General features: G+C 44.4%; 4 protein-coding genes across 8 annotated transcripts in view; all 4 read right to left on the bottom strand.

The window, feature by feature from the left end:
* Nucleotides 1-1,085, bottom strand: part of LOC138614392 (epidermal growth factor receptor substrate 15-like 1) — a 35,247-nt gene extending 34,162 nt beyond the window's left edge. For 2 of the 3 annotated variants that reach the window (XM_069687828.1, XM_069687830.1), the window contains exon 1: nt 749-1,084. In XM_069687828.1, coding sequence (XP_069543929.1) covers nt 749-775 — 27 coding nt within the window. In that variant the 5' untranslated portion in view covers nt 776-1,084. Of the gene's footprint in view, nt 1-748 lie in introns of all 3 variants that reach the window. The other variant, XM_069687832.1, reaches the window with a different exon arrangement.
* Nucleotides 1,086-4,232: 3,147 nt separating this feature from the next.
* Nucleotides 4,233-16,886, bottom strand: rad23ab (RAD23 homolog A, nucleotide excision repair protein b). 3 transcript variants are annotated; one of them, XM_069687823.1, is made up of 10 exons: nt 16,668-16,886; nt 15,419-15,500; nt 13,846-13,925; nt 10,140-10,759; nt 9,735-9,781; nt 8,768-8,895; nt 8,573-8,693; nt 7,257-7,441; nt 6,784-6,930; nt 4,233-6,227 (listed from the first exon to the last, which is right to left on the bottom strand). In XM_069687823.1, the coding sequence occupies exons 1-10, from the start codon at nt 16,734-16,736 to the stop codon at nt 6,114-6,116; spliced, it is 1,593 nt and encodes a 530-aa protein (XP_069543924.1). In that variant the 5' UTR covers nt 16,737-16,886; the 3' UTR covers nt 4,233-6,113. The 3 variants fall into 3 exon arrangements, with proteins under 3 accessions (XP_069543924.1, XP_069543925.1, XP_069543926.1); XM_069687824.1 differs by having other exon boundaries at nt 7,257-7,438; XM_069687825.1 differs by having other exon boundaries at nt 10,140-10,339.
* Nucleotides 16,887-18,438: 1,552 nt separating this feature from the next.
* Nucleotides 18,439-27,961, bottom strand: LOC138614390 (calreticulin-like). The gene is made up of 9 exons (XM_069687826.1): nt 27,759-27,961; nt 25,934-26,035; nt 24,676-24,879; nt 23,447-23,541; nt 23,155-23,364; nt 22,694-22,807; nt 20,528-20,671; nt 20,284-20,376; nt 18,439-19,542 (listed from the first exon to the last, which is right to left on the bottom strand). Exons 1-9 carry the CDS (start codon nt 27,850-27,852, stop codon nt 19,333-19,335), a joined length of 1,266 nt encoding a protein of 421 aa, XP_069543927.1. The 5' UTR covers nt 27,853-27,961; the 3' UTR covers nt 18,439-19,332.
* Nucleotides 27,962-47,007: 19,046 nt separating this feature from the next.
* LOC138614391 (desmoglein-2.1-like) lies at nt 47,008-61,684 on the bottom strand. The gene is made up of 14 exons (XM_069687827.1): nt 61,508-61,684; nt 59,907-60,032; nt 58,964-59,122; nt 58,728-58,869; nt 57,742-57,902; nt 56,053-56,187; nt 55,598-55,783; nt 51,866-52,344; nt 51,615-51,757; nt 51,133-51,354; nt 49,646-49,888; nt 49,418-49,548; nt 49,007-49,309; nt 47,008-48,696 (listed from the first exon to the last, which is right to left on the bottom strand). Exons 1-14 carry the CDS (start codon nt 61,550-61,552, stop codon nt 47,596-47,598), a joined length of 3,576 nt encoding a protein of 1,191 aa, XP_069543928.1. The 5' UTR covers nt 61,553-61,684; the 3' UTR covers nt 47,008-47,595.
* Between the last annotated feature and the right edge of the window lie 8,316 nt (nt 61,685-70,000).

Below are 70,000 nucleotides of genomic sequence, written 5' to 3'. Positions count from 1 at the left end.
GTCGTTGTCTCTTCTGATTGGTGACGTCATCGACAGACCATGTTAAACAAACCCTGCAGCAGCGCAGCACGCGGAGGAGCGTCAGGATCCCTGACATCACCTCCCGGTGAGCTGGATGAGTAAAGAGCCTCCGGTACAGCCACCGGTGCAGCCTCCGGTACAGCCACCGGTACAGCCTCCGGTGCAGCCTCCGGTACAGCCTCCGGTACAGCCACCGGTGCAGCCTCCGGTGCAGCCACCGGTGCAGCCACCGGTGCAGCCTCCGGTACAGCCACCGGTGCAGCCTCCGGTACAGCCACCGGTGCAGCCTCCGGTACAGCCTCCGGTACAGCCACCGGTGCAGCCTCCGGTGCAGCACCGGGCATCAAGGCTAGGCTAGCTGCGGTCGGCTAGCTTGATGACGGCGCGGTGTCACCGTTTCAGGTGCTCCGCCGCTCGTGCACCGCGCTGCTAGCGGCTGCGGACACCGCGGCCGTGCTGCTCATCATGTGCACGTGTGTGACTCGTCGGTTAAATGTGTGTTGTGTCGTAGATGAACGGCAGCGGGCTGATGCTAACGGAGCTGCAGGCCTGCACCGAGCCGCGTCCTCCTGCCGCGTCCTGCCGCGTCCTCCTGCCGCGTCCTGCCGCCTTTCAAAGAGAGCTCTGCTCGGTTCAACAAGATGTCAGCAACGACACCGCTGTGTCTCGGTAGGACGCATCAATGCTCTGAGCTGGACCGTTAGGTGGGAAACAGCTGCATCTTTACCTGGGTGAGAGATGTGAGGGCTGCCATCTTCCCTGTTGCTGCGGGAACGCACCCACCCTCCCTGTGCAGGGACACGCGCCCCCTGGCGGACACAGCTGATCCTCCACCACAGGTTTACTCCGTTTATTTTAGGAACTGCAAGAGTCCTTGCAAAATGATACGTCGCAGGAGTACACCTGAAACGGCTGCACCTTGCCTCGTGTTGTTAAGGCTCCTATAAACCCCGCTCATAGGTCTGGACTCTGAATCTACAGCAGGATCTGAGGTTACCATGGGAACTTTAATTTGAACTCTGGCTTTCCGGGACAAGGAAGATGGTTCAGCCCCAGTTCCGGCGCCATTGTAATGATGCTGCAGACCTAACCTGCTCTGGATAACTGATCATAACAAATAAAAGCTCCGCCTACTGACTCATCAGTTCTCTTGGATAATGACGTCACTGTCATTATGGTGGGCTGACAGTGAGAGGGTGTCTGTGGAGGGCGGAGGGTTCAGAGACCCACGAACCTCTGTGTTTCCCTGACCATTTCATAAGGAAGACATAGATTATATTTGAATTGTTGGTGCTTTTGTGAACTGATTTCCTCCTACAGCAGACACTGTCGAACTGAAGCCTTGCACTACTTACAAGATGTGACAGTAAACCTCCTTTGAATTCTGGTTTTATTTCTTATTTGTTCCCCAGTCTGTTTGATGCAGCTGAAAATCATATTCAAATCTGTAATATGATTTTATACATCTGTGAACAATTCATATGGTCTAAATATTATAGTTTGGTCTTGTTTGTAAAATATGCTACAAGTACACCTACCAGTGATTTCCATGTGATGGGTCAGATGCTGCAAACCCCGCCCCTTTTATGTAAACATATTTGTAGCTGGACCGGGGTACAGTTTATGATTGATTTTATTATTAAGTTAATAAGCAGCTTTGTGTGGTCCTGATTGTGACTGAAGGCAGATAATCACCAGTGACCTGAAAGTTCTTCTCAATCAGAAGAAAGCAGCCTTCAGGTCTGGGGACAGGGAGGAGCTCAGGAGAGTGCAGCGCCACCTGAAGGAGAAGATGAGGGAGTGCAAGGACTCCTACAGGAGGAAGCTGTATGAAGGAGATTACTGGGTTCAAGGGGAGAGAGAGACAACCAGGGGGAACCTGGAGAGGAACGACCAGGGGGAACCTGGAGAGGTCCAATTAGCTAAACTGTTTCTTTAACAGGTTTAGTTCACCACCCTCATCTGTCTCCTCCACACACCTCCGCTGCCTCCCCCTAAGCCCCCCTGCTGAGATGCATGGACACAGAGCCCTCAACATCAAAGGGCTCTTCCTCCACCACCCTCCCCTATCATTCCTGATACAGGAGATCGTTCTTGCTTTAGTTTAGTCTAATTTAATATTATTTGTATATAATGTTGAATTTAATTAGTTTTTTATATTTAATATTTGTTACTCTCTCTATTTTATTTTTGTCATTTTTATTGTTTTGTCCTGCATCTGCTGTAGCGTAAAAACGTCCCTTTTAGGGATTAATAAAGTATCTATCTATATCTCTATCTATCTCTCTGTTATCTATCCATCAGGCCATCTATATATCTATCTATCTATCTATCTACAGTGCATCTGGAAAGTATTCACAGCGCTTCACTTTTTCCACATTTTGTTATGTTACAGCTTTATTCCAAAATGGATTAAATTATTTTTTTTCCTCAAAATTCGACACGCAATATCCCATAATGACAAAGTGAAAAACGTTTGTTTAAAATTTGTGCAAATCTATAAAAAATAAAGAAGGAAAATATAACACGTCCATAAGTATTCACAGCCTTTGCTCAATACTTTGTTGAAGCACCTTTGGCAGAAATTACAGCTTCAAGTCTTTTTGAGTATGATGCTACAAGCTTGGCTCCTATTCTTGGGCAGTTTCTCCCGTTCTTCTTTGCAGGACCTCTCAAGCTCCATCAGGTTGGATGGGGAGCGTCGGTGCACAGACATCTTCAGATCTCTCCAGAGATGTTCAATCGGGTTCAAGTCTGGGCTCTGGGTGGGCCACTGAAAGACATTCACAGAGTTGTCCCGAAGACATTCCTTTGTTATCTTGGCTGTGTGCTTCGGGTCGTTGTCCTGTTGGAAGATGAACCTTCGCCCCAGTCTGAGGTCCAGAGCGCTCTGGAGAAGGTTTTCATCAAGGATGTCTCTGTACATTGCTGCATTCATCTTTCCCTCCATCCTGACTAGTCTCCCAGTTCCTGCTGCTGAAAAACATCCCCACAGCATGATGCTGCCGCCACCATGCTTCACTGTAGGGATGGTATTGGCCAGGTGATGAGCGGTGCCTGGTTTCCTCCAGACATGACACTTGGCATTCAGGCCAAAGAGTTCAATCTTTGTTTCATCAGACCAGATAATTTAGTTTCTCCTGGTCTGACAGTCCTTCAGGTTCCTTTTGGTAAACTCCAGGTGGGCTGTCATGAGCCTTTTACTGAGGAGTGGCTTCCGTCTGGCCACTCTACCATACAGGCCTGCTGGGTGGAGTGCTGCAGAGATGGTTGTCCTTCTGGAAGGTTCTCCTCTCTTCACAGAGCAACGCTGGAGCTCTGTCAGAGTGACCGTCGGGTTCTTGGTCACCTCCCTGACTAAGGCCCTTCTCCCCCGGTCGCTCAGTTTGGCCGGGCGGCCGACTCTAGGAAGAGTCCTGGTGGTTCAAACTTCTTCCATTTACGGATGATGGAGGCCGCTGTGCTCATTGGGACCTTCAATGCTGCAGAAATGTTTCTGTACCCTTCCCCAGATCTGAGCCTCCATACAATCCTGTCTCGGAGGTCTACAGATGATTCTTTGGACTTCATGTCTTGGTTTGTGCTCTGACATGTCAACTGTGGGACCTTATATAGACGGTGTGTGTCTTTCCAAATCACGTCCAATCAACTGAATTTACCAGGTGGACTCCAATCAAGTTGTAGAAACGTCTCAAGGATGATCAGTGGAAACAGGATGCACCTGAGCTTAATGTTGAGTGTAATGGCAAAGGCTGTGAATAATTATGTACAAGTGATTTTTGAGTTTTTTATTTTCAATAGATTTGCAAAATTTTTTTTTTTTTTTTTTTTTACAGTTTTCACATTGTAATTATGGGGTATTGTAAAAAATATTTTGTTTTGGAATAAGGCTGTAACATAAAATGTGGAAAAAGTGAAGTGCTGTGAACACTTCTGGATGTACTGCTTCTAACAGAAAGATATCGTGGTTGAGTTAAACCTGCTTCAGTCTTCAGGCCTCTCTGTGGTAACTGCACACTAAAGAGGTGTTATCAAAGGAAAACCTTCAGTTGGGGAATCAAGTCATAAACTGGTCTGTTGTTGACTTTGCATGACTGCTGCCTTGAGCTGGTAGGATGCCTCAAACGACTTTTTGAGATGCACCTTTTTCTCATCAGCAGTTCAGAGTGAAGCAGGAAGTGAGAACACAATAAGATCATTCAGGACAAAACCACTTTGTAAAAGCCTTTTATTTTACACAGTGCTTGAACAGAAAAATCCATGCATGGTGCATTTAAGGTTTCAGGTCATCTTCATAAACCCAAAGGAAACAAAGCGATGAGAGAACGGGTTCAACACAGGTCAGCTGACATCAGAACTTCCTGGTGGTTTCATCGTTCCTTCACCCACTGCCATGCTACACACATATACATATACACACACACACACACACACCAATGTCATGCAACCAACCGGCCTCACAGCTGAGGAGCAGCACTGTCACAGTAAACCACCTTTTCCCAAACGATGCTCAAGAAGAGATGCTCAGAGAGGAGCTGGAGGTGCAGCGCCGCCCTGCTGGAGGGTTCAGATGAGGGACTCCTCTACTGTCTCTGCAGTGGGCAGCCTTTCCCTCTTCCCTCTATTTTTTTTTTCCTCTTTTACCTCATTTACAACATTATAGCATTTTCATAACCATTTCCAGCTCAAACACAACAAAGAGAAGAAAAGAGAGAAGCAGCAGAGCAAATGCAAAACAACACGTCAATTTGTTTTGGATTTCAATTCCTTCAGTCCACGTTTCAAAGAAGTGATCAATCATTAATAATCAAAGAACCAATGATCAGCAGTCCCAGAATACTTCAGTGGGAAATGTGCACAACAGTGTAAATGACAACAGTATTAGTGAAATACACCACATTGGAGTCTCTAACCAGAAGGCAATGAAGAGCTCTACCTGTTCACTCTGGAGATGCAGACGAAGTCTGAAAGAAGGCTGTGGATATGTTTCACCAACGCCGCTAAGAAAATACGGAAAATAAAATAAAAGTCAAAGAGCTCGCAGATGATGCTGCATAGCAACAAAATAATCAACCTTCATTTGCTGTCATCTGCAAAGGAACAAAACAAAGAAAGGCCACACAGTAAAAGATGACAATTCAAATTCATGCTGCATGACTGTTAATCCGCCTCCCCAACTCAACACATCACGTTCAGGTATTAATCAATGAACCACTCGCCTACAGCAGACAGATCTGACTTCTGTTTCATCATCATTCCCAACAAAACCACAGCACAGCATAAATAAGAGTCACATGTCAGAACTCTGACATACTAAGAGAAAATGCTGAGACAGTACGACTTACAAAGTCAGAATCAGAACACAGTCACTTTCTCAACATTATGACTCACGTCGTTACAATTTGGAGTAAATTATCTTCATTTCATCTAATTTTTCAGGCAGGAATCGGTGGCAACATTTCAATGCAGTAAATTCAGTCCACATCTGTTTGACCAACGATACGTCGAACATCACCAGGAGAACTCCGTGGTGCTGCCTGGACGTTTGGTCAGACATATTCAGAACGAAGAAGCAGATGAAACGAAAAATCAAACCTGAACTTTAATATAAAGCAGCTCACAAACAGTACAGGCAACAGTTTGCATCACATTTCCAGGGAAGTCCAACATGGAGGGTTTGGCTCACACACGTTGAACTCCAGATCCACTCGGAGTCTGGTGTCGGTGTGCAGCGGCTGAGCTGCAGCGGCAGCCCTCCAATCAAAAGCCTGCTGGCCTGTGAAGTGATGCAGACTGTCTCAGTACAAGCAGCAGCAGCAATGATGTAGCAGCAGTGAGGCGGCGCTCAGTCAGCGCTCCAACGATGGTCATCACAGCTGAATGGAGAGAAGGCAGCACAGCGTGTCATCTTCATCACCTTCATCACCATCATCACCGTCATCACCTTCATCACCTTCATCACCTTCATCGGACCACAGTCACACGGCGTGAAAAGACAAGTCCCCTTCCTCTACGGTCCTCGTTCCTTCTGATGGCCCTGTGCAGTGCTGTCCTCCACTCTGTTGACCAGTGATGTGTCAGATGCTGATTGGCTACTCATCGTCCCATGCTTGCTGAAGCAGGAAGTTAGCGGCCAGATTCTCGTTCTTCTCACAGGCGAAGTACGCCTGGATGACCAAACCCTCGGGGAAGCCCAGCGCCTTCAGCTGAAACACAAGGGACATGTCACGTTACACACACACACACACACACACACACACACACACACACACACACACACACACACACACACACACACACACACACACACACACACACACACACATATATATACACACACACCTAAATACACACATATTAATACACACATAAATAGCTGACAGACTACCAGGTGCATTTTACCAGCAAACTGTTATTATATAATCCCTTTATGTTTCACATGTTGAAGTCGTATCCTATTTTTTCCTCTCAAAGTTGGAGGGGGCGGAGACCCAGCATCCCTTTAACAAACCGCCACTGTACAGACCGCTTCCAAACTATGTTGGTCTCCCAAAACCACTTTCTTTTTTCTGTTTGTCCTCATGACATAATTTCAATAACGCATAAAGAAGAAAACACTGACAGTCGTCTCAACTGTTTCCTGGTTCTGCACCAGACTGTGCTCAGAGCTTCGGGTGTGAACAGACAAGCGAGCGTCCTGGTGGAGTTTTGGCTACTTTAGCTTTGTACAGTGGCAGCTGAGTTGATGAGAAGCGAACTGACCCTCTCGATGGCCTCCTTCTCCTGTGGGGTGACCTGGATGTAGTTGGTTTGTGGTGACCCCTGGGCCTCGGCCCCCTCTCCCCCCGCGTCTCCACCTCGGGGCTCATTTAGCATCTGAACAAAACGGTCCTGGTGCTGCGTGATTTGCTGGAAGGAACAGACATGATCACGTTATAGATCCACCTTCCACACGGCTCGGAGGTATTTCTCCAAACCCTTTTAACACAAGTCTATGGTTTTAATAGATATCACATGGAGATCATGTTTACTCCCAGCTTCTACCGGAATGGAATTTCTGCCACTCTTCCAGTAAGGGATTGATTGAAATTTGAAGTATCAATTGAAACTCTTGACAAATCAGACACTACTGTAAAGAATATACAGCTCTCATCTGTAAGCCACAGCACACTGTAGGAAACACTTTTTTTGCTGGCTTGTATCATGCGTGTGGTAGACTGCCTCTTCAGCTCCACCTGCAGCAGCTGAGGGTTGTCTCTGCCCAGCTGTTGCAGCAGAGCTGGGAGAAGGGCCGGGTTCTGCTGGATGATCTGTCTCATCTGCTGGAACTGAGGCTGATTCCTCAGGAACTCCAGAGGGTTCCCCGAGGAGACGGAACCTCCTCCAACAGCGGGAGGCTGGCTGTCCGGCGCCGGCCCTGCTGGGGGGAGGACGGGAGAGTTACTGGTGTTCAGGGAGGGGGAACACTTTCACAGGAAGTCTGTAAGACCTTTAGTTTAGAACATTAAAAAATGGAAAGAACCTTTCCACAGTGAGAGAAGAAACATCAGTTTTGATGCTTTGTCCTCTACGTGTTGTGCTGCAGAGACAACTACTGAGGTTAGCAAGCTAAACAGCTCGACCCAGCCGGCTTGTCTGTGCACCACAGGATGGTACTGTGAGTCACTGCAGCGTGAAGTCTGCTCTCAGTCCAACATCAGAAGAAATAGTAGTGTACCGTTTTTCCCACTGGAGGTCAAATGTCAAACCCTGACTTTCAGACTAAAGAGCTGAAACTCCACAACCTGTAATAAACAGAGAAACATGCTGCTGTTGTGCTGAGCAACAACAAAAGGACACATTTCTGTTAAAAACAGGCTGACATGTTCATCTGTTTGATATTAAAATGAATTAAATCCATCTCTAAACCCTGGCTGCAGAGGAAAACAAGTTATCCAACAATAGCAGTAATTAGCTCACAGCCTTTATAAACTACATTTTTAATATCTGTCAGTGAGCACTAATGCTACCAAACACACACACTGACAATAACTAGATAACTAACGTTACAGCTACAGACATGGAAGATATTACATTTGATTACATGAAAACTCAAATTTTAGCGTGCAAACTAAATATCCTGATATTCCAGGACTGATCCCGCCCAAAAGAAGATCAAATTCCCTGTCTGGAAAAGAGTTATTCAATTTCCCTGATACTCCCTGACCTGTGGGAATCCACTTTGAACCAAATAGCATGAGAAGAACCCCACCTGTCACGTGACGCTACACCAAAAAACTAGCTGTAAAAAAAAAAAAAAAAAAAAAAAAAAAAAAAAAAAAAAAAAAAAAAAAAAAAAAAAAAAAAAAAAAAAAAAAAAAAAAAAAAAAAAAAAAAAATCTATTCGCTGATGAAGACTGTGACATGTGGTGGAAAGGTCTGGAGGAAGCTGGGAGAGGAGCCTGGGGGAGAAGCGTTGTCTGGCTCGAGGGTTAGAAGTGAAGCCTGTGGAGGAGACAAAGCCCTCTCGACCCACTAACTGCAAGTGGGAGGAATAAAAGCGCACTCTTACTGTTGGAGGTGGCGGGGGGCGGCTGCGGTTGTTGCTGTGGGGCGGGGGTGGAAGGGTTGGACGGAGCGCTGTGTCTAACTGGCTGTTGGGAGGACAGGTCGCTGGCCTCTGCAGGGATACCCTGAAGTAGACAAACATTTACTACACACTCTGCAGCACGGTGGCGGGGGGGGGGGGGGGGGGGTAAATCCTCACCATGAGCAGGTACTCCACCGCTCGGTCCGGGTTGTTGTAGCTGGCTCGGAGTGCAGCCACGACCGGCTCGCGCTCGTAACCCATCGACATGATCTCTGACACCAGGTTCTCGTAGGCCGGGCCCGTCACTGGGACAACACCGGGGAGGAGGAAGCCAGGCAGAGGGGGGGGTGAGTGGGAGGATTCATCACAAACTTATGACACATATTGATAGTTTGGGCTAATCAGAGCAGCCGTTTCTGGGTCTGGAAGTGGAACAGTACAGTAGATATGTGTATATGAACAGGTGCAGATATTTCAAACATCCCATGGAGATACAAAGTGTCACGGACTGCTTGGTTTCATTCATTTCCTTTTTGTGTTCAGCTACTCGTGAGCGTGTTTCACGTTTGTGACTCGACATTGACGTAAACTCTTTGCTACACTTCGTTTCAGCACGAAGCTCTTTACAGTTTGGTGAATTTGAAAGATCAAGTAGCATCAGTGGTGAGCAGTTCCTGTTCCTGCATCACATGCACACATCCAAATATGACTTAATGTGGTGAATGTTTACTGCTCTGGTCCAACGGAGTGTCCTCCTGTGACACTCTGCAAGGAAGGAAGGTCTGAATTTCACCTTTGGTATCCTCATTAGCATACAGCAGCCGGCCAATCACAACACAGTACAGGAACTAGTGTGTTAACACTGAAGGTGTTGTCCTCAAAGGAAATTTGACTGGAAAGAGTAATTGCAGCAGTGTGTGTGTGTGTGTGTGTGTGTGTGTGTGTGTGTGTGTGTGTGTGTGTGTGTGTGTGTGTGTGTGTGTGTGTGTGTGTGTGTGTGTGTGTGTGTGTGTGTGTGTGGTGTGTGTGTGTGAGATGTGTGAACATCATCAAAGTTCAAACCCAGTGGAAGGTGGATAGTCTGCAACATATCAACAGTACATCAGCATTTGTTCATTTATAATTATTACATTTGATGAATTACCCAGTATTGATGCCGCTTCCTCCAAAAGACCCAGTTCATCGACGAGGCTGCAGAGAAAAAAACGGTGATCATCAGAGTTCGACCGCCACAGTGCTGGGAGCTAAATGCTAATATCAGCTAGCGAAATGCAAAGAAGGAACAACGGCAATGGTAAAAATTCAACATGAAACATGTTAGTACGAACATACACGTTCATGATGGTATTTTGTCCTAATTACAAATCTTGTTACTCTCATCAAGGTTACGATTTTTTATGGTCAAACTACAGCAGAATAGTTTAATTGCTGAGCAACACGCTCCCCAAGCAAGTCCCGAAACGATCCCCAGGATCAAAACATGAGCTTTCCTTCCTAACCCTGACTCTATGATGAACTAAACTGGCAGTGAGTGGATATCAAGACCTACCTGGAAGCTGAGGAGTGGACTGGTGTGGTGGCAGACGCTTCGTTCTCCGGGTTTTCTTTTGGTTTGCCTTCTGGCTGGGCAGCAGGGGTGGGGAGGTCTGTTGGCACCGAGGCCGGGGCAGCAGCTGAGTCTGTGGCCGAGTGGGAGTCCAGTGCTGCTGCTTCACCGGAGGCCGGTACCGTGTTTTCTGAGGCAGGGGGCTGGGGTTCAGAGGGGGGCACTGACTGGGGGGCAGGTATGAGTGTGGATACTGTGTGTGTTGGTGTGGAGGGCACTTGTGTTGGGCCAGAGTTCAGTGCTGAATCTGCAGCTGATGGTGGTGCTGAAGATGATGGTGGAGCTGAAGATGATGGTGGAGCTGAAGATGATGGTGGAGCTGCAGCTGATGGTGGAGCTGACGATGATGGTGGAGCTGCAGCTGATGGTGGGGCTGCAGCTAATGGTGGTGCTGAAGATGATGGTGGAGCTGCAGCTAATGGTGGTGCTGCAGCTGATGGTGGTGCTGAAGATGATGGTGGTGCTGCAGCTGATGATGGTGCTGAAGATGATGGTGGTGATGTGGCTGCAGCTGGTTGGGCAGATGGCTGCGGGGTTGCTTTTGGAGATGGGGACGATTTAGGCTAAAAAACATTGACAGTTAATCATTAGTCGTGTGGTTATGAAGACAAACAGAAACACATTTTTCACTCAGTTAGCGTGCTCACTTCTAAAGGCTGGGTCAAAACACAGAAGTTCAGTACACACTCAAAACAAATATCAACGCAAAACGTAAGTTCTCGTTTCCATTTTTCAGGAGTTTTAGTAAAATATCTCAAAAGCTTTTTTCTTCCAAACTCTGTTCACAAAATTCAACCTTGTTTCCCAAAAAGTTGTGGAAAAAGTCAATAAACAAAATGCAATGATTTGCAAATCTAATAAACCCATATTTAATCAAAATAGACCGAACACAACGTATTAAATGTTGAAATTTGTATTGTTTTATTAAAGATATCTGCTCATTTTGAATTTGATGGCGGCAACACAAAAATTTTCAAAAAAGTTGGGACAGGGTCAACAAAAGACAAGTGTTGTAAAGATTAATAAAAACACCTGGTGGGACATCTCACATCTAATTAGTTGAATTTACAACAGATCAGTAACATGACTCGGTATATAAAGATGATTTCAGAGAGGCAGAGTCTCTCAGCAGTGAAGATGGGGAGAGGTTCACCACTCTGAAAGACTGTGTGGGAAAATAGTTCAACAATCTAAGAATAATGTTCCTCAACGTAAAACTACAAAGAATTAGTGGATTTCATCGTCTACGGTTCATAATATAATTAAAAGATTCAGAGAGTCTGGAGAAATCTCTGAACACAAGGGACAAGGCTGGAAACCAATATTGGATGGTGGTGATCTTCAGGCCCTCAGGCAGCACTGCATTAAAAACACACTATTCTGGAGTGGAAATCACTGCATGGGCTCAGGAACACTTGTGAAAACCATCGTCTGTGAACACAGTTCATCGCTGCGTCCACAAATGATGTTAAAACTCTCCAAAGAAGAAACCAGATAGAAACATGATCCAGAAACACCGCCGCCTTCTCTGGACCGAGATCATTGAAGATGGACTGAGGTGAAGTGGACAACTGTCCTGAGGTCTGATGGATCACGATCTGAGATTCTGTTTGGAAATCATGGACGCTGCATCCTCCAGGTTAAAGAGGAGAGGGACCATCCAGCTTGTTATCAGCACTCAGTTCTAAAGCCAGCATCTGTGATGGTACAGGGATGCATTAGTGCACATGGCATGGGTAGCTTGAACATCTGGAAGGAAGCATTAATGCTGAATGAGATATTCAGGTTTTGGAGCAACATATGCTGCCATCCAGACAACGTCTCTTTCAGGGAAGGTCTTGTTTATTTCAGCAGAACAACGTCCAACCAAATTCTGCACGTATTCCAACAGCATGGTTCTCTAGTAGAAGAGTCCACTGATAAACTGGCCTCCTGCAGTCCAGACCTGTCAATCATTGAAAACATCTGGAGCATCAGGACATTGAAAATATAACAAAGGAGACCCTGAACTGTTGAGCAGCTGAAATCCTCTATCAGGCAAGACTGGGACCACATTTCACTTTCAAAACTCCAGAAACTGGTCTCCTCAGTTCCTAAATGTTTACAGAGTGTTGTTAAAAGAAGAGATGATGCAGCTCAGTGGTAAACATGACTGTCCCAACTTTTTTGAGACATGTTGCTGCCATCAACTTCAAAATGAGCAGATATTTTGATTAACAATAAAATGTATCCGTTTCAATACTTGATATGTTGTCTTTGGTCTATTTGCAACTAAATATGGGTTTAAGAGATTTTCAAATCATTGCATTCTGTTTTAATTTATAGTTTACACAGCGTCCCAACTATTTTGGAAACAGGGTTGTAGTTAAACTCCATGGTAGCTAGCACTTCACCTTTGCCAAGATAATCCATCCACCTGACAGGTGTGGCACTGATTAAATAGAAGGATTATTGCTCAGGTGAGCCTCAAACTGGTCAAAATAAAAGGCCACTCTGAAATGTGTAGATTTACCAGTCAAACACAATGATGTCACAAATTTTGAGGGAGTGTGCAGTTGGCATGCTAACTGCAGGAACTGCAACGGAGCAGTTGCCAGTGAATTAAATGTTCATTTCACCATAAACCGTGTCCAACTTTGTTTGACAGAATTTTGCAGTACATCCAACCGGCCTTATGAAGGTCTGAGACCACCCACCCAGACAGCTGATGCAAAGGCTGGTTTGAGCAACCAAAAAATTTCAGCTCAAGCTTTCAGAAGCTGTCATTGGGAAGCTCTTCTTCATGCTCCTCGTCCTCACCGGGGTTGTTCTGACTGTAGCTCGTTGCTGGAACTCAAGTGGGCGAATGTTCACCTTCGATGGTGTCTGGATCTCTGGGGAAGAGTTCTGTCGTCATTTGTAAAAATGTGCCTGATACTGCAAAAACAAACTAAGATAAACCTGCATATTTGTGAGTGGCTTTTTATTCTGGTGGAGTGATTATCTTGGCAAAGGTGAAGATTTTAACAAATTTATTAATAAAAAAGAAATGCTTAAAAGAAATGAAGAAGAGATTTTGATTTAATCTCTTGAAAAATGGGAGTTAAAACTAAGTTGTTGTGTTGTTGTTTTTTTGTTTAGAGCACTGATTTCAGTACACCAACAGTTAAGGTGTAGAGTAGAACCTGCGGTTCAAGGGGAGATACTTTCTGTCTTTGTCATCTTGTAAACTTGAATTAAGGGATGCCAACAACGAGGTTGGTGACAACAGAAGCGTCGCCACTTGTGACTACAACCAGCCAGTCAAGTGAGCGACACCGCTGGCAATGAGTGAAGCAACAACCGACCGGGTTCAGACAAAACACTCAGTGCATGCTGTGGGCGGTTTGCAGCTGTGAGCCAGACAACAATCCTCACCCTGCTGCTGATCTCTCAAACTATTCATTGACTCATGTTGGTCAGTGGTTTTCACTTTTCATTTGGAGCAGCTGTTGCCGAGAAAAAACCGGAAACTCTTCCAGTGTTTTGGAGAAAGAGTTCAGAGCCACAGCGGGTGTGAATGACTTGGTGCAAAAGAACAAGATTTCAGTTAAAAAGACAAACTCCGAGCAGCAGAGGGGGTGAGTATGACACTACTCCGTCTGAAACAACAATCGGAAGAGATACTGACCTTCGTAACCATGACAACGACAAAGTTTTTCTCATCGATTTGGTACTCCTTCAGTGGGGTGTCATCATTTAAGATTTTGCCTGTGACATTCAAACACAAACAGCCAGTGAGAAAAGATTCATGACATAACTGCTGAACACAAACAGTTCAACACATTTAAAGTTTACATCCGATGAACACACTGGGTTCAGTTTTCCCCATCTGTGGCCAGCAGGCACACAGCATCACTGACTGGTGGTGGACTACAGACATAATACAACCCTGTTAACAAAACAGTTGGGGCGCTGTGTAAAATGTAAATAAAAACATAATGTGATGATTTGCAAAACATGCAAACCCATATTTTTAATTGAAAATAGACCAAAAACAACATGTCAAAAGGTGGAAACTAAGACATTTTTATCATTTTATGAAAAATATGTGGTTATTTTAAATCTGATGCCAGCAACACACTTCAAAAAAGTTGGTACAGGGTCAACAAAAGACTGGAAAAGTTGTCTAATGCTACAAAAAAACGACATTATTTCACAACTAATTAGGTTGAATGGCAACTAATCAGTAAAATGATTACGAAAGGGACAAGGCTGGAAACCAATATTGGATGGTGGTGATCTTCCGGCCCTCAGGCAGCACTGCATTAAAAACACACTATTCTGGAGTGGAAATCACTGCATGGGCTCAGGAACACTTGTGAAAACCATCGTCTGTGAACACAGTTCATCGCTGCGTCCACAAATGATGTTAAAACTCTCCAAAGAAGAAACCAGATAGAAACATGATCCAGAAACACCGCCGCCTTCTCTGGACCGAGATCATTGAAGATGGACTGAGGTGAAGTGGACAACTGTCCTGAGGTCTGATGGATCACAATCTGAGATTCTGTTTGGAAATCATGGACGCTGCATCCTCCAGGTTAAAGAGGAGAGGGACCATCCAGCTTGCACAGTTCTCATGAATGCAATATCTCAAGAACACCTAGAGGAAATATTTTCTTACTTGACACAAATGTTCACTTGGTCCCAAGGATGAACTGATTAGATTTTGGGGGTCAAAGGTCACTGTCACCTCACAAAACACGTTTGTGGCCATAACTCCAGAATTCTCCCACTAATTATGAAAACATTTCACACAAATGTCTGACAGGATAAAAAAAAAAAAAAAAAACATGAAGTGATGACATTTTATATCCAATAGGTCAGAGGTCATCTTCATTGTGACATCAAGATACTTCCTTCCATTATTCAGTACTATGACTGAGGAGCAGAAGGGGACACTGTGACCCCAAGTTACATGTGTTCAGATGCCGAGTTGGTGACAATAATCTTGGGTATCCATCTTAAAACTCTGCTGATAGTATAGAGCTTCTGTGTGTGAAGCATCCAACCTTTTTTGTGAATTTGCGGCTTCTTTGCACCAACATCCATATCTGAAGAAAATTGTGTTCTGTCAGAATCAGCTTGATTAGACATCTTTTATACGAGTCTGGACAGACATGGTTGGAGGAAGCATGCAAGCGAGAGGTGGAAACTCTGGTTTGTTTTTCTGTAACAGTCAAATTGATTGTCTGGCTCACCTGCATAGATGAGTTTTTGTCCCGCAGAAGGAAATGCATCTTTTCCTCTGTCCTCCTCTATCTTCTCCTTCAGAGCTTTCACCTGCGCAACAGAAGCAGATGAAACTCAAACACATCTACACATTAAACGGTCATGGCTGAGTCGTGATGCCATCACATTGTTCTGGGATAGTCTTCAAAAGGTTGATGCTCTCCAGAAATTTAAACCTGCATGACTCCTGCTAGTTTCTGTCGAATCAACAAATCAACATGAAGTTGGCTGCAGCTGGAGAAATAAATGTTGTTCCATCCATTCATGACTTTTATACAGTTGGACATCTCTCTGGGTAATTATGAAGAGGAATGAATCTTTCTTCCAATGCTCGTTCTGAAGGCCTACATGTTTTATCAAATCTTTGTCTGCACTGGTTTAAAATAAGTTTTTTGGATTTTCAACTAAATTGTGTGACTTTCTCACATTAACAACATAAATAAATGTTTAAAGTGAGAACATGAATACTTGACCAGCAGTTATTGGTCATGAACAAGCTGCCATTAAAAATATTTTCATTTCACGGGCAGCTTGGTGCTCGTTATTATGATGTGTGGGGCTGAAGACTGTTAACACAAAAAGGAAATATTATCACTTGAATAAAGCTCATTTAAAATGTAATTTAAGTTAATATATGACAAACAAACTTTCAAAGGGGTTTGCATAATAATAATCAGACTGCTCAATTTTCCGTTGCCGGAGAGGAGCTGGAAAATATTGCCTCGTCATTCATGGTGAGACTGAAACAAATCAAACACCGTCAAGCGAAACAAAACAACAAACGCTACTTCCGGTCGGTTTTGCCACGATAAAACCTCCTGGATGTTCCCAACCATCACAGCCGCGAAGTTTAAACAATGTTTTACAGCACGACGCAGTACAGTAAAGTACGGAGCAACTACGTCCTTCTTGTAAAATGTAGGTGTCCATTAAAATGTTTGTTATTCAATTACAATTTTTTACGATTTTACTGTGAAGGGTCAGTTGCTCAGTTCCGGTCTGATATGCGCTCATAAACTCAAATGCACTCTGTTACTGTGTCACTGCAGAAACGCGAACTGGTCTCGGATAATTGTCACACCGCGGTAACTCGTTCGGTCACGCCGAGGCGGTGTGTTGAAGCCCGGCGCAGCGTCCTACCCCGGGGCCCGACCGGCCGCCTCCGCCCGGCCTCCCGGCCTCCCCGTGTTTACTTCAGCCCCGTTAACGTCTACTCACCGTCACCTCCGGCTCTATTTCTACTTTGAACGTCTGCTGCTGGAGCGTCTTCAGTGTTATCGTCAACATCTTGGGACGTACTGCAAGAAAGCAGCTGCTTTCACAACCCGGACTGTCGGCGCTCTTTTATATTTCTGCGTGAGTCAGCTGTCTCGGTGCCGCCGAGCAGCTGCCCACGGGCGCCATCTACCGCCGGAAGCCCCGTACGACATGCTGCCCGACATATCCCCATTCCGAGCGAGCGGAATATATGAGGCAATGAAACCGTTTTAATCCTCACGTCCTTCATCTCTGCGCGTTTTGGTCCAGCCTCACATCCGAAGGCTCCAAAGATAATAAATCGGATATGATTGGTCACCACCACTGCGTACAGACACACAGCACATGGGGAGGCAGTGATGGAAAGGGGTACCGGCTCCAGGAAGGTCTTTATGTAAAGTTGAGGGGAAATAAATGGGTCAAGATCCAAAAAACAACGCACGCTGGTCTGACCATCTCCAAATATGATTTCATGAAAAAGGAGCTCGCAGTGCTTTTTCTTTTCGCCCGGTTCTGTCGGAGGTTTCTTCCTGTTAAAGGGAGTTTTTTCTTCCCTCTGTCGAAGGTTTTTCTCCTGTAAAGAGGAGGTTTTTTTCCTCCTAGTTTACGTGGGAATTGTTGAACTGTCAGGTTCCTCTGTATGATGCTGTCAAGATGTGTCTGTGTTAAGTGCCTGAAATAACGAGTGTTGCGATTTGGCGATATATAAATAAAAATGAATTGAATTAAATAGCCTCATCGGATCAATGCTTCATCTGGTTTTAGTTTATTGAACCTCCTTACACTCTCACTCGGATAATGAGTAGATGTTGCATAAATAATATTTTAAAGTTAAGGAGTTTAGACTTGTTCAACAGGTACGTCAGACATCACTACTGAGCTAATCAGATCTCTGGGTTGAACTACTTGTTGTATAATACAGGTTGATTGTCCCTCTCATCATTTTAATCCGTTGTCAGACCAACCGTCACCCATCAGTGATGTCATCAACCATCAGTGATGTCGTCATCCATCAGTGATGTCATCGTTGGTTTGTGAACATTATGAATCCTCCAGTTCAGATTCTGTCCGTCACCATCTTGATAGTTCTGAGCGGTTTGGAGCAGGAAGTGACCATATTTGGACGAGCTGGGGGAGGAGCCAGCGGTGGATCTGACCGATCTGATCGGAAACCTGACGATACTACGTCCCGCCCACCGATAGCTGTAACCTGACTGCACCACAGGCCTGTCAATCAAACAGACACGCCCCCAAAAACAGGTCTTCTTGAATCTTCTTTTCTAATGAATGAGGGATTATTTTCAGATGGACCTCCAGAAAACTAATAAGAAGGAGTGACTTCAGCTAACAACACCGAGATAACTGATGGACACATTTTATTCACTTTGGATTTGATGAGAGAAGTTGAATGGGAGTCTATGGAGCCGGAGGCTTTTTGGAGCCGACCTCTAGTGGCGCTCGCTGGTATTGCAGCTGAAGACACTTCTGGATCAGAACCATTTTACAGACCTGAAGCTACGAACTCTTTTATATCCAGTCTGTCAGACTTGTCATCATGTCATCACCTCACATAAAGGTGGTCCTTCAGAGGTTTTCCTCATTAAACTGCAGAGCAGGAACTCCCGGGTGAACCAACTTTTAAAGCCACCGCCCCAGTGACAGTGAGGAGGAACACCATGTTTGTTTCTATCACCTGGACATCATGTCCTTCCACTGAAGACAGTCGTCAGTGTGTTGAGAGAAGCTTCAATTTATTCACTGAAACTCAAACAGTGTGCACCGTGGTCCAGTCACTCAAAACAAGCAGAAAAAAAATAATCACAGTTTGTCTGATGCGAACACATACAGAGTTGGAGGAAGGACACATGAGAAGCTGGGCTCTGTGTAATGACATGAATTCAGTGGATGAAGGTGACGATTGAATAAATAATCAGAACATCACAGAAGAGAAAGTGCATGAAGAAGACTTGTCAGACCCTCGACTGACCCAACATCCCAACTACAGGAAACAGGACGCACACACACACACACACACACACACACACACACACACACACACACACACACACACACACACACACACACACACACACACACACACACACACACACACACACACACACACACACACACACACACACACAGACAGACAGACACACACACACACACACACACAGACAGACAGACAGACACACACACACAGACACACACACACACACACACACACACACACACACACACACACACACACACACACACACACACACAGACAGACAGACAGACAGACAGACACACACACACACACACACACACACACACACACACACACACACACACACACACACACACACAGGGTCAGACATTTCCAGAAAAATCACATTAAATTAGAAAGTGAGCAACACAATCTTAAGGAACTCTTCTCTTAATTTGAAGGTTAAAAAAAGCAACAAGGGAATCAATAAAAAGTAGGTCGGACCTGAAGGCCTTCCTCCTCCCCTCCGCCCTTCCTCCCCTCCTCCCCTCCACCTGAATAAAGGCTGTTGTATGAAGGGTCAGAGGTTTGAACCTGAAGAAGGGCCCACAGCAGTCCAACGAGCCCCTCCACCCCCCCCAAAAAAACTCCCCCCTACAACTCATCCTTCTGTTTCCCTTCACTGTCCTCCTCTTCTGTTGCAGCATCCTCATCCTCCTCCGTCTGCTCCTGCTCCTCCTCACCATCTTCCTCTTCCTCCTCCTCCTGGTCACCTTCAGTGTCCTTCTTCTTGCTCTTCTCCTCCTCCTCCCTCACTTTCCTGTCCATGTCCTCCTGCTCCTCCTTCATCTTCTTCTCTGGTCCCTACATGGTTTCAACAGGGACACGCTGGTTAGTATTCTACAATACCGACTGCAGCAGGACATGCCACAAGTGTCTCGACTGCCAGGATCATACTTGCTAAATAAATAATGAAACAGAGTTTCTCTTCCTGAAGGAGTCCTCCTGTCTGCTTGAGGACACCTCAGCAGGTGGACAGAAGGAGCCACAGATTAAACCACCACTCTACTTTAACAGGACTGTTTGGATAGCCAGCCATTACATCTGTGAACTGAGAGGACTGTTCTAGTGGACGGTGTTTGACCGACCGTGTTGCATGTTCATGTTAAACAGACGTTACTGTGACTGACTCTCTCTACTCTGAGAGCATCAGTGTGTTCACTGTCAGTACAGAAACATCAGAACAAGTACCAGGAAGAAGCACTCAACGCTCCAAAAGAAGACGTGTCAAACTCTGGACACTTTCCACCCTAAACCGTCGCCATCTTGGCTCCGTAGGAGAAGGGGCGGGGCCACCGACGTAAAGGATTTTCAAATTAAAGTGTCTAGAGCTAGCATGTTGGAGTACTATTATGTTAGAGTAGCATAGTAATAAGAGGTGAAGCCTGTGAGTCGCTGTCTGAAACATCTTTTAGGTCCTCAGGCGAGCCCAGCAGCCTTCAGATCATCACTTGGATGTTCTGTATGTGAAGTAATAACAATCTTGCTTTGTTAGGTGTACATGAGGCTCTACGTACTGAACAGTGTCCCCAAGTACGGTCCTACCTTCGTGGCTCCCCAGGTTTCTTTCCCAAACTCCTCTGCTTCTTTGACATCATCAGTGATCAGGAAGTTGTCAAAGATCGTTCCAGATTTAACCTTTCAACAAAGATATCAAACATTTTAACATTACTTACTCAAATCTGAATCAGAGATGCTTTTTCTTGTTTTGGCTCGACTGAACTGAGTGAAACATCTCCGTACGCATACTTCTGTTTGCTTCATACAGAGGGGGAGGAGTACTGGTTACCTGCCACAGATCCAGGCCCAGGACTCCAACGCTGTCAAACTTGTACATGTTGGCATCCTGCGTGTACTCTGGGTTGTCCATCTCCGGGTGGACCCAGGCCCCCTTGTAGTCAGGATTGTCGACCTGCTTGGGTTTCCACTCACCCTGTAAAGACAGCAGGACGGAGACTGGTGCTGGTTATCACGTCGGTTCCATCATAGCGGTCGACCGATTATCGGGGGCCCATATTTGGTATTTTTACGATTATCTGTATCTCTATTTTTTCCTTATTCAATCGCTGACAGATGCATTTTAAAATGCGCTGCTTTGGCTCGACTTCGGCCCGTCTTACACTTCTCCAGTAAATGTCTGTCAACGCTGAAGTCTTCTCTGCCACAGAGACATCTCTGGAGTGGAGAGAGCAGCTCCCGTGTTTCAAAAGGTAAGACAGCTGATACTGCAGAAGTAATGGTGCATTTAGGCAGCTGGGAAATGGGAGAGTTCTGATTTGGAAACATCCCACTTCCCAGTTGAGAGCATTCCCATGACAACAACAAAGACCCAACATGGCAGAAATCTGCTCTATCTGCTGTCTGAATACAGAAAGGTGACAAACGACCTTGTCATTACCCCTGTAGACCATCACAGGGACAAAATGGAGTCATTATTATTTGTTTACTACATTTCTACATGTGGTTTTTAGCAGATAACGTTTAAAACATTCAGCAAATGAACAGCAACAGAGTGAGTACCTCCTGGTACCACTTGTTGTTTAACAGCACAACACGCTCCTCCAATTAGTACGACCTAAATTAATTATAAAGTGACTTATTATTGCATTGAGCAAGTGAATCTCTTCCTTTCAACACAAACGTTTGCCAACTTTTCTCAGAGCTCTCAAACACCTCTGACTTTCCGGGTGTGAAATTCCGCGTTTTACAGGTGTTCAGGTGATTTCTCCCACTCGGAAGTCTGAACGTTCCCACTTCCATGTTGCTTATGAACGCACCGTTATAAACACCACAATCATGTCATATTTGTTTGCTCCTTTTAATAACACACTTGTTTAATAAAACTTCATCTCACAACGGAGCAACTCCTTATTGAACGTCACATCTGTTAGTTTAATGACACGCGTTTACTTTTTTTGTGTGTTGTCATGTGTTCAGCTGAGGACATGGCAGAAGTAAGAAGCATCACACGACATTGTTCAGGACCGCGGACGGATGCTCATGGCGTTGGCGGCGCTAAGAGGAGGGCTGGTTGGGGCTGGAGACAAACTACTCGTGATTACATCCAGACAATCATTGGCCGAGGTGTCCCTTTCACTCCAGGCTTGTGTGTTTTGGAGGATCCCGATGCGGACTGGGTCCAAACTGCTCTCATACTGGGACGGAAACTCATTGTTATGAACTGGATCTGGGTCTCTGTGGTTCATCCAGTTGGATAAATTAGCTGCGTTAGAAAATCTATGGTTCAGGTTACTCAACAAGGTGGAACTTTATCTGCGGAAGAGGGAGCGACACCATGCTTATATGGAGAGGGGTTAATCAGGCTGAATCATCATAGTGCAAATGAACAGAACTGACATTGTGGAACACTAACTTTTGCATAATATGGTTAACGACCTGTTTCCCTATAAGCACTGCTACATCCAACGATGAAACGTGTAGGCTTTCAACATTACAGTATTATTGTGGCTTGTTCAGGCCCACTTAGATGCAGTGGAGGAAACTGTATACCAGTTTGTTCGTAGCTCATCAGAAACCTTTATAGACGCATCCTTTTCTCTATATTGTTGCTGCTGGTTTTTTTTGTGTTTTACCTTGGTTTTTTTTGTTTTTGTTTTGTTTCTTGCTTCTACATTTATTTTCTGTATTTAGTTTTCATTGCGGTTTATTTTTGGTTAATTTGTTTTATTTTGTATGTTTGTGCAATAATATGTTCCTGCATTCTCATTGGGTTTTATCCAACTGCATTTATAGTCTCTCTGTAGTTTACACAGCTACTCATTCATAGAGCATAATTATATTATTCATAAAGCAACAGCTACATCGCTGTTGCTTCTCTTTCTGCTCCATGTTGGATGTTTGATCTTAGTGTTATCATTTGCTAAAAAACAAAATCTATAAAATATGATTAATAAAAAACAGTCTCAGATCATATCCTCAACAATGCAAGCCGCACCTTGTACTCTGGGTTGGTGACACTGGGAGGTTCCCACTCTCCGTCCATGTCCTCATCCCAGTCGTCAGGCTTCTTGGCATCGGGGTCGGGGATGTTTTCTGGCTGATCCCAGTCCTGAAAGACACAATCAGTGGGGTCACTAAAAAATACATTAGACCGTGGCGCAAAGCTTAAAACAGAAGTGTGACCGAGGCCCTATCGTTACCCTGATTTCTTTGATGATTATTTGACACGAGCCTCGCCTAAGAAGGCCCATGTGTGGAGCTAACCGAGGCTTTTCAATGAGATTCAAACATGAAGTCAGGTTCAGACAGTAGATGGAGACTTTAGAGGCGACACAAGGTTTAGAAATGTTCAAAAGAGGAGTTTCAAGCTCTCTCTCATTATGTTCCACAGTTCCAAGACTTTTATATATCATATGCTGTAAATACAAAACAAGTGAAGCCCCACTGGTCTCCTACCTCAGGCTTGGTGTCACTGGGATCGTCGACCTTGGCCCTGTCGTCCCAGTCGCTCGGTTTCTTGGCCTCTGGGTCCTTGATCTTCTTCGGGGGTAACATGTCCCAGTCCTCCTCCAAGGAGCCAGACTCCACCTTCTCATTGTTGATCTTAACCTCGTAGGTCTGGTCTGGATTCAGGATCATCGTGTACAGGTGGGTCAGCTCATCATCCTGGAGAGTTTAACACATCTTTAAATTCATGTTGACAAAATATAAAAACCTACACTCTTCAACAGGCTTCACGCAGAGCTACCTTGCACTTGATGTCTTTCTTGATGAGGTGGTTCTGGCCCTTGTAGTTGAAGATCACGTGAATCTTCTTTGTGCTGTATCCACAGATGTCAGGCCCTGAAAACACACGCCCAATTATCGTATGTATTCAACTTCAGTTATCTTAACAGAGGACGCACTGCAACAACGACGTCTCAAACAGCTGAATGTAAAACATACATTCAGCTTCCATCCATCCACTATTTACACTCAGGGGGCGGAGCCTATCCCAGCTGACTTTCGATAATGGTGGGGTTCACCTGGCAGTGTTTCCCCATACGTATACTTTACTTGACACCCGCCCAGTTATATGTGGCGTCCCGTTTCAGTATTTTGAATTCATTTTTTAAAATCCGCCTGAGAGGACGATGCCAGACAGCCGTCTGTCCCCCTCTAGAAGTTCATGTGTCGCTGCTCCAGGATGAAATCCACCTGCAGCCACACTCACAGTCAACTGAAGATGAACATGGGTTAACAAGTCAAAGTAACCATTAACCAGTTGATAGTTATGGGTGCGTTCATTAATTTAATCTGAAACTGTAAGTGTCATCTGAACTGTTTCAGTTTCACATCACTCAGAGCTTTAGTAATGGAGGCGGATCATTCGTGATGTGGGCGGAACTTTATTGATGTTGGGGTTTCAGATAAACTACTTCACAGTAAAAATACTGTCAAAGAACAAGTTCTGTTTAAACTAATGCTGTCGAAGTTTGCTTTTCAAGAATGTTAATTTCAATGTTGTGGTGTTTTTTTTTTTGTCTTTAAAAACTGAAAAGAACCAATCAGAGAGTCACTAAAGTGTTGGATCAATAAACAGTACAGTCATTAAAAAGATTCATCCCTTTTCTTCACTTAATGTAAATACTTAAAATATTGTCTCATCTTTATGGTATGTCTTTATTTTATTTTTTGTTCCAAATTATGGAGAATAGTATCGATAAGTATCAGGTAGGTAGGTATATACTTTATTAATCCCCGAGGGGACATTTTTTCAGTACCGATAAGCGCCATTATTCATGTATTCCTGACACCCAAACACATCAACTAAATTCTCTCCCTATCAGAAACACTGCCAGCAGACAGTGACTCACCTGCGGCCAACAAAACATGGCGGACCTCTCCAGCTGTGCGGTGACAGTGCTAACCTCGGTCAACCCTCCTCAAACAGCAGCGCTCTGTGGTCAGAGCCTCCGCCACACAAACAGGACTCACCGAACATGATGTAATACTGCGAGTCTCCGTGCATGTCGCTCTGGTCGAGGTCAGAGGGGAAGATCTTGACGTAGCCGCCTCCGCAGTCGATCTTCTGCTCATGTTTAACGGTGAACTGGATGACCAGGGGCTTCCCCTCGTTGCTAAAGGGCTCAAAGCGGGCAGACAGGGCATAGAAACGAGCGTCCTGGCTGGTCTGGAGACCTGTGCAGGTGAAGTTAGAAATAAATCAGACGTGAACCGCTGTTAGCAAGAATGACTCATTTCCATTCAGAGCTTGAGTTTATGACAGAGCAGTAGTTTTGTCTGTAACCAAACCAGCAGTACCAGCTAGACAAGCCTGCCAACGGCCAAAAAAGGACCCAGGAATGAATGGGGGCCCTAAAGTTCCAGGAAGACCGAGTCAACTGGTTTGTCACTGACATACACTAGAAACTGGAATAATGGACTGACTAAGTACTAACTGCTAAAGAAACAAATACGTAAACACATCATGCTGCACATCACAGAAATATTCAAGTTCTAATCTTTTTTTCTTTTTTTTTAATAATTTATTGAACTTAAAGAACCACGGTGCTCATGGTTACAAAAAAAAAAAAAAAAATCATAAAAATTACACAGGTTTCCAGAACAGACAGTTTGTGACTGTAATATAGAAAACAAAGGATACATCTGCTTTCAAAATATGAGCTTTGGATGCCATTTACTTTATAACAATTCAACACAAAAACAAAGCGCAGTCTTTTACAACTTTCTGTGTATGAAACTAATTTACCATTCGGTAATATGTAGTCACTTCCTTTGATAATAAGCCTTTAATTAGATCATTTTATTAAGTAGACCATATTTCCCACAAATCACTACCAGTTTTTCCGCTCGTTCCGGTTTCCTTCGGTGCAGTTTGTTCTGCTGATGAGAGGAGAGGAGGAGAGCCGTGCTGATTGTGAATGAAGAGTTATTTTCTTATGGGACTTTTCGTTGGAAAGACTACGTTATGCTGTAATACTTTCAGGAAAACCTTCATTTGACAACGTTTTTTTGCAGAAAAATTTACGAAATTTTGCCAAATTGCAAATCTCCACAAATATTGTGGAGATACCTTGAATTTACAAATAATTGCTGCGATCGCAAGATTGTGATTTCCTGGAGGGACTGGATAAGAGTTGGTAGAGTTAGTGAGTCCTGGTGTTTGTAGCAGCCTCATTTACCTACATTTGTATGTTAAGGCACCATCTGCAGCAACGATAGAATACTTTACCTTTGTCAGCCTCAGCGTCCCCGTAGAATTTCCCAGCGCTCAGTTTCCACTGGCCGTAGTCCGACTTGTGTTTCGACTCGAGCCAACGGCTCTTCCATCCATCTGAAACACAGACAACTGCACTGCTTAACCACGGCCGAGCTTCTCCTTTGGGAACCCACAGTATCACCATAGTACACACAGTTGTACGTACATAGTCTGTGGTTCGCCCTTTATATAAAGTCTGTGGTTCGCTCTTTATATACGGTCTGTGGTTCTTCCTTTATATACGGTCTGTGGTTCTCCCTTTATATACGGTCTGTGGTTCTCCTTTTATATACGGTCTGTGGTTCTTCCTTTATATACGGTCTGTGGTTCTCCTTTTATATACGGTCTGTGGTTCTCCTTTCATATACTGTCTGTGGCTCTCCCTTCATATACGGTCTGAGGTTTTCCTTTTATATACGGTCTGTGGTTCTCCTTTCATATACGGTCTGTGGTTCTTCCTTTATATACGGTCTGTGGTTCTCCTTTTATATACGGTCTGTGGTTCTCCTTTCATATACGGTCTGTGGCTCTCCCTTCATATACGGTCTGTGGTTCTCCCTTAATATACAGTCAGTGGTTCTACCGTTATATACGGTCTGTGGTTCTACCGTTATATACGGTCTGTGGTTCTCCTTTTATATACGGTCTGTGGTTCTCCCTTAATATACAGTCAGTGGTTCTACCGTTATATACGGTCTGTGGTTCTCCCTTTATACAGTCAGTGGTTCCACATTTATATACAGTCTGTGGTTCTCCCTTTATATACAATCTGTGGTTCTCCTTTTATATACGGTCTGTGGTTCTCTTTTTATATACGGTCTGTGGTTCTCCTTTTATATACGGTCTGTGGTTCTCCCTTTATACAGTCAGTGGTTCCACATTTATATACAGTCTGTGGTTCTCCCTTTATATACAATCTGTGGTTCTCCCTTTATATACAGTCTGTGGTTCTCTTTTTATATACGGTCTGTGGTTCCACATTTATATACAGTCTGTGGTTCTCCCTTTATATACAATCTGTGGTTCTCCTTTTATATACGGTCTGTGGTTCTGCTTTTATATACGGTCTGTGGTTCTCCCTTTATATACGGTCAGTGGTTCTACCTTTATATACGGTCTGTGGTTCTACCGTTATATACGGTCTGTGGTTCTCCCTTTATATACGGTCTGTGGTTCTCCCTTTATATACGGTCTGTGGTTCTCCTTTTATATACGGTCTGTGGTTCTCCCTTTATACAATCAGTGGTTCCACATTTATATACGGTCTGTGGTTCTCCCTTTATATACAATCTGTGGTTCTCCTTTTATATACGGTCTGTGGTTCTCCTTTTATATACAGTCAGTGGTTCTACCTTTATATACAATCTGTGGTTCTCCTTTTATATACAGTCTGTGGTTCTACCTTTATATATACAGTCTGTGGTTCTTCCTGAAAGCTCTCCGCACATGAAAAGTGAAAGAACACTCCGACTCACAAACCAGGATGTAAACTGGTGAACTTTTTCATTGCCATCAGTTGACTAAATACAGACAAGTATAAACAATAACTAAAACTTCACTGCTGTTGCACTTTCCTCTGTCACCTGACTACCAGACATAAGGAGGCCTTCAGGCTTCAGGTGATGCAGTCTCCTTTCTTTATAAAGACGGAGTTTCTCTGTAAAATGCAGCATGTTTAAATTGACCTCACTGAAACCACTAATGATGGGCCGACTTTTTAATTTCCAAGCAAGCACAGACTTTCTCCCACAGATCCATTCAAACAGGACAAGCAGACATGAAAGCAGCCATACTGCACCTCCATCCACAAACTGCTCCTTGAAGTAGACCGCAGCTTCAACAGTGACAGCTATCGATGCAAAAAGTGCCAGAAAAGCGGCGGGAAGCTTCATGTCGGCGGCTTCAGTCCAGTACCGGGGGAGTCGAACCGAAGATCTAACGGGAGCGCCGATAACAGCTTGGAGGAAACGTAACCGGAGGATTTCAACAGCGGCCAGCCTGCACAGATGGCCGCAGCTCATTGGTCGAGCGTTTCACCAATGACATTAGACCACGAGTTACTTTTCGGAAGCGCTCGTGTTCCGTCGGCCTGGGTCGGGAGAGGCGGAGGGAAGAGGCTCTCCTGCTGCATTCACGGACTGTGGGAAAGAACAGGTGTAATTTTGTGGGCTCGTAACCGGAACAGAAATCTCATGTTAGGTTTCTGAGATATATTAATGCATTTCTGAAATCAAAGCCATCATTCATATATCCTTTTTATTGTTTTATGATTGATCACTAGCCTAATGCATCATGGCTTAATTTCCATCCTTAGTTTCGAGCACACTGTAGTTTATTGTTTCTGCTGAGAAGAACCGGGGAGGCTAGACTGCGTTGTCTACTGTGGGGCATCTGACAGTCTGTAAAAAGAAAGCTGGGGGTAAAAGTAGTATTGTTTATAACATTTGACAAAATGAGCCAATAAATTGCAGGATTGTACCACACTGTGATCCTACAGTGGTTAGGCCGTGGGCCATGTTCTGGGTCTGTTTCTCTGTGAACATGACCAGAGAGTAAATATCAAGTTCAGTGTCAAACCCTCGAAATAGGCAATGGAGACCTGAACAATGCTTCAGAAAGGCTATGTTGTGTGATATTCGTGTTTCTGAGGGGGGGGATGTCTGCCCAAAACTGAAAATGGTTGCATCAGATAAGGCGGCAACCAGGGGGGGGTTCTGTGACTTTGACGGGGCAGGAGTATCAGTTGAGTACCAGTTTTTAGGGACACGATGAAGGGAAAGTTGCAACTGTAGTGGTGGGAGAGGGAACATTTGGGGCTGTACCATAGTGGTTCTACCCTTTATATGCAGTCTGTGGTTCAACCTTTACATACAGTTTGTGGTTCTAAATTTATATAGTCTATGGTTCTCTCTTTATATAAAGTCTGTGGTTCTACCTTTATATACAGTCTGTGGTTCTACCTTCATATACAGTCTGTGGTTCTACCTTTATTTAGGTTAGGTTAGGTTAGGTTAGGTAGTTACTTTATTAATCCCTGAGGGGAAATTTTTGGGCTACAGCAGCATACAGAAGCAATAAGATAATAATAGAGTAATAGAAAAGCAATAAAATAGCAGTAAAATGGCAGTAAAATAGCAGTAAAAAAATATAAAATATAAAATGCACAGTATATACAGTACAATATATATCTATATATATTATATAGAAAATATATATTATATACAATATACGGTCTGTCGTTCTACCTTTATATAAAGTCTGTGGTTCTACCTTTATATAGAGTTTGTGGTTCTACCTTTATATGCAGTCTATGGTTCTCTCTTTATATAAAGTTTGTGGTTCTACCTCTATATACAGTCTGTGGTTCTACCTTTATATAAAGTCTATGGTTCTACCTTTATATACAGTCTGTGGTTCTACCTTTATATACAGTCTATGGTACTACCTTTATATACAGTCTGTGGTTCTACCTTTATATAGGTTAGGTTAGGTTAGGTTAGGTAGTTACTTTATTAATCCCCGAGAGGAATTTTTTTCGCTACAGCAGCATACAAAAGCAATAAGATAATAATAGAATAATAGAAAAGCAATAAAATAGCAGTAAAATAGCAGTAAAAAATATTAAATATAAAATATAAAATGCACAATATATACAGTACAGTATATATCTATATATATTATATACAAAATATATATTATATACAATATACGGTCTGTCGTTCTACCTTTATATACAGTCTGTGGTTCTACCTTTATATACAGTCTTCGGTTCTACCTTTATATGCTGTCAATGGTTCTCTATATAAAGTCTGTGGTTCTACCTTTATATAAAGTCTGTGGTTCTACCTTTATATAGAGTTTGTGGTTCTACCTTTATATACAGTCTATGGTTCTCTCTTTATATAAAGTTTGTGGTTCTACCTTTATATACAGTCTGTGGTTCTACCTCTATATACCTTCTGTGGTTCTCCCTTTACAGTGGGTACGGAAAGTATTCAGACCCCTTTAAATTTTTCACTCTTTGTTTCATTGCAGCCATTTGCTAAAATCAAAAAAGTTCATTTTATTTCTCATTAATGTACACTCAGCACCCCATCTTGACAGAAAAAAACAGAAATGTAGAAATTTGTGCAAATTTATTCAAAAAGAAAAACTGAAATATCACATGGTCATAAGTATTCAGACCCTTTGCTCAGTATTGAGCTCGTACAGCCATGAGTCTTCTTGGGAATGATGCAACAAGCTTTTCACACCTGGATTTGGGGATCCTCTGCCATTCTTCCTTGCAGATCCTCTCCAGTTCCGTCAGGTTGGATGGTGAACGTTGGTGGACAGCCATTTTCAGGTCTCTCCAGAGATGCTCCATTGGGTTTAGGTCAGGGCTCTGGCTGGGCCAGTCAAGAATGGTCACAGAGTTGTTCCCAAGCCACTCCTTTGTTATTTTAGCTGTGTGCTTAGGGTCATTGTCTTGTTGGAAGGTGAACCTTCGGCCCAGTCTGAGGTCCAGAGCACTCTGGAAGAGGTTTTCTTCCAGGATATCTCTGTACTTGGCCGCATTCACCTTTCCTTCAATTGCAACCGGTCGTCCTGTCCCTGCAGCTGAAAAACACCCCCATAGCATGATGCTGCCACCACCATGTTTCACTGTTGGGATTGTATTGGGCAGGTGATGAGCAGTGCCTGGTTTTCTCCACACATACCGCTTAGAATTAACGCCAAAAAGTTCAATCTTGGTCTCGTCAGACCAGAGAATCTTATTTCTCATAGTCTGGGAGTCCTTCATGTGTTTTTTGGCAAACTCTATGCGGGCTTTCATATGTCTTGCACTGAGGAGAGGCTTCCGTCGGGCCACTCTGCCATAAAGCCCCGACTGGTGGAGGGCTGCAGTGATAGTTGACTTTGTGGAACTTTCTCCCATCTCCCTACTGCATCTCTGGAGCTCAGCCACAGTGATCTTTGGGTTCTTCTTTACCTCTCTCACCAAGGCTCTTCTCCCACGATTGCTCCGTTTGGCTGGACGGCCAGGTCTAGGAAGAGTTCTGGTCGTCCCAAACTTCTTCCATTTAAGGATTATGGAGGCCACTGTGCTCTTAGGAACCTTGAGTGCTGCAGAAATTATTTTGTAACCTTGGCCAGATCTGTGCCTTGCCACAATTCTGTCTCTGAGCTCCTTGGACAGTTCCTTCGACCTCATGATTCTCATTTGCTCTGACATGCACTGTGAGCTGTAAGGTCTTATATAGAAAGGTGTGTGCCTTTCCTAATCAAGTCCAATCAGTTTAATTAAACACAGCTGGACTCCAATGAAGGAGTAGAACCATCTCAAGGAGGATGAGAAGAAATGGACAGCATGTGAGTTAAATATGAGTGTCACAGCAAAGGGTCTGAATACTTATGACCATGTGATATTTCAGTTTTTCTTTTTTAATAAATTTGCACAAATTTCTACATTTCTGTTTTTTTCTGTCAACATGGGGTGCTGAGTGTACATTAATGAGAAATAAAATGAACTTTTTTGATTTTAGCAAATGGCTGCAATGAAACAAAGAGTGAAAAATTTAAAGGGGTCTGAATACTTTCCGTACCCACTGTACAGTCTATGGTTCTCTCTTTATATAAAGTCTGTGGTTCTACCTTTATATACAGTCTATGGTACTACCTTTATATACAGTCTATGGTTCTACCTTTATATACAGTCTGTGGTTTTAACTTCATATACAGTCTGTGGTTTTACCATTATATGAAGTCTGTGGTTCTACCTTGGTATACGGTCTGTGGTTCTACCTTTATATAAAGTCTGTGGTCCTACCTTTATATAAAGTCTGTGGCTCTACCTTTCTATAAAGTCTATGGTTCTACCTTTATATAAAGTCTGTGGTTCTACCTTTATGTACAGTCTGTGTTGAAGTGGTGGGAGAGGGAACTTCTGGGGCTGTACCAGAGTAGGGTGGACATTGGTTGCTGTCTCAAACCTGTTGACGAACCAGTTGAACTCAATGGCCTTGTCCAACATCACCTAATGGCACCTCGCTGTTCTTTTTTTTTGTCATAGCCAGTGATGGTCCTTATTCCCCTCCACAACCTCTCTGGTGTTGTTGTGCTCCTTTGCCTGCTTCAATCTCCTCTTTAACTCACGTTGCACACACTTAAGCTCCTGCCTGTCTCCATTTTTGTAGTAATTTGAAATTAAAGGTGATCCAGAGTTGATACTGCAACTTAAATATTTAAGTACCTGATTGATGCACATAAAACCTGCATAGTCATGGGGACGAGGTTGTGCCCAGCTGATGCCGACTCAAAATGCAGAACAGCAATGTCTCCAGAGGAAGATGCTGTAACAACCACTCACACACTAAGTGGGGTTTTATGACATTAGCATGCTAACATGATCAGAACAAAATTGCTAATGGAGCCAAATTACGACTACAAATTTTGTACGGGTTAAAATTTTGGAGCCCAGAAGTGGAAGAAAAAAAATGGACAAACTAAATAAGTAAGTCACATATCAGAAGCCATCACTGCTCAATTAAATCAATCTCGGTTTCAACTTCAAAGGACACAGGACGACAACTTGTTCTGTTGTGAATGTTTATTAACTTTTCATCTACAAAGTACAAATTAAATGACTAAAATAACACAATTTGGCCAAGCAAATGGACAGGAATGAACTTCAGTGAATTTTGGGTAATTGTTAAAGAGATGATACGACAGTCTACTGTGAAATTGTACCAATAACTCATACCAACAGCACAAAGTATAGAGAAATTAACCCAGCACATGAATTTCAAACATTTGTACACATCATGAATGATTAATTGATTCAAAGAAAGAGAAAACTTAGACGAGGAGTTCATACTTTGGTGCTTATCATCGTCTTTCTTTCCTCTGTGCAGTAAACTGTCCATGTCAATTGAGGATGAGGTCCTTTTGTGTTCCTGCAATAGAATGTACGTAATGTATTTTGACTTTTATGCTTGGTCGCATTAAGTCCACAAGCAATCTGTAAAAAAAAGTCTGAGTTGCCAGGAGGCAAGTCATGAAATAGTAATGGTTTTGCATTTTGGATTTTATGAGAGGGGGAGATAAAAGGTATTTAGGTCTGTAAAGCAAACTGGAATTTAGTCAGTTCGATCCCATCATTGGCCATTGCTGATGAACTGTGACATTTCTGAATAATCATAAAACAACACTACAGCTTAGGTTGATGGGAATGTGATCAGTTTTGCAGGTTTTGGTCATTAAAGTATTGGAATAATTAAAATCTTAACACTGGATAAAAAGTTGGTTGATGATGATGATGATGATGATGATGATGACGACCAACATCGATGGTATGTACAGTAGAAAATGTTGTGCCAGTCCGTAGATAAGATGTTGAGCGATTGAATATATATTAACATATTATACCAAATATCATAATGGAGAGAAAAAAAATAGTTTATCATAAACTTATGGCAGTTATGTAAGTCTTATGTAGTAAAAAAAAAAACCTGAATATAAATGTGTTAGTGGTAAAGACCCCACATGAGATTAAAAGGCTGGTACTCCCTGCCAGTCTTCTACCTCTTGACGAGTTGTTGACATCACATGTGAGATCCACCTGGGCTTCATGGGAGTCGTTGGGGTAAAACGGGTCATGGTGTCCATGGAGTTTGGATCGTTAACCCACCCAGCCATCCTGTGAGTTGTTTGGATTACGTGGGTCCTGGAGTGAATGGGTTTTAATCTTTCTGAGCAGAAGTTGGAGGACTGAATGGTAAGTGGCTGATAAATGGTGTCGTAGACCTCCAGCGCGACAGATCAGCTGCCCTACGCTGCTTGTTGTCTCGCCGACCACCATGACTCTCTGAGATCCTGAAAGCCCTCCTGACTGTAGAGTACCTCCCTGAACAAGGCAGGTCTGGCTTCCATTTAGCATTTTCATTGACCCTGCAGGGACCCTACCCTCAACAACCATCATAGTCCCAGACTATCAGTCTGCCATTCAGTGTCGAGCCACGGGCATTCACCTGAACGAAGAAGATTCCAGATCGTTCCACGGAGGTCATCTGCTGCAATCTTGGCAATCCTGTGTGGAGCTTCGAGCGTCACACAGTCGACCCTGCCTTGCCATCCAGTGTCGAGCCTCGGGTATCATCTGCACGAAGAAACCTTCCAGTTCGTTCCTCGGCGATCAGCTGTTGAAGGTTTGGCCATCCTGTGAAGATCCTCGGGTATCACACAGTCAATCCTGCCAACCGGCTGCACTGGTGGAGAACCTTGGGATTTCCACCAAGCCACGTCAGTCAGCCGCTTGCTGTGGGGAAGCCTCGGGTTTCCCCAGCGAAGCTCCGCCCACCCTGCTACATCAGCCTGTCACTTGCTAAGGAGGACCTCGGGATTCTCCCAGCGAAGCCACACCCCGCTGCGTTCTGCCTGCTTGTCCGTCTGTCAGCCTGCCAGCCACGTTCGCGGAGGAGCGGTGTGTTTTCCGGTTTGCTCTCACTGCCTGGGAGAAATAAATACCTGGTTCCAAAGAGACTTTGCTGTGTGTCTGCATTTGGGTCCATTTATCAACACACCTCATAACAGATCCTATCAAGCAATCATAAAAAACTAATTAAAACAGGGTACAAAAAAAATAAGAATTGATCACTAAAATCAGCAAAAGCTCTCTTATAAAAGTATGTTTTAAGAAGAGCTTTAAAAGATGTCACTGACTCTGCAGTGTCAGGAGTTCAGTTTTGTCCTCCATTTTGCCCCCAATCACCTCTCCTCCTGTGTCCCCTGTCTTTGTCTGTGGCCACGCCCCTCACCTCCCGTGGCCACGCCCCTCACCAGTCCCAGCAGATGCAGCCACTCACCCCTGATCACCACCTGCAGGTGTGCTGCATCTCCCTGATCACCTCCCCAGACTATATGTAACCTGCCCCTGCACAACTCTGGTTGTCGGTTCATTTTTTGTTAGCCGCCCGTCCGTCTTCCGTCTGCTCCCCGTCAGCTCTCTGTCAGTCCTGTTCCCGTTCCCGTTCCTCCGGTCTCTGTGTCTCCTGCGGATATCCCCGTCAAAATCACCAGTCGGTGGAGTTGCCCTCCCGGCTTGGAGGATTGTTGACGCCGTCCCTTCCGCTGGTCTGCCGGCTGCCCTGTTACCCGTGTCCCCCTGGAGCTGTCGGTTGAGTTGCCCTCCCGACTGGACGTAAAGTGGACACGCTCGGTGCCACCTTTTGGTTTGTAGTTTTTTTGTTTGTTTTTTGGGACAATAAAGACAGTATTTTTGGAACTTATACCTCGAGTCTGTGTGCTTGCATTTGGGTCCTGGAAAAATACTCCACCACATAACATGCAGACCTTATTTTCTCAGGCAGCTCCTTCCATAATTTGGGGGCTCTGACTGAAAACACTTCGTCACCTTTAGTTTTAACACCAAACACCTAAAAGGGGCGTGATCTGGTCTCTTCTCCTGGTTTTAGTTCTTCAACAGCTTCAACCTCTGTACTTTAAAAGACAGCGACCATTATCCCTTCACCATAAACACCTCATGCCACATCCCTCAATGACTTTAGATTCATAGGTCTTACACCTTCACTCAGTATATGTATGGAGAGTCTAGTGTGTAAAGAACTGTCATCTCAAACAGCTGAGTTCATGGGCCACATGCAGTTATCTCTCTTGAATAAAGTTTCTTGGATGAACTGCCATCTAAGCAAAGCTAACACTTGTGTGTCTTCTTTGCCTTCCACAGCGTCCAGCTGCACCTCCTCTTAAAGCGCTTCCGTGACCCGATCAGCAGCAGCCTGGCCTCTGGGTTGGGGAGTTTCTGGGAGAACGCTCTCAGTGTGTGTGCATCAAAAACACTCCTTTTGTCTTGTTCTGAATACATGCAGTCCTCAGAGATGTGTACTATCTTGCCTGCAGTTCTCAATATAATCAAATGAATGTAGTTCAACAGAAGTGACCTCTGCCTTATTAAATATGCAGATGACATGGTCCTGGTCCAGACTTTGGACAGCGCCGCCTACTGGCAGTACACCAGAAACCTCTCCTCCAGGTTTGACAGGAGCTTTTTAGATCTTAATGTAACCAAGACCCATGAGCCGGCAGCTATGACGTCTGACCTCCTGTGTATAAAGTCTGCATGCTCCCTACCTCCTTTGTCAGATTGTCGTCATTGTTACCGCCAAGCTGGTTGTCTCTGCGCTCCATCCTGAGTCGAGTAGGTTTTATGTTTGACCTCTTTTCCTCCTTCTGGACTTTGTTTTTCCCAACTGTTGCCTGTAAATATGTGAAAATAGTAAAGGAATGGTAAGTACTTGTATAGGGCTTTATCACCTTTTGGTCGCAAAGTGCTTTAACATGGTTTTCCCATTCACCCACTAATGAGACAGATCACCATGCAAGGTGCTGCCATCAGGAGCACATTCACATACTGATGGTTCACCATCGGGAGCAACTTAGGGTTCAGTGTCTTGCTCTAGGACACTTAGGCATGTGGACAGGAGGAGCTGGGGATTGAACCACCAACCGTCTGATTAGTGTGCAACCCACTCTACCGTCTGAGCCACAGCCTCCCTGAATCAAACTTCACATTTTGTTGTGCATTTGAGTCCAAACTCCCGAATCTGTGACACCTGAAGTTGAATGTAAATAACACTATATGAGCCTCTCATGATTTTGGTGATTTGTAAAATTGTTTTTTTTGGGGATCTCAACTATGAGGTTACGTTTTTAAGATTTAAGTATACAAATAATATAAAAAAAAGTGATGGAATTAATTATTCATGTGAAAGGCTACAGACATACACAGTTTCTGTTTGTATTTACAGTTTATACATGTGATCACGACATCACAATTATAAGCAAATTGTTCTCTTCAGTGTAACCGTGTTCAGGTGGTAAATAAGGAACAACTGGGGCTGTTGAATAATTGATGAACACAAGTGGAGCATGTTGGGTCTGGCTCCGTATATATAAGGCCAGTTACCCGATCCAAACTTTGTGGGTTTTGTGAGGAGAAGATTGATGCGTAAAAGAAACCGCTCGGAACACAGACGTTATTAAATGTGGACTGTGTTGACAGGTCATCATTGTAAATGAGAATTGGTTCTCAATTGATTTTACCTGGTTAAATAAAGGTCATATAAATGTGCTAAAGAAGCCAGCATAAATTTTGCAGTTCGACTGCCTATTTTTGCTGATATGTAACGGCCTATAATTATTTGTCAGTATTAACATGCTTAATTTTGAATTTAATCTGTTCATTTGACCATTTAGATTGCAGCGTGTCCACAGTGTCAGAGTTAGCAGGCAAATATTAAAGAGAAAAAGGACTACAATCCAATAGAAGTAAAAGTAAATCATGGAATACTCTTGTGATCTTTCACACACAGAAGCTACTGTATTAAACCTGTCCTTTTTCATTTTTAGGTAATGGAACCTCTGGAACTTGTTGGCATGGACTTTGTGGGAAAGTATATTTGTGTAATGGTTGATTATTTCACCAAATCCGCAGAGGGTTACCCACTAAAGAGCAAAACAGCAGATGAGGTCACCAATTATATTCTTGATTTCTTTTACAAATTTGATGCACCTAAAAAGCTGCTAACAGACCAGGGCTCTGCATTCTTTAACTAGGTACAGTAGTGATACAGATGGAGTCCTAAATATGTAAGTGCAGCTGTGCTGATTTATGGCAGGTAGGTAGGTAGGTATTTACTTTATTAATCCCCGAGGGAAATTTTTTTTCGCTACAGCAGCATACAGAAGCAATAAGATAATAATAGAAATAATAGAATAGAATAATAGAATAGAATAGAATAGAATAATAGAAAAGCAATAAAATAGCAGTAAATAGCAGTAAAAAAATATAAAATATAAAATGCACAGTATACACAGTACATTATATATGTATATATATATTATATACAAACAAACCAAGAAACACAGTCAACAGTGTTATTGTTATGTGATGGATTTTGCCAGAGGTGAGTTATTGTACAGTCTTATTGCAGTGGGCAGGAATGATCTCCTGTATCAGGAATGATCTCCTGTATCTGGATGATCTCCTGTATCTGGAATGATCTCCTGTATCTGGAATGATCTCCTGTATCTGGAATGATCTCCTGTATCAGGAACCATCTCCTGTATCTGGAATGATCTCCTGTATCTGGAATGATCTCCTGTATCAGGAATGATCTCCTGTATCAGGAATGATCTCCTGTATCAGGAATGATCTCCTGTATCTGTCCTTGTGACAGCGGAGCTGGAGGAACCTTTTAGAGAAAGTGCTCCGCTGTCCCTGCAGCAGGTGGTTGAGAGGGTGGACAGGATTATCCAACATGGACAATAGTTTGTTCAGCGTCCTCCTCTCCACCACCTTTTCCAGACTATCTAGTTTGTAGCCGATGATGGAGCCGGCCTTCTTAACCAGTTTGTTAAGTCTGTTGGTGTCACCGGCTCCAATGCTGCTCCCCCAGCAGACCCCAGCGAAGTACAAAGCACTGGCCACAACAGACTGGTAGAACATCTCCAACATCTCGCTGCACACATTGAAGGATCGAAGTTTCCTCAAGAAAAAGAGTCGACTCATCCCCTTCTTGTAGACAGCGTTGATGTTGGTCTTCCAGTTCAGTCTGTTGTCGATGGACACACCCAGGTACTTGTAGGTAGGTAGGTAGGTAGGTATATACTTTATTAATCCCCGAGGGGAAATTTTTTCGCCACAGCAGCATACATACAGAAGCAATAATAGAAACAATAGAATAAAAATAATAATAGAATAGAATAATATAATAGAAAAGCAATAAAATAAAATAGCAGTAAAAAATATAAATATAAAATATAAAATGCACAGTACATACAGTATATATACAGTACATTATATATATATATTATATACAACAAACCAATAAACACAGTCAACATATATATATGTCTATATATACACATACAGTACAGTATATATCTATATATATACATATAGTATACAAGCAACCAAGAAAAACAGTCAACAGTGTTATTGTACTGTGATGGATTTTGCCAGAGGTGAGTTATTGTAAAGTCTTATGGCAGTGGGCAGGAATGATCTCCTGTATCTGTCCTTGTGACAGCGGAGCTGGAGGAACCTTTTAGAGAAAGTGCTCCGCTGTCCCTGCAGCAGGTGGAGAGGGTGGACAGGATTATCCAAGATGGACAATAGTTTGTTCAGCGTCCTCCTCTCCACCACCTTTTCCAGACTATCTAGTTTGTAGCCGATGATGGAGCCGGCCTTCTTAACCAGTTTGTTAAGTCTGTTGGTGTCACCGGCTCCAATGCTGCTCCCCCAGCAGACCCCAGTGAAGTACAATGCACTGGCCATAACAGACTGGTAAAACATCTCCAACATCTTGCTGCACACATTGAAGGATCGAAGTTTCCTCAAGAAAAAGAGTCGACTCATCACCTTCTTGTAGACAGCATTGATGTTGGTCTTCCAGTTCAGTCTGTTGTCGATGGACACACCCAGGTACTTGTACTCCTCCACCATGTCCACCTCCTCTCCCAGAACTCTCAGCGGTTGTGGAGTCGTCGTCGTCGTCTTCCTCCTGAAGTCGACCACCATCTCTCTGGTCTTGGCCACGTTCTGGAGCAGGTGATTTCTTCCCGCCCACTCCACAAAGTCCTCCACTACTTCCCTGTACTCCTCCTCCTGTCCATCCCTTATACACCGACCACTGCAGAGTCATCAGAGAACTTCTGCAGATGTCTTGACTCTGAGTTGTACTGGAAGTCAGTTGTGTACAAGGTGAACAGAAAGGGAGACAGAACAGTTCCCTGAGGAGCTCCAGTACCACTGACCACCGTATCAGACAGCACACTGCCCAGACGGACAAATTGTGGTCTGCCTGTCAGGTAGTCATTGATCCAGGAGACGGTGGGCGTGTCCACCCCCTCCATCCCCCCACCACCCGCAGCTTCTCACTCAGCAGCAGTGGTTGGATGGTGTTGAATGCACTGGAGAAATCAAAGAAAGTGATTCTCACAGATTCACCGGTTCCATCCAGGTGAGACTGAGCTCGTTGCAGCAGGTAGATGATGGCATCGTCCACTCCCACACGAGGCTGGTACGCAAATTGCAGAGGGTCCAGAGAAGATTTCACCAGCGGCCTGAGGTGGGCCAAGACCAGCCTCTCCAGCACCTTCATCACATGAGATGTGAGGGCAACCGGTCGGTAGTCGTTGAGGCCAGATGGAGTCGTCTTCTTGAGGACAGGAACCAGACAGGACGTCTTCCACAGCACCGGGACCTCCTCCTGCTTCAGGCTCAGGTTGAAGAGGTGTTGTAGGACCTCAGCCAGCTGGACGGCGCAGGTCTTCAGGACCACGGGGCTGATGCCGTCAGGTCTTCAGGACCCTGGGGCCGATGCCGTCAGGTCTTCAGGACCACGGGGCTGATGCTGTCAGGTCTTCAGGGCCCCGGGGCTGATGCCGTCAGTTCCTGCAGCCTTGCGCTGGTGGATTCTCTCCAGCTGTCTCCTAACCCGGCCAGTCGTCACAGAGAGGGGGGTGAGGGGGATGGTGGGGGAGGTCAAGGTGTCGATGGAGGAAGAGCCCTGTAAGATTGAGGGCTCTATGCAGTTCACCAGGGGGCGCAGAGGGGGGAGGGGGGGAGGCAGCAGAGGTGTTTTGGAGGTGTGAGGTGTGGAGGAGACAGATGAGGGTGGTGAACTAAACCTGTTGAAGAAACAGTTTAGTTCATTTGACCTCTCCAGGGAGCCCCCTGGTTGTTCCTCTCCAGGTTCCCCCTGATTGTTCCTCTCCAGGTTCCCCCTGATTGTTCCTCTCCAGGTTCCCCCTGGTTGTTCCTCTCCAGGTTCCCCCTGATTGTTCCTCTCCAGGTTCCCCCTGATTGTTCCTCTCCAGGTTCCCCCTGGTTGTCTCTCTCGCCCCTTGAACCCAGTAATCTCCTTCATACCGGTCCACACCTCCCTCACGTTGTTCTGCTGGAGTTTGGCCTCCAGCTTCCTCCTGTAGGAATCCTTGCACTCCCTCATCTTCTCCTTCAGGTGGCGCTGCACTCTCCTGAGCTCCTCCCTGTCCCCAGACCTGAAGGCTGCTTTCTTCTTATTAAGAAGAACTTTCAGGTCACTGGTGATCCACGGTTTATTGTTGGGGAAGCAGTGTCCAGTCCGGGATGGTACGGTGGAGTGTTCACAGAATTTAATGTATTCTGTGATACAGTCCGTCATGCTGTTGATGTCCTCCCCATGTGGTCCAAACAACACATCCCAGTCCGTGGACTCAAAGCAGTCCTGCAGGGCTTCTTTAGCCTCCTGTGTCCACCTCCTCACAGTCCTGGTGGTCACAGGCTGCCTCTGCACCAGGGGGACATACCTGGGAGTCAGCAGGACCAGGTTGTGGTCTGATCTACCAAGGGGGGGAAGGGCAGTAGTACTGTATGCATCCATGACATTAGCATACAGTAAGTCCAGAGTTTTATTGTTCCGGGTGGGGCAGTTAACATACTGGTGAACAGTTGGCAGGACTTTATCCAGACTGGTTAAAGTCTCCAGTAACTAACAAAAATGCACCGGGATGCTGAGTCTGCAGTTTAGACACAGTGGAGTGGATGGTGTCCACTGCTGCCTCTACGTCAGCTGATGGAGGAACGTACACAGCGATAACAATGGCGGACGTGAACTCCCTCGGTAAATAATAAGGGCGCATCCCCACGGCTAGCAGTTCAATGTCCGGGCTACAGAAACGTTCCTTCACACACACGTGGTCGGGATTGCACCACCTCTCGTTCACATAGACTGCAATCCCTCCACCTTTCTTCTTGCCTCTCCGAACAACGTCTCCGTCCCCCCGAACAGTCCTGAAGCCGGGTACGGCCGCGCTGTGGTCCGGGAGATGTGAGTGCAGCCATGTCTCGGTGAAACACATGATGCTGCACTCCCGGTACTCTCTCTGGGTCTTTACCAGCACCGAGCTCGTCCGTCTTGTTGTCCAACGACCTCACGTTCCTCATTAAGATCTCCGGTACCGATGGTTTGTATTTCCTCCTTTCCGCCTTTAGTTTAGCTCCAGCTCTGCAACCCCGCCGTCTTCTCCGAAGTTCAACGGGGATCTCAGGCCTCGCTCCGGGCGGCAGCAGTAGAGGGCTACTCAGCACGATCAGCTGGTCACAAGAGTAAACAATAACAATGCCCCCATACAGAAACGTGGAAAAATTACAGTCCATTGTCTGACCGTTAACTTAACACACGAGAGAAAGAAAAAACAAAACAACTCCGAAGAGGAGAAAGGCTTAAAAAAATACTACTAACAACACACTCGGGGAGGAGCTGCTGCAACAGGCTGCCGCTAGCGCGGCGCCATCTTTAGGATTTATGTATTGTTTGTCACACAAAACCTTTCAAGGTGAACTATGGCTTGAGTGAGAAGCTGGGGATTGATGGGCGCCTGTGTTCCCCCTACCATCCACAGACTAATGGTCCTGTAGAAAACATAAATGGCACAATTCAAAGATATATTTTTTTCAATATTTGTTAGCAACTTGAATGAAAAGAATTGTAGAAAATGGGCTGCATTGATCGACTTATCCTACTTGCTCACATCTGTTCTTTAATTTTTTTTATCCTAAGATCCCGAAACAAACTGGTCTCGGATCATCCTAAAACTATGGACAAATATCTACAGGTCACTATGTTTGCCCCTCGGACAAAAAAGCAGCTGATCACCAAATACAGTCCCTATTTCCTCATGTTTGGAAGTGAGACGAGGTATCCTCCCAAAGTACTACAGGAGTACAAGGTAAAAGGCTTTAATATTCATTCAACATAAAACATGTTGTACACAATAACTATTTAGCTTGCAGAACAAATTTAGCTGGGAAAGGAAATCCAGTATGCTGTGCACCAGGATGGGGGTAGCCAGGTTGAGGCTTGAAATTGACGAGTGGGTAAGAAGGTGAACTTTACGAAGGATCAATGTTCATCTGGAAGACTGGAAAGCCCCTTGTAGGGGTTACCTCAACATCACTGGGGGAACTGTTGCACTCATTCACATAATTTAATCGTAAATGTGTTTTGATGCTACAAACTTAGGTTAGGTTAGGTTAGGTTAGGTAGTTACTTTGTTAATCCCCGAGGGGAAATTTTTTTCACGACAGCAGCATACAGAAGCAATAGATAGTAATAGAACAATAGAAAAGCAATAAAATAGCACGCCTTACACGCCTGCCTTACATATTTTAACATGAGTCTAGTTTAGGCAAGGCAAGTTTATTTGTAGAGCACATTTCAACAACAAGGCAATTCAAAGTGCTTCACATAAAACCATTAAAACAATCAAAACATCAGGGAAAAGAAAGGAAAAAAAATTAAGAACAGTTATTAAAACATTAAGCAAGCTAAAAATAGAATCCAATTTACAGTGCAGTTGAAAACATCCTCAACTCTGGTTGAGTGAAAGGCAGCAAACAGAAAAGTCTCCAGTCTTGATTTAAAGTATCTGAGAGTCTCAGCAGACCTGCAGCTTTCTGGGAGTTTGTTCCAGATATGTGGCGCATAGAAACTGAATGCTGCTTCTCCATGTTTCTGACTCTGGGAACAGAAAGGAGACCAGCAGACGACCTGAGGGGTCGGGAGGGTTCATAAGGTACCAGTAGATCAGAAATTTATTTTGGCCCTAAACCATGAGGAACTTTGTCAAATTGGTGCCTTCAAATTTATTTTAATCTGAGTGGGCATTGAGTTCTTCATTATTCGTATTTTGATGGCATTTTGGGAATACTGGGCTTCAAAGTTGAAAGCATTCTAAAGTATTAATTTAATATATCTATTTGATATCGTCCTTCACTGGCCTTTTATAGAAGCATCGACTTCTTGTATGCAATTTTACTATCTGTCATTTATTTGCCTGGCTTCTTCTAACCATGATGCAAGTCACTCAGAGACCACCAGGGGCCCAGCACTCCAGCTCAGCGTCGGTCCACGGAGACCACCAGGGGCCCAGCACTCCAGCTCAGCGTCGGTCCTCGGAGACCACCAGGGGCCCAGCACTCCAGCTCAGCGTCGGTCCTCGGAGACCACCAGGGGCCCAGCACTCCAGCTCAGCGTCGGTCCACGGAGACCACCAGGGGCCCAGCACTCCAGCTCAGCGTCGGTCCACGGAGACCACCAGGGGCCCAGCACTCCAGCTCAGCGTCGGTCCTCGGAGACCACCAGGGGCCCAGCACTCCAGCTCAGCGTCGGTCCTCGGAGACCACCAGGGGCCCAGCACTCCAGCTCAGCGTCGGTCCTCGGAGACCACCAGGGGCCCAGCACTCCAGCTCAGCGTCGGTCCTCGGAGACCACCAGGGGCCCAGCACTCCAGCTCAGCGTCGGTCCTCAGAGACCACCAGGGCCCAGCACTCCAGCTCAGCGTCGGTCCTCAGACCACCAGGGGCCCAGCACTCCAGCTCCAGCTCAGCGTCGGTCCTCGGAGACCACCAGGGGCCCAGCACTCCAGCTCAGCGTCGGTCCTCGGAGACCACCAGGGGCCCAGCACTCCAGCTCAGGGTCGGTCCTCGGAGACCACCAGGGGCCCAGCACACCAGCTCAGCGTCGGTACTCGGAGACCACCAGGGGCCCAGCACTCCAGTTCAGCGTCGGTCCACGGAGACCACCAGGGGCCCAGCACTCCAGCTCAGCGTCGGTCCACCAGAGACCACCAGGGGCCCAGCACCCAGCACTCCAGCTCAGCGTCGGTCCACGGAGACCACCAGGGGCCCAGCACTCCAGCTCAGCGTCGGTCCTCGGAGACCACCAGGGGCCCAGCACTCCAGCTCAGCGTCGGTCCACGGAGACCACCAGGGGCCCAGCACTCCAGCTCAGCGTCGGTCCACGGAGACCACCAGGGGCCCAGCACTCCAGCTCAGGGTCGGTCCTCAGTGACCACCAGGGGCCCAGCACTCCAGCTGAGCGTCGGTCCACGGAGACCACCAGGGGCCCAGCACTCCAGCTCAGGGTCGGTCCTCAGAGACCACCAGGGGCCCAGCACTCCAGCTCAGCGTCGGTCCTCAGAGACCACCAGGGGCCCAGCACTCCAGCTCAGCGTCGGTCCTCGGAGACCACCAGGGGCCCAGCACTCCAGCTCAGCGTCGGTCCTCGGAGACCACCTGCCTGCCTGTCTGTCACGACCCCGCCCAGATCCGATCTACTTATGTTCCATAAGCTACATGTATGGAACATGGGGACGCTCACACCACCTCGTTTGGACCAGTCTGCCTCAGCTCCGGTCACCGGTCTGTTCCTGCTCTGGCCTCACTCTCCCCCTCCGGACACTCTCCCCCTCCGGACTCTGTCTGAGTACCTGCCCCGCCCCTGGGAGAAGCCCGGGTCGATAGTGACTGTTTATTGGCTTTCAGCCCTTCTGGACTTGGTTCTATGCTCACGCATGATTCCCTGGAATGTTTCCCCTGTTCTGTGTTTCAATAAAATACTCTTTATATCAAGTCAACTGCTGTGTTTGCTGCATTTGAGTGTTCTCTCACCACCTCATAATGTGTTTGTGTTTTTGGTTCTTAGAGCATCCATGAAAGAGAAAGGGCTCAATATATTAATGTGGAAGGGTGACACAGTGGCTAATCCACACCAAAGTTATGAATTGATTGTTTTCATTCTATAACAGTATGCAAAAAGGCCAGAAACTGTTATTTTCTTCCCTTAGGTGAAAGGAATGTGTCCAATACGCGTTGAGACTTCTCGGGACTCTGGTAGGTAACGCAACAGCACTGCGAAAGACTTCAGTGAGAATCTGTGATTTATTTTCCTGTTATCTCTTGTAAGCTACAAATATCCTCATAAATCTAGTTCTCTTTCAAATAATTGTCAAGTATTTTGACAGACGACCTGACAAACCTCTGCTTCCATTGTGAGGAGGCTAATGTGGAGAGTAAACAACCTGGGTTTGTATTGTATTCAATGTTAATATATGTTTACATTGCAGTAAAATTTTTATTTTCTTTCTCCACAGATAGGGCGGCACGGTGGTGCAGTGGTTAGCACTGTCGCCTCACAGCAAAAAGGTTCCGGGTTCGAATCCGGTCCTGGGCCTTTCTGTGCGGAGTTTGCATGTTCTCCCTGTGCTTGCGTGGGTTCTCTCCGGGTTCTCCGGCTTCCTCCCATCATCCAAAAAACATGCACTTCAGGTCAGGTTACCTGGCGCCGCGGTCGTGGCAGCCTGCTGCAGCATCTCCCCCCTGAGAGCCCCCCTGCTGTAGTGAAGAAATTTCCCCTCGGGGATTAATAAAGTGTATAAAATCAAAATCAAAAAATATCAGGTGATAGTTGTGACGGGTGGTTCCACCATGAATGCGTTGGCCAGCAGTGGAAGAAATTTCATTGTGAAGCCTGCTGAAACATCAAAGATAATAAACAATGTTAATGTTTGTGCTAATAGCATGTTGAGACGATCATAGCGACCATAAGTCGGCTTGAAATAGTTCGGACTGCACATTGGAACCAACAAGGACAAATAGTTCATCGACACTGGACAAAAAGGATAAAGACCTCGGGGGCTCAGTGGACCCAGGAAAACAACATGGAGTTGCTGATCTCATCCTGACATTTCGAATCATTGATACCCAGGACTGAGGTGACAGGCTGACTGGAAGATACAAATTTGGATGGACTCTGGAACAGGACATTTCTGGAAGGTCTGGACTGGAGCAGGACCCCAGCAGGTGGTGTAAGATGCTGTAACGGGACAGAATGAGTGTCCTGATCAGTGGACGGAGATTGATCCAAGTCACTGAGTACCTTAATTCTGATTGCCGTATTAGGTAAGCACTGAAAATCACAGCTTCCAGTTCAGCAACTTTCTATTAGCTGAAGGCATCCAGAGCAGTCCAGAAGAAAGGTAAGTGGGGGCATCAACTTAGGCTAACTTAATCACCAGGCTGAAAAACAAACCAAGGCTAAGTGAGCTACAATAGAGGTAGTCCAGTCTTATCCCCCCCAAAAAGGGTGTGATTGGTAAAATTCTTGCATTAAAATTAACCACACAAATAAAATTAGTTAGAATAAAAATACCACACCAGAAAGTTTTGTTAAAATCTGTTTAAAGTCAGTTTTTAGTCAAATATTTTGCAAGGCTTAGAACCGGTCTTCCAAAAAGAGGAAGTGGTCTGAACACTTTCTGAATCCATAGATATAAAAACAAAAACCTTCACCCCAATCTAATACATCCAATTCAACACACAGGCAGTGTTTAAAACAACAAGCGATACCACAATACAATAAAACAAAAACCAGCTTAAAAAAACAACCTGAAACAGAAGTAAATCATAACATCGCTACTGAACATGATGAAGGGTGTACATGAAGAAGAGAAGGCAAAGCTAAGTTACTTAAGTCAATTTGGATCAAGCGGGGGGGGGGGGGGGTTATCATTTACAATCTTTATTATTTATAGAGACCATTTACCTGCAATGTTTCCTCTGTTTTTGGTGCTACACCACTTGCATTTTCAAATCTATAGGAGGTATTATTAGGAACCTGCATTCTCTTCATGAGCTGTATTACATTACTTGAGTCCCAGAAGTGTCCCATCACCACAAGGAACAGCACAACAAAAAAAATTGTCTTTATGGCATTTGGAGAAGGTTTACCGCTGTCCAGACAGTCTCTTATTCAGTGTATTTCTCTTGTCTCCTCTATCACCACCTTGCGCTGGATGGGGGTTGTGCTCACTGTGCTGGTTGAGGAGCGCAACCTGCTGCTGCTAGAGCCAGTGGATGGGCTTCTCTTGCTGCTGAGGACACTTTGAAAGCCAGACACCTCACTCTTCGGGGACAGACCTCTTGCGTCCTGAACCAGCTGCCCTACGTTGCCTGTTGTCTCTCCGACCACCATGACTCTCTGAGATCCTGAAAGCCCTCCTGACTGTAGAGTACCTCCCTGAACAAGGCAGGTCTGGCTTCCATTTAGCATTTTCATTGACCCTGCAGGGACCCTACCCTCAACAACCATCATAGGCTGGGAGCCAGAGAGTCTTCCGGACTGGATCAGATTGGTAGAACTCCCGTGGACCCCACTTCTCTCCAGCAGCACCATGCCAGGAACCTGGGATTGTCCACCAGACATCAGTGTCTGCCCCTGAACGATTAATGCTTGGGAAGGTCTAGCCTGGGTGTCATTAACCAGTACCATGCCTGGAAGGTTGGTGACTGGTGCCTCGGCCAGCAGCATAGTGTTTTGAACCTGTGGCTGGACTACATAGTGCATTGGCTGTAACACAGGGGTGGTGGTGTAGTAGACAGGTTGCTGCTGCTGCTGCTGCTGGAAAAAGAGCATCTGGCCTTGATTTGCCATCCCTGTGTTCACTGTGGTCATCCCTTCCCTCATCGTGGCCACGTTTTCCTTCACCATTTGAGAATGCTTAGTTGTCTCCTTGACAACAGTCTGCTCAGCTTTAGGGATGGGTGGTTGCAGCTTGGCTGGAGGGGGTAGGTTTTGGGCAGTCACCAAACTTGATACGGAGGACTGAGTGTTGATAGAAGCTCTTGGAAGCATAGGAAAGACTTCTTTAACTTCAGTTGGGATCTTCTTGCCTCCGCACACCTCAGCAAGAGTCTTGAATTTCAGTCCAAGGTCATCGAGGAACTGCAGATCATTGTCAGACTCCAGAAGGCTGCAGCAACCGACTGAGCCAGCAGCGGAGCCCTGGCCCTCATAGTCATACACCAACAGACCATCCTTCACTCCAAGGTTGTCATCTTCACTGCTCAGCTTCTGTTGATAAAGAAATGAAAATATTTACCAGGTTAGCTTTTCCAGGACTCTGTCTTATGCATCTACAAAGCAAGTTGTGTATTTATCTTGAAATAAACACATTAGTATCACCAAAATCTCAAAAAATAAATAAGTGCAAAGATTGTTATCTTTGAATTTAACAACAACGGTGCAAAAAAAGGACATGTCCATTAACACACATCACATAACTTTGCTTTGTGAGCCCTTTATAAAAGGTATTTAGAATTAATACCAAAGTCAGACTTTGCTCACAGTTGTTGAGCCTCTAACTGGTTGGCTGGTTCCTCACCTGATCGTAGTACTGTCCCAGGATGTGATCTGGCAGAGCTATGCCACCATCAATTCCTCCAGCTCCTGATTCTCTGCCCTCAGACTCATAGTAGAAGCCACTGCCCTCCTCCTGGTTCATCCCCCACATTCCTTCTCCGTAGGCGCTTGAAAAACGTTCTTGAAAGGCAACCCCATTCATCCCATTCATAGAAGGGATGGACTGTTGCAACTCCACAGGTGCCATTAATGAACCTTTTTGACCTGCGCCCATGTATAAAATATCTTCATCCATTTGTGATGGCATATTCAATAGTGGCACCTCCTGTAAGAGGCAGGGGAACCAAATGTTAGTGTATTGTGGTCAAAATGGCCACTTTAAAGCACAGATACTGTATGCCAATATTGCTGCACTCAACAGTGCGGTTCTCACCGTGTTCTCTCCCTGTCGCTCCGTATGGTAGTTAATGAGGTGTGACTTGGTATCAAAAGGCATCTCAGTAAAGAGGTCTGGAAAACCTGCAGCATCACCACATTGACAGCAGAGCAGCAGCAGAGGAATGACTAAAAAAATAACAGCGTTTTAGTCCAACTTAAAGGCTGCCAAAGTGTGGTGTGCAGCAGCTGTGATCCTCCAAAGGAGGCATCACGTCACACTTACGTAGTAACAGCAGCAGGCCCAGTAGTAGCAGTCCGATGCCTGCGGGTCCTAACACCGCTGATTTCTGGGTCTCACCGTCGTTGCCTCGTTTTCCACAAACCACTCCATCCTCACAGGTACAAACTTGGATTTTCACTTTCTGTGGTTCTGGACAGGCCTCTCCCTGCTGGTCCTTCACCACAAATTCTACCTTGTACAAACCAGGCCACACAGATTCCTGAGCCCTCAAGGTCACGGCAGTGTCTGTCAGGAACAAGACAAACAGGAAAAGTTCAGAAAAACCAAAGGCCTTGTGCTAAAATAAACAATGGTTTGGATAAAAGACTTGACTTTTGTTGCATGTCACTATCTGTTCCTTAGTGTCTCAAGAATAAAACTGTTGGTACTTTTGTGTCTTTTTTATTCAAGTATAAAATAGATGTGAGTTCATATTGACCTTGACCTCTGACCTTTGTTTACCAAATTCAAATCATTTAATTCTTGAGTCCAAGTGAATGTGTGTGAAATGTGATGAAATTCCATGAAAGCGTTCCTAAAATATCATGTTCACCAGGCCTCTGACATTTGACCACCAACGTCTAATCACCTTGGCGTCAAGACCAGGTGAACCTTTGTTCCAAGACATTGTCCAGATATCATGCTCACAGGGACAAGTCAACGTGAGCTGACAGTGACCTTGACTCTTGACCTTCAAAATTGTATGAGTTCATCCTTGAGCCCAATTAAATGTTTTTTTCCACATTTGAAGAGGTTTCCTCTAGGTGTTCCTGAGATCTTGTGTTCACGGTGGGAAATGGATGTGAACTCACAGTGACCTTGCCCTTTGACTTTTGACCAATAAAATTGTATCGATTGATCCACAAGTCAATGTTTGGACAGATAGATAGATAGATTGGGGCAGTGGGGCTCAGATAGGGAAGTGGAATTCCCACTAATTGAAGAGTTGACGGTTCGACCCCCAACTCCTTCCTGTCCACATGCCAAAGTGTCCTTGGGAAAGACATTGAACCCCGAGTTGCTCCCGATGGTGGACCATTGGTGTGTGACTGTATTTTGGAGCTGCAGGTATTTCCCCCTTTATATCGAGCTGTTCTTTTCTCTCTTTGTTCTCCCCTCACACCAACAGGTACATGCAGATGGCAAAAGGAGTTTTTCTTCCAGCTACTGCTCATATGGAAATTTAATTATTGGATTCCTCTCTATCTTGTTGAAAAATTATTTTGGAAAGATCTTTTTATGTTAAGTGCTTTGAAATGACTTGTGTTGTGATTTGATGCTATATAAATAATAGGAATTGATTGAAGTTATATGATTGTAGCCTAATGGATGTGAGGTAAGATGTCTGACTGGTTGTCATAATAAAAGTAATGGGATTATGCCGAGGCACATGGCCTGGCATGAGGGAGGCATCTGGGAAGAGAGTTTCTGTTGTCAATCCCTGTCTACTATTAAAATGTAGCTAGTAGTGGCAATGGTATTTTACTCACCATTGAGATGCTCGACTTTCCATTTTCCCTCAGTGCGTTCTGGAATGATCTCAAATTCAAAAGGAGCTCCGTTGGGGTATGCATCCTCATCGATGGCGTTTACAATAACGGCATTCGCAGAGGTACACATAGTGTGTATATTACTGGTCAGAACGGGACACTGGTCATTGAAATCTTCCACCTGGATTGCAATAGTGCCGGTGGCTGTTTTAGCAGGCATGTCTGTGATGGAAAAACAGATATAAACATATTATTCAGCATTTTCCTTTTCTTTTCTCTCTTCAGACACAAGTTCAGGGACAAACACTTCATTACCCCTGCTGATAGTCAGCTGTTAGAGCTGTTCATAATGTCATATCATATTGTTTCATAAAGAGTCTAGTGGCAGAGCTAACACTTGATGCTTGATGCACTGGACCTTTCAGTTTCACGCTACTTTCAGTTAGTGTACAGCTCTCAGGTATAAAACATCTTAAGTGTACCTTCTGAAATGCAGAGCACTTCAGCAAAATATGTCCCATTGACCAGGGCTGGAGATTCTCTATCAGGCAACTTGGTCAGTTTGATCTCAGCTGTCTTTGGGTCGATGGTCAGCCAGTTGTCAGGGTCTGAGCCTTTGACATAGCTACAGCAGAAATATGATCAATCAGTTATTATTGTTGTGCAGATAAAGGGAAGCTGACATTGACGATTTATCTGTAGCGGCCTTCATGTGTTTTGTGTTTGCACTGACCTGACATTCTCAGCTGGTTTTCCAGTGTCTCCATCTATTGCAGTGTAGCGGGCGATAACCTCATTCAAGTCGGTGTTACCTCCCTCTGTGACGGGAATAGCTTTGACTTTGGGATCAAAACGTGGCCCCTCAGGCTGATTCTTCACGTTGATTTTGATGGGATAGGATTTAAATGGTTTTCCTTTTGATGGTCGTCCAGACGCAGCTCCTCCAGCCGCTCCACTTCCACCAGCTGGTCCACTCCCGCCGCCACCACCCCCTCCCCCACCACCTCCTCCCCCAGCGCTCCCACCCCCCTCCCCTCCCGCTCCACCTCCATCCCCTCCACCTGTTCCATCTCCTCCACCCCCACCTCCTCCTCCCCCTCCATCTCCTCCACCTCCTCCACTTGCTCCTGTACCAGATCCATCAAATGGTGGCGCCTTGTTCTTCACAACTAGTCCAAGTTCAAGGTTCTTCACATCCTCATAATCCACAGCCTGTTAAATGGCAAAGAAGCACAAAGAACATAGATTATGTGGAAATGAATTTTTTGTCATGGTTAATAGTTTCTTGCAAGGCCTACTTTGCTAGGATCTGTGACAGCAGGCCCAAGCACCCGGTGACAGAGATGATACTAATAAAGCCTGGTGTGGCTCAGACACCAGATGTACCGTGGTGGCTGCTGTATAATGTGCCCTCCACTTGAAAGACTACAACTAAAGATCACATGCATTCCAATTGGTCCCAGGCAGAGGTAGCGGCTTACAGTAATGAACCTCGCTACAAAAGCTGTCTCTGTGGATGTGAAACACAAGCTTTGTCGTGGCCACAAAGCTGCAGCTGGTACGGGACACAGAGCAGTAGCGACTACTTTAGTAGGGCTGATAGTTTGGCTAATCTCTATGGATGACAAACTTTGGCGCCTAACTTCTGGTTAAGGCCTGGACTCTGGCTTTTGTTGGAGTTGCCCCAGGTTAGAAGGTTAAGGGGTTTCTCACAAGCCCTCAGATGAGTGTTGCTGTAATGGAGTTTTCCTGAGAACAAGATAATGTGTATGCAGCCTTCTTGGAGTCTGGAGATCAGATTCTGGAGATGGTGCCACTTGGGAATTGTGCTCGTGGTACTGGCTGATTTGGAGGACTGGCCTCCAAACATGAGTGGTATCTTGTTCCTGTCATTGTTATCTATAACAAACAACTTTTGAGCTTTAAGTGGTTTACTCTTGGTACCATAAAACATTGGGCAAAATCTTGATAATCAAAATTGTAATCATTTCATCAAACCTGCAGTTGTAGTTTCAGTAAATAACTAATTGTAGTCTTGACATTCCAGTAAACACAGCATGAGAAGTTTTCTTTCCAATCTTTCCAGTTTAGAAAGGCATACAGTGGTGTATATAAGGTCTAGCAATTCACATTGCATGTCAGGGATGAAGTGTATAATGAAGTGTTCGAATGGGAAGGGGTTGAATCATTTGTGATTTCACGTTGCATGTGATGTGTATTGTGAACTCCACTAAATCTTCATCATCAAGGGTGGTTCCTTGAGGAGCTGAGGTGTCAACTTATCAGCACCTGGTGGTGAGCTGGATCAGATGGCAGGGGAGGCAGCCGGACAGACCTCATAAAATCCCAGCAAGTCAGAGTGTGAGTTAGGAACATCTGGCACAGGCCCCAGTCTGGGAGGTCTTTAACTCCCACCTCTGGAAAACCTTCTCATGCATCCTGGGGAAGGTTGGTGGCAAGGAATTCAAGTGGGCCATGTTCAAGGGCTCCATTGTGGATGCAGCTGGCAAGAGTTGAGGTGGGAAGGTCATCATTGCCTGTTGTGGCAGCAACCTGAGAACCCACGTGTGGACACTATTGGTGGTGGAACTTTTGAGTTTGGCTGGCCCAGGGATCTTCTCAAGCAGCAGAAAGGTACCGGGAGCGACAAAGGCTGCAGCTGTAGTTACTGCAAATGCTAAAACTTGGGTGTGGAAAGAGTTTGGGAAAAAACATGCATAATGACTTTTAGCTTCTCTGGAGGAAGTTCTATCAAATGAGCTGACGTCTCAGGGAAGGGACGGCAGGGCTTACCCCAGGTGGGTTTTTAGTAAGGGAGGAGAACTGTTGACTTCAACTGAGGATATCAACAGCGGTGGAAGGAGCACTTTGAGGAACTCCTGGACCTGACCAACATGTCCTCTGGGGAAAAGGCAAAGTCTGTGGACTCATTGAAAGGCTTACTTATATATCTGGCAGGCGTCTCTGAGGTTAGGGAGATCCAAAAGTGGCACGGCACCAAGAGGAGATTAGAATAGCCTGAGATGGTGAAGACTTTGGACAGGTCAAGTCAGCCCAACAATATTCAATGTCACCCGGAGGCTCAGTACAGTGCCTTTGGACCAGCAGACCATCATGGTGGTTCTCCTTATTTAAAAAAGGGACTCGAGAAGGGTTGCTATCATTATTCGGGCGTCTCACTTCTCAGCATCCCGGAAAAAGGTTACGCTACGGTGCTGGAAATGAGGCTGAAACCTCAGATTCAAGAGGACCAATGTGGATTCCATCCTGGCTGTGGAATAGTGAACCAACTCTTTTCCCTTGCAAGGTTACTTCGGGTTCATTGGAGTTTCTCATCCAGTATACATGTGCTATGTGGACTTGTGGAAGGCCTACAACCTTGTGGGATCTCGTGGGAAGCACTGTTGCAATATGGGGTTTTAAAGTCAAAGGATGAGGACGAGAATGTATGGTTTGTGTGGTATTGGGAATCTCAGGATCGCTTTTCTGCTTTTTGCAGATGATGTGGTGCCGTTGGCTTCATCAGGCTGTAACCAACAGCATAGCCCCGGACAGTTTGCTGCAAAGTATAATGTGTCTGGGATTAGAGTCAGCACTTCCAAGTCAGAAGACATGATTCTTGGTTAGAAAAATGATGGATGGCACACTTTAGGTTGGGACAGAGTTCCGACCCCAAGTGGAGGAGTTCATCTCGTGGCATTATTTACAAATGAGGGTAAGTTAGAGCAGGAGATTGACTCTTGGATTGGTGCAAAATCAGCAATAACCTTGCCATGCTTGGAGTTTAGGGTCTTGTCCAAGGATACTTTGGCATTTGGACAGGAGAACCTAGTGATTAAACCGCCAAACGTATGATAAGGGGGCAGCCTTCACCGTAATCTCCGAGCCACAGTGGGCCCTACCACCACAGACAGGTAGTAACTGAGAGAATTAGATTGTGAATAAAAGTAGCTTTTATTGAATTTTGAGTTGAGTTATGAGTTTCCTCCCCATGGTGGCCGGGCTCAGCTTTAGAGACAGGGTATGGAGCCCCATGACATTTGGAGGGAGCTTGGGGGCGGTAAAAAGAAATAGATTTTTAATTGCCAAATGAATTCATCTTTAAACTCTGCATTCAGCTCTTTGTCTTTCCCCACACCCACTAATCTTGATTAAATTAAACATGAATTCATCACTGCATAAATATGAAACGCATATTACAAGACAGAGCAGGACCAGAGCTTTGTAATGATGACTGTCACATATAAGGTTTCCCCTTCAAAATGATCTGAAAGTATTATCAAATCAAATAATAGAAGATTTGGATAGCCTGAAGTGTTCAGAACAAAAAACAAAATATAGCATGAATGGTTAGCACCTTGATGACCAGGATATGAGTTAAAAGGAAAAGGTATTCAGATTGTATAATTTCCCACAAAAGATGGAAAAACAGCAAATTTCTCTTAAATAATTAAAACTGCAGTACCTTGTCGAGCATTAGGATGCCCTCGTTGGTGAGGGGGTCTGTTTTAATGCTGAAATATCCGGCCTCATTGCCGTTGACAATATCAAACACAGCTTCCCAGTTGTCCGTGCCATGCATGTCCAGGTCCTCTGATTTGATTCTCATCACCTCCACCCCAAATGTGTTCTCGTCAATGCTTCCCTCATACTGCAAATAAAACATTAGGAAATGAAAGTAAGCGGGCTCATTTCCGTAATATTTATTTTAATTACACATTTGTTTGTGACTTAGATTTGTTACGTGATATCAACATATTAACATGTCCATATATTCTTTTCCATCAAACCTAAAAAATAGAAACCATGCAATCTAACACCCGCCGCCTACCCCTCCACCCCCCATGGTAAGTTTTCCTACTTTCCTACTATGAGAATGTATAAAATGCTGATATAGAAGAGTGTGAGAAAGAAAGCTACCTCATCCTTCTCCAGAGTGGGAACATTGTCATTCACATCACGGACATTGATGATAACCGTGCCGATTCCCGTGTTTCCCGTTGGTAGTCCATCTAAGTCTTGGCCTTTCACTGTCAAAATGTACTGATCTTTTTTCTGAAACAAAAAAATCAAGAAGTCTTTTAATTATTTGCAGAATAAATGACTTGCAATGATTGCACCACACATTTTCTGTGATGAACCTAATGCAAAATTTGATATTCTGAAAACTAAACTTTAAACTGTAATTAATTTCATAAAGTTGACTGAGTAGTTGTACCCAGGAGAGTAGCAATGCTCTAGTTTGCTATCATTTCCAGAAATCAGAGGATTCATAGCCAACGAACTTGTTCATGTCTGTCTCTCAAAATTGATTGAGTGGGGACAGACAATATCTACAGGATATTTTGGTCAAATTGCCAGTTACCATGAACAGAATTTATAGTAGCTTTAAGCCCTTAAGCCCTGGGCAAATGTCTGCCTGAAATGACTCCCAAACTCAGTCAGTTAGAGCCCCACAACTGGAAAGACAAAATTAAGAGCCTTGAGTTCTACGATATTCAAGATAATTTTTGAATATAATCAACTTAAAGTATGAACCCGGGTTCATGTTTTTTCATGGCCCTTCTCCGGAGCAAGCTGCTCGGACAGAGTGGTTGGCTGATCGCCATCACACCTGCTTACGGCCTGCAGACTTTCTTATGCGTTTTAAGTCCTGAAAGCTGGCGCCCTGTTTTGTTGCTTTCTCCATGGTCATCAACCAAGTGGCAGTCAGACTCAAACTTCCCAACTCCCTGTGGATATACTCCACCTTTCATATTTCTAGGACCAAGCCTTCCAAGACTAGTGCCCTGGTTTCCTCTTCCAGACACCCTCCAGCCCGACGGATCATTGATGGTAAGCACGTCCTTACCATCAGGAAGTTGTTGGCTGTCCATCACCAGGGTTGAGACTGTGCTGTACCTCATGAACTGGTAGGGTTATGGTCCTCCATCTCAATCTTGTGTTCAGACCAAGCAAAGCGAATTTTCACCTGATGTTAGTTGCGCAAGAACTGCCGCTCAAGTTAAATATCTTCAACTTGTATGGATGCGAAATCCTTCATGCGTGTAAAGGAATTTTCATTCTTTACTGAGTCTCCATTGGTCATCCAGTTATCCTAGGTAATGAGGGTCATTATGTCCTCCAGACTTCTGTGTTGTCATCACCAAAGGTCTTTTACGGCTATAGAATTAGTCAGTCAAATGTTCCTAGGTTAACAAGTTTCAAGGATGAGGCATGCGCCTCTCCTTATCCGGAAATTTTAAATATCCTGAAGGACCACTTGTTAAGAGGAGGACATCAGAATTGGAATGGCTACACACCTTTACAGTTGTCAGCCTATCTCTCCTCGATTGAAGTTTGTCAAAGATGGATGTGTTGCCACCCGAGGGGGTCTCGTTTTACTTTTTCACTCCAAAATGACGAGTTCCATCACAATAAGTACAAAAATGGAAAGAAGTAAATAGGTACGAGGAAGGACTCCAGCCCGCCATCATCACCTTTTCAACACCTGCTTGACTGGAAATGATTGAATTAACTGTCATTGATCATCTGAAAGAGTGAAGAGTTTCACTTTATGGTGTCGACCATAACTGTTAAAAACCAAGGAGCTGCTGGTGTGGTTCATACCTCTCTGTCCAGGATGGGCCTTTTGACATAGATGGTCCCATTCTTGTTTATGGTGAATATGTCATCAGGTGGTTTCTGGTCTATGAGGGTATAGGCGATCTTAGAATTGATGTTCCCTGGTTCATCAGCATCAGTTGCCACAACAGTCATGACTGAAGTCCCTGTAAAACCAGTATTAAGTGACAGTAGTATAAGGTAATGTTATCAGCAGAACGTTTTTTTGTTGTTGTTCCAAGAATGTTCTTCCTCAAGGTAGAATATTATTCTCAAAAAACATTGTTGAAATATTTTGTGTAAACATTTCTAAACGTTCTTCCCTATCTATTGGATTTTGGCCAGACATCTTTATAATAATGTAGCTGTATGAGCTTACTAGCTGACGACACTAACATCTGTGGCGGTTTAAAACCGTGTATGTAAAAATAAACGTTTTATCACTGGGAATGCCGGGAAACTACCCACAGTCCCCTTTGGACTACTCCCCTGCCATTACCCAGCATGCCCCAATCCTTTGTAACCTACATGAATAAAGCAACCGACTTCACTGAGAGTTCCTTCAAACAGCACAGCCAACCAAACTTTTCCTGTATAAGCATTAGCTATAAATGGCCACTTGCTTAGTGTGTCTCAACTGATTATTATTGAACATCCTACTTCCTTCATCCTGATGTGTTTTGATGACAGGAAAACTGAATTTTTTTTCCTGGTTGATGTAAAACATGCACTAAAAGAAGCTGACACACATCACGGACAGTCCCAAAGTCAATAAGGCTGACCCTTAAACTGAATCGAACATGATCATTTTGTTTGCCTCATGCATTAGCACGAGGACAAACTTGCTTCCATGTGGCGTAATACACATTAGTGCCAATGTGTGTATTACACTGAGCTATAAGTTGGAGTGACACACCAAAAGACACGGCAATGTGCCAATAAAAGACGAGAAGAGGAACTTGAGGCTAAATGTAGAGTCATTGTACACCCACCTGCAGGACAGAGCTCATCCACCTCCCCGGGCTTGATGTCTTTAAACACTGGATGGTTGTCGTTCACGTCTACAATCTTGAATTTTACATTGATTTTTCCCTCTGCCAGAGAGTTATCGGAGAACATAGAAAAACCCACCAGCTGAAACAGAAAATTCACATGTTGTTGTCTCTTACAAACATAATAATGTCTCACAGCTATGGATCAATCCTATGAAGGGAAATAAATGACTTACATTGTACTCACTGATCTCCTCCCTGTCCAGCAACCTGGTCAAACAAATACTTCCATTTTGAGGATGAACTGTAAACACGTGGAATGGATATTGGTTTGCCCCAATGCCTTCCAGGAAGTAACGAACATTTCCTTTACCATTATCCTTATCTGTACGAACCTGAAATACAGGAAAACACAGTACAATTCACATTCATATCAGTAGAGCCGAGGAAAACAAAAGTAAAACATCTGCACCAGAAAAACAACTGGTTGAAAAGGCTGAAAATGATTTACTGTGTCATAAAAAGAGAAAAAAACAAATGTAGTCTGAGGACTGTCCCTCAGTATTGCTTGTCAGGCTGCTTGTGAAAACGTTGAGGTGGTGACCTTTAGTGGCGAATGGTGTCGTTTTTTGTTACAGATGGTCGACTGAATGTTCGTGACACACATGCCGTGTTTTCACAATGGTGTGGTGACTATTTCCTGAACTGATTTAAGTTCAATTCTGCTGGGGGAGGTCACATGATCCTTTCCCCTCTCTTTCATGGTCCGTGCATTTATATGACACCATTACAACTCATTAACTTTGTGTCTTATATCGCTCCCTGTAACTTTCTACCGGCATCTCTGCAGCTTCATGTTTCTGATCTGTAGTTACTGGTCCCACAAACCTTCCCGTTTTATTGGCTCACTCTTTGCTCTTCTTCTCTCTTTCTGCTCTCCCTTCACTCCAACCGGTCGAGGCAGATGTTCTGAGTCTGGTTCTGTTGGAGGTTTCTTCCTCTTGAAAAGGGAGTTTTTCCTTCCAGCTGTTGCTCATGTGGGAATTGTTGAATTGCTGGGTTTCTATGTGATATTTGAAGAGCTTAGCCTTACTATTTAAAGTGCCCTGAAATGACTCGTGATTAAATTGAATTGATTATTGAATTCCAGAGAGTTGAAGTCAAAGACCAATGACTTACCTTGGCAACAGGTTCCTTGCCATAGTCCTTATTTTCGATCAGTAGTTTTGGCGGGGTAATCCAGTGTCTTCTCTTTCTTACCAGACTGCCTCCAGAGCTGTGCCTCACCACAGCAACAGACTGGATCTGTAATACAGCACATGTAAGTGTTTCACTATGGATCCTTACCGGACAGGGATTATTTTCAGATGGACCGTGGAAACTCGTGGAAAACATTTATTGACTTTGTTCAATGACTTTGAATTTGATGAGAAAAGTTAAATGGGAGTCTATGGAGCTGGAGGCTTTTTGGAGCCGACCTCTAGTGGCACTCGGTGGTATTGCAGCTTTACTTCTGCATCGGCCTAATTTGTCAGACCCGGAAGCTACGAACACTTTTAGATACACTTAATGGTTGAGCGTGGATGGTTTGGGGTGTGTGTGGGTGTGTGCGGGTGTTTCTTTGCGTGTGGAATTGTTTTTACTGGGAATGTGTAGCTCCTAGAGTTCAGTTCTTCCACTACTAAGTGATTTAATTACTCAGATGATGTATGGGGATGTCAGGATAAATGCATAAGTGTGATGTGAAGGAGTGGCCTCTCACCTTTCATGAGAGAGAAGAGCTCAGAGTCACTCACTAGGTATTTCACAATAAACGCTGAGTACGGAGCCAACTGGAATAACTCCAATCAACTCAATTGTGCCCCATTCTTTGGAAAAATGATCCCTTCATGTCATTGGTTTCAAATCACTGGATTCATATTCTATCTTTTTTTGTTTTTAGCCTTCACTTTCAACACAAGACCTTCAACTGTTTCATCTGAACTTACTTCTTGAATCAACTCGGCAACACCAAAAATAACAGTAAGTCAAATGAAAAGGTTTGGGAGACATCACATATTCTCTTGTTCAAACCGAGTTCATCAACTGCTTGGTTTCATCAAATCACGTAAAAGAATTTGAAAATGATTGAAAATGAATTGTGATCTGTTATAAAAATCAGACTGAATCTTGTTTGAAAGGAGCCGCAGAAACAACGTAGAGCACTGATCCGGAGTCAGCGGAGGATGCTTGAAGCTTGTTTCAAAGACAAGAATACTTTGATGTTTCAATCATTTTCTGGAGTCAGGTAAATTATTATTAGCATTGTTTAATTAGATACATTTATGAAATAATTCAAGAGATATTGACGTGTCTTTCAGCTGCAGAATTCATTTCACAATGTAAAATCACATGAAATGACCTTTGTGCAGGTTTATAGACCTCTGATTTGATGGGTGAACACACCCAAGTTCATATTACAGACATTTGGATACAATGTTTTTTCATCTTTCTCACTACATTTTAGATTATCATTATTTTAAAACTGCTGCAACACAAACAACTGGGTTTATTAAGACGTTTTCTGAATAAGTTTCCAACGCAGCCTGTGAGGTGGGTGAAATGAGCCGCTTGCCTGCAGGCTGCCGAGATGAAGTTCACACGACAGGGATTAGAAACAGCGTTAGAGATGCACAGAGGCTTCACAGAGCATCAGACATCACAAACGACACGAGAGCGTTAAGAAAACAGTTCGGTCTGTGAGAGAGGAAAAAAAAACACAAAACTCCTTTCAGACTCACCGCAAACAGAAGCAACATCAACACGGGCGAAGAAACCCAAATCATGACCGAAGAAAAGTCCCGAATCCTGGACAGGTGAACCAACAGAGTCCCGATGACGACAGTGTCTGACCACACTGAGGAGGGCACGACACTGAGGAGGAGACCACACTGAGGAGGAGATCACACTGAGGAGGGCACAACACTGAGGAGGAGACCACACTGAGGTGGGCACAATACTGAGGAGGAGAGGAGGAGTCCACACTTATGAAGTCTCCTCCTGCCCTCGGGTGCTGGAGGCTGCCAAACAAGTAAAGACTCAGGTGAATTTATTATTCTGAAAATCATTATGAAGTTTTAAATAATTTGCAATGGCTCCTAACCAAGGAAAGGGCTGTTTTTTAATATGTCCTCTGAAAATTTAAAGCTGTTTTACTTTCCGCTTCCTTTTGGAGAAAAAAACAACAACTTATTAAGTCAATGACGCATAATTTACTTCCATAACGTCTATTTGAGTTCGCAGTGACATCTTAAGGACAACATTGATATGATGTTGAATAGACTTTAAGGTAATCTTTCACATTTTACCACAGACTGCATATAAAAGTGTTCGTAGCTTCCTGTTTCAAAAAATGGTTCCGATGCAGAAGTGTCTTCAGCTGCAATACCAGCGAGTACCACTAGAGGTCGGCTCCAAAAAGCCTCCGGCTCCATAGACTCCCATTCAACTTCTCTCATCAAATATAGAGTGAATAAAATGTGTCCATCAGTTATCTCAGTGTTGTTAGCTAAAGTCACTCCTTCTTATTAGTTTTCTGGAGGTCCATCTGAAAATAATCCCTCATTCATTAGAAAAGAAGATTCAAGAAGACCTGTTTTTGGGGGCGTGTCTGTTTGATTGACAGGTCTGTGGTGCAGTCAGGTTACAGCTATCGGTGGGCAGCACGTAGTATGGTCAGGTTTCCGATCAGATGGGTCATATCCACCTCTGGCTCCTCCCCCAGCTCGTCCAAATATGGTCACTTCCTGCTCCAAACCGCTCCTAACTAGCAAGATGGTGACGGACAGAATCTGAACTGGAGGATTCATAACGTTCACGAACCAACGGGTGACATCACTGATGGCTTTAACTGACATCTAGCATCATCAGTGCCACAGTGACTCAATGTCTCCTTTATGTGTGGAAATAGGCCTACACACATGAAAACCTTTACAGTGGTTCAGAGACTTCAGTCCTGGCTATCCACCGCAAGGCTTTTATTTTGAAACACGTTTCCAAAGCGGGAGCACTTTAAAGCGTAGTGTTGGTGAGATAAACCTCCATGTCAGACATTATAGTTTTGATCTAGTTTAGACCCAGCCTTTATTTGTTCACACACACCTTCTTCGTTCAGTCGGATTGATTATCAGCCTTTAAATGATCACTGTATTTCAGAACCTGACCTGGAGCCCCTAGTAGATTTGCATTTTTCTACCACTGGGGGATTCGCAATTTTTAAAAAAAATGATTAGAAATCAATCAGTCCACTGAGATTAAAATCCTCCAAAAGTAGTGTCGATTTTTTACGGGTGCCAGTTTGTCTAGGACGGGCTGCTCCAGCAGATTCAGATTCAGATTCAGAATCTGTCGTCAAGAAGCCAAAACTTCATCCAGGATCTACAGTTAACTGTGAAGCTGATGGTGTCAAAGTGTCTCCAATCAGAAAGAGATTGTACCGATCTGAACGGCATGGAAGGCGTCAAAACAGAACATCAGAGTAAAACTAAAGTTGTCAGTGAACATACAGACATCTGAAAGATTAAGCAGAACTTGAAGTGAACCTTTCAACAGGATAATAATCCTCAGCACAGGAAAAAAAATCCACCAAGGAACGCCTCAGATAAAAGAAATAGAGGGTTATGGAACGGACGAGTCAAAGAACAGATCTGATTTGATGTTATTTCCGCCAACGAGGGCAATGCAAACTTCTGATGTCAGGGGTGTACTTAATGTGTCAACAGAAATATGTCAAAAAGCCAACAGGTATAGGATGTATGTATCTCTCATAGGACTGAATATGTCTGTGAGGGGGGATCCAAAAGTTCACAGACTGCTCAAATGGTGCACAAATGGTGCACAGCAGCATGACATCCATGGAGCACAGAGCAGCTGAAACCTTTAAGTAAGTAGTCCAAGGTCCATCACTTGGTTACAATTAGCACCTGAGTTACACATGGTCTTCTTATCAGTGGTCCAAGTGCATCTGCAATTTCTCTGCAGACATGACCAAAGAGCGAACATCCAATTTTGAGTGAAACTCTTAAAAGTCTACAACAATGAAGCAATGAGCGTAGAGCGGTACTCTGAGTGATATTTGTGGTTCCAGTCTTAGATTGTTCTGATCCACCTTTTTATGTATTTCAATGTAAGTGTGTGTCCATCTGTGTGTCGTACTACAGTTTTTGACAGTAAACAAATCAACATGTTGTGTTGTGTATAACCAGCCGGTGATTGGGATTCACGCCATCAATCGTGCCGGCTTTATGTGCCTGCTAGTTCCTTTAACAGCTCGACAGCTGCTTCCTTTCAGACATTGTAGGAGATAAAACATGCATGGCACCTGAGGGTGCGGAGAAAAAAAACACCTGAAACTCTGCTAACAATCTAAACCTGTTTCAGTCAGGTTCAGATTGTTAGCAGAGTTCCAGGTTGATAGCAGCCCTCGATCAATAGACATGTTAGATTAAAAAAAAAAAGAAAAGAAAGGGAAGTCAGATTGTTAAATGTTTAACTCTCTGAGCTAGAGAAACATCTTGAGTAGGGAGAAAAACTTAGGAATGAAAATGAACGCTGTTTTGCCTCACAAAACTCACCTACTTCTCTAAAAGAAGAATCCTTTTTACAAGATAACAGCTTTACTGATGTGCCACTGTTAAGTTGATCTGATACATCAAAGCTCAAGTTACTTAAACCGCCGAAGTTCAAAACGGTCTGCCTCCCTAACCACAATAAATCACATTGTTTCAGACTTTGTACCGAGAATAATGTTGGTATTAATGAAACAGCAGTTGAAGAGCTGTCCTCTACGTAAAAAGATGTAGCACAATAAAATGTAAAGTAACAAAAAGCAATAAATGAATGAGCAGCTAAATGTATATGTGGCAGATGTGAGATATGATTTGTAGAGAGTGAAGTTAATGAGGCGTAAAGCTGAGATATGAGTTATAGAGGGTGAAAGAGTGAAGTTAATGAGGTGTAATGGTGAGATATGAGTTATAAAGAGTGAAAGAGTGACATTAATGAGATGTAATTTTCTCCAATACACTCCTCCAGCTCCGCTGTCACAGACAGATTCAGGAGATCATTCCTGCCCACTGCAATAAGACTGCACAATAAATCACCTCTGGTTAAATCCATCACCTAATGATAATACCGTTGGTTGTGTTTGCTGCTTAAATCTTGCACTATTGTTTAGTTAGTTTAACTTAATATTATTCTATTTTATTGTATATATTGTGCATTTTCATGTTTAATATTTAATATTTTTTACTTTATTATTTGTATTTCTTTACCTGTTACTATAATGCTGCTGTAGCGAAAAAAATTCCCCCTCTGAAGGCCAAGGTTCATCACAGTGGTGTTGGAGGCCAAGGTTCCTCGCGGTGGTGTTAGACGCCAAGGTTCCTCACAGTGGTGTTTGAGACCAAGTTTCCACAGGGTGGTGCTGGAGGCCAAGGTTCCTCACAGTGGTGTTTGAGGCCAAGTTTCCACAGGGTGGTGCTGGAGGCCAAGGTTCCTCACAGTGGTGTTTGAGGCCAAGTTTCCACAGGGTGGTCCTGGAGGCCAAGGTTCCTCACGGTGGTGCTGAAGGCCAAAGTTCCTCATGGGGGTGCTGGAGGCCAAGGTTCTTCACAGTGGTGCTGGAGGCCAAGGCAAGGCAAGACAAGGCAAGTTTATTTGTACAGCACATTTCAGCAACAAGGCAATTCAAAGTGCTTCACATAAAACCATTAAAAGCATCAAAACATCAGGCAAAGGAAAAGGAAATTTAAAAACAATTAAGAACATTGATTGAAACATTAAAAACAGTCATTAAAACATGAAACACGCTAAAAATAGAATAATAGTTGCAGTGCAGTTTAAGAAATAAAACACAGTAATAAAATGCAGAAATGCAGGAAATTGATCAACATCCTTGAGTCTGGTTCAATTGAAGGCAGCAAACAGAAAAGTTTTCAATCTTGATTTGAAGCAGCTGAGAGTCTCAGCAGACCTGCAGCTTTCTGGGAGTTTGTTCCAGATATGCGGAACATAGAAGCTGAACGCTGTTTCTCCATGTTTCGTTCTGACTCTGGGGACAGAAAGGAGACCCGTCCCAGACGACCTGAGGGGTCGGGATGGTTCAGAAGGTCGCAGCAGATCACAAATGTATTTTGACCCTAAACCATTCAGGGCTTCATAAACCAAGGTTCCTTATGGTGGTGAGTAAATGTGCTGTTCAATGTCGTTCCACCACCTGATTTCCGTTTAGTGGATGAGTGTTCTTTGTTCACTTTAATTTAGCTCAGTGTTGGACATCTACAGTATAAAATGCAGGTTTTTGTCTCATCATTGGACCACTTCCTCCACTGCTCAGCGGTTCTCATAATGCCAGGGAAAGAGGCATTTATAGTACAAGTTACCTCTTCCCATGCCGAACATCAACAGTCCCCAGAGGCCGACTTGTAGTACCATAAATTTGGTTATTACGTGCCTGAACCTCCTGGGAAAAATAGGACACTGACTTACGGTATACAGTTTGAAAGGCAGTGCTGTACCTGCTACTTCTTTGGAAACTGATTTTGTGGTTTAAAGTCACCTGTTAAATACCTTCTAATGATCCACTGCGGTTGAGTTCACCAAAATACCAAAGGAGTTTGCTGCACCCACTTCAGCCATTCTGCTTGTTCTGTGGAAAACATGGCCCTGTGTCTATGTAGGCAGGTGATATTACAATAATACAGGTTCATCCACAGTTACTGAGATCACTGCAACCTCATCAAAGCTGCAGACTTAAAAAGACTGAAAACATTGTATTTGGTACGAAACACCCTGCGCTCTAGACCTCATCTGAACCTGATGCTGAACAATGTCATTTTTCAGCAATAGGTGTTATGTTAATGGGTCTTGGTGTTATTTTCATTGTAAACAGTGATAAACAAGGCATATTGATTTTCTTGCTGTGAAAATGGGGGTATGTCTGCTACAAACCAAACCCATCCTGCAGACTCTAAACCGCCAACTAGTTTTATCACATTTAACGTTTTGCTCAATGATCATTTTGGATGCTCCAAAGAGGTTTGCAGAAAAACTGCAGTTTGGTCAGAGCAGAGCAGCTCGTTTTGCTCTTCAATGCCCTCAATGTTTAAAGGTAAATAATATGCATGTCAAACTCTAATGAAGGGTGCACTACAAATCCATATTAGTGGGTATGTTTAGATTAAACCCATGTTATTAAAGTGGCTCTCTTTTCACCTGGCTAGATCACCGTGGTAACTTCTTCTGCAATCTAAACCCTGTTCGGAGCAGACTATGTTCAAGATATCGGATCAAAACGTACAACAGTACCACCTACGGGCCAATCAATTCTCTCGGAAAATGTCATAACCAATTGTAGGAGATCCCGTGGAGCTTGTGCGTGAAGGGAGGCAGTCCATGAGATATAAATTCAATTTCTGCAAGTGTGGACAGATCACAATAAATCTCCTGTCTGCTCACCGTCAGTTCGTCTGTTTACCTACTCGACATCACGTCCCGTAAGTCTGTTCTGTCTCTGTTCTCGAGAAACTCCGGTTCGCGGAGGAGCGGTGTGTTTTCCGGTTTGCTCTCACTGCCTGGGAGAAATAAATACCTGGTTCCAAAGAGACTTTGCTGTGTGTCTGCATTTGGGTCCATTTATCAACACACCTCTTAACAGATCCTATCAAGCAATCATAAAAAACTAATTAAAACAGGGTACAAAAAAAATAAGAATTGATCACTAAAATCAGCAAAAGCTCTCTTATAAAAGTATGTTTTAAGAAGAGATTTATTTAAAAGATGTCACTGACTCTGCAGACCTTATTTTCTCAGGCAGCTCCTTCCATAATTTGGGGGCTCTGACTGAAAACGCTTCGTCACCTTTAGTTTTAACACCAAACACCTAAAAGGGGCGTGATCTGGTCTCTTCTCCTGGTTTTAGTTCTTCAACAGCTTCAACCTCTGTACTTTAAAAGACAGCGACCATTATCCCTTCACCATAAACACCTCATGCCACATCCCTCAATGACTTTAGATTCATAGGTCTTAAACCTTCACTCAGTATATGTATGGAGAGTCTAGTGCAGGGGTCTCAAACTCGCGGCCCGCGGGCCAATTTCGGCCCGCGAGACGATATTTTGTGGCCCCCACCTTAACATGAAAGTTTAATGTTAGTGCGGCCCGCGAGTTTTCTATGAATGGCACTTTCCAGTGTTGTGTGCGGAGCTGAACGAACCGACCAATCACGGTGGGGTACTTGGCTCTCGGGGGCGGGACATCGACCGGGCTGATGCAATCAGAGCAACATTTCTCAATGAGTGAAAGTGACAGCAGCGTTGCCATGGAGAGTTTTCTTCCGGGCCTGGCTGGCTGCCTCGTTTCTATTCGGCAAACGTGGACATCCGTCCCAGCGCTTAAAAAAATAAGTTTTTTAAGTTGCTGCCCAGCGGGACATTACACGTATATATGTCTCTCTCTGACAAAATAAATCAAAGTGATGCGTACGCGGCGAGATAAAAGAAAGGAAATAATGTAGTCTAACGTGGTCTGCAGTCACATACCGACACCTGTCCGTCGGCAATAACAGTCCCCGATAACCCGGACCAATTATAGGGTCGCACCGTTATTTGGGGGTCATTATTTTGTTATTTGCATTGCCTCACACGATGAACACGACATATATTTCTAGATGATGTCATAAACACGGCTAAACACGACAGTGACACCAAGTGGAATTAAAATATATTCCACAGCCCCAAACATGTCTTTTTCAAAGCCGGCAGTGAAGAGAAAGGTCGGTGATGAGCACAGACAATCCCAGGGAAAGTGGGAGATGCAATATTTTGTTGAGCACAGGGGCACCCCGACGTGTCTTATTTGCACAGAGAAAGTTGCGGTGCACGAGGAATACAATTTGAAACGTCATTACACAACTAGACATGCTGAGGAGTATGTAAACTACCAAGGATGCTGTGCGAGAGGAAGCGCTGCCAGGTCTCTAGCAGCAAGGAGTAGGCAAGAGAAGCCATGTTCAGAAGAACAGTTCATGTTCTTCAATGTTCCATTCATGTTCAGGACAATTCATGTTCAGAAGAACCCATTGAGGTTAAAGAACTGTTAATAAAGACGTTTAAATCTGAATACAGCAGATATAGAAGACTGAAGAAACCACACATAGTTGCTGACTAGAGAAATCTAATTATTATTGTTTTATTTATTACTGATTTATTTACTTATTATTTCTTAATTTGTTTATTTATTTTTTCATCTTATTTTGTGTTAAAAAAAATAAAAATAAAGACATTTGAGAAGATTGGAATTTTTTTAACAAAGCTTTTCTTGTGGAATACCCGATGCGGCCCAGCCTCACCCAGACTCTGCCTCCAGCGGCCCCCAAGTAAATTAAGTTTGAGACCCCTGATTTAAAGTATCTGAGAGTCTCAGCAGACCTGCAGCTTTCTGGGAGTTTGTTCCAGATATGTGGCGCATAGAAACTGAATGCTGCTTCTTCATGTTTCTGACTCTGGGAACAGAAAGGAGACCAGCAGACGACCTGAGGGGTCGGGAGGGTTCATAAGGTACCAGTAGATCAGAAATTTATTTTGGCCCTAAACCAACAAAGGAACTTTGTCAAATTGGTGCCTTCAAATTTATTTTAATCTGAGTGGGCATTGAGTTCTTCATTATTTGTATTTTGATGGCATTTTGGGAATACTGGGCTTCAAAGTTGAAAGCATTCTAAAGTATTAATTTAATATATCTATTTGATATCGTCCTTCACTGGCCTTTTATAGAAGCATCGACTTCTTGTATGCAATTTTACTATCTGTCATTTATTTGCCTGGCTTCTTCTAACCATGATGCAAGTCACTCAGAGACCACCAGGGGCCCAGCACTCCAGCTCAGCATCGGTCCTCAGAGACCACCAGGGGCCCAGCACTCCAGCTCAGCGTCGGTCCTCAGAGACCACCAGGGGCCCAGCACTCCAGCTCAGCGTCGGTCCTCGGAGACCACCAGGGGCCCAGCACTCCAGCTCCAGCTCAGTCGGTCCACGGAGACCACCAGGGGCCCAGCACTCCAGCTCAGCGTCGGTCCACGGAGACCACCAGGGGCCCAGCACTCCAGCTCAGCGTCGGTCCTCGGAGACCACCAGGGGCCCAGCACTCCAGCTCAGCGTCGGTCCTCAGAGACCACCAGGGGCCCAGCACTCCAGCTCAGCGTCGGTCCTCAGAGACCACCAGGGGCCCAGCAGTCCA

Source organism: Brachyistius frenatus, unplaced genomic scaffold (genome assembly GCF_029030835.1).
Source record: "Brachyistius frenatus isolate BFR_SWC_R1_liver_20210118 unplaced genomic scaffold, ASM2903083v1 Contig_494, whole genome shotgun sequence".
Classification (NCBI taxonomy): domain Eukaryota; kingdom Metazoa; phylum Chordata; class Actinopteri; family Embiotocidae; genus Brachyistius; species Brachyistius frenatus.
This window is presented reverse-complemented; position numbering and strand designations above follow the sequence as displayed.

What these genes read in the sequence shown, in the direction of transcription:
- rad23ab (XM_069687823.1), bottom strand. Translation starts at nt 16,736, where the DNA reads ATGTTGACGATAACACTGAAGACGCTCCAGCAGCAGACGTTCAAAGTA. An exon ending in AAATAGAGCCGGAGGTGACG is followed by an intron (nt 15,501 to 16,667) that starts GTGAGTAGACGT and finishes TCTGTTGCGCAG; the next exon opens with GTGAAAGCTCTGAAGGAGAA. An exon ending in GCCCCCCGCCACCTCCAACA is followed by an intron (nt 7,442 to 8,572) that starts GTAAGAGTGCGC and finishes TCCTCCCCCCAG; the next exon opens with CAGGGCCGGCGCCGGACAGC.
- LOC138614390 (XM_069687826.1), bottom strand. Translation starts at nt 27,852, where the DNA reads ATGAAGCTTCCCGCCGCTTTTCTGGCACTTTTTGCATCGATAGCTGTC. An exon ending in CCAGTGACACCAAGCCTGAG is followed by an intron (nt 22,808 to 23,154) that starts GTAGGAGACCAG and finishes TGTGTCTTTCAG; the next exon opens with GACTGGGATCAGCCAGAAAA. An exon ending in AAACCTGGGGAGCCACGAAG is followed by an intron (nt 19,543 to 20,283) that starts GTAGGACCGTAC and finishes GAAACCATGTAG; the next exon opens with GGACCAGAGAAGAAGATGAA.
- LOC138614391 (XM_069687827.1), bottom strand. Translation starts at nt 61,552, where the DNA reads ATGATTTGGGTTTCTTCGCCCGTGTTGATGTTGCTTCTGTTTGCG. An exon ending in GAAAGTCGAGCATCTCAATG is followed by an intron (nt 49,889 to 51,132) that starts GTGAGTAAAATA and finishes TGTTCCTGACAG; the next exon opens with ACACTGCCGTGACCTTGAGG. An exon ending in AGCGACAGGGAGAGAACACG is followed by an intron (nt 49,310 to 49,417) that starts GTGAGAACCGCA and finishes TGCCTCTTACAG; the next exon opens with GAGGTGCCACTATTGAATAT.